The following is a 71,116-nucleotide window of genomic DNA, read 5'->3' on the forward strand; positions in this document are numbered from 1 at the left end:
AGCACCATGGTCATCAGGAAAGCACAGGGTCTGGCCATTTTGGATGTTGCAGATGCTGTTGGTCCTCTGGGCTGTTGGTCCTGAACCTTCCCGTCTAGGTTCTCTGAAGACCCTGCTGTGTGCATGTGTCTTAAATAAGAGAAAGCTCTACTTTCCATTTTATGAATGCCCTCCCCTTTCTTTCCAATTCTCTTTTCCCTTCTTACATTCATTCTGTGATCAGGTCTGGGCATTTTTCTCAACCATTTTGGTTTTCATTATTGCTTTCACTTTCACTGCTCATTTTAACAAAGTTAATTAACAAGTTTCTACTAAATGAAGACATTAACTTTACAGTATAGATATCCATATATAAATGAAATTTAGTTATATAACATAAAGATGAAAAGAATTCATAATTGTACTTAAAATCTATTGAATGCTCTGTTTCAACGTTTCTTCAGCACATGCTTGAGTACCTCGTGGGTTTCTCAGCCCCCATGTGAAATCCAGGCACAGAAGCACAAAACTGTAATCCGAAACACGGGAGAAGAAGCAGAAAGGACTCTAGTGCTTCAGCAAATCCAACTACAGCTTAAATGAGAGAACCCGTCAGAGGAAAGCAAGCAGGGCATGATTGAAGTAAGAACTGGCCATTGACTTCTGGCTTATCATACATGAACACTCACATCAAATGCAAACAGACAAAAGCAATAAAGAAATCAAAAGTGATTGAGAAGGAAGGCCCAGACAGGAGCAAAGAATGAATGCAAGAAAAACAAGAGAATTGGGAAGCAAGTTATTGGCATTAAAAATGGAAATTAGTGTTTCTCCTTTTTAAGACACATGCACACAGGATGGCCTTGACAGAAACTGAGAAGGGGTAAGTCACGACAACAGCCCAGAGGACCAGCAGAAGCTGCAACATCCACAATGGCTAGACCCTGTGTTTCCTGATTGACCCTGGTGCTTATAAACTACTGGTCAACCTGCTCTCTGGGATGTGACCTGCCTCAGACTCATAACCTCAGCAACAAGGGAGCCTTGACACTCCTGGCACAAATGAGGAGACTCTCCCCTCTCTCCTGTCTAAAGGACAGAAAGGACTTTGCATTCCCTCTGGAGAAGGTGGATGCCCAGCAGATCCAGAAGGCCCCAAGCCATCCCTGTCCTGCAGGAGCTGACCCAGCAGGTCCTGTTCCTCTTCAGCTCAGAGGACTCATATTTTGCTTGGAAGACAACCCTCCTAGACACATTCTGTACTGGCCTCACCCAGCAGCTCAATGACCTCCAAGCCTGATGTAGCAGGTGGTGGTACAGGAACCTCCCTGAATAAAGGTATTTATATTTTTATTCACATCAGAAGCAAAATTACAGTTTTGAAGTAGCAAAAAAATTATGGTTGAGGTTTACCACAAGTTAAGGAACTGTGTTAAAATATCGTTACATAAGGAAGCTTGGAAACCACAGAGCTATATAGTGTGGTCCAGGACACCCAGTGCTATATGGATTTTCTTAGCTTCAAAAATAAAAAAAAGAACTAATTAATTTGAGGCTTTAAAGATTGATCCATTTATTCAAGTGTAAATATAAATACATTTTTATCTTAGCATTTTAAATATCTCAGATGAGGCACACTAAAAATTAATGAAAATATATAAATAAAGTCTGAGTCTAAAGACATCTGGGGTGACAATTAGCCTTAAATCGAACACCAAATTTGTTGTGAAAGCATTCTACTATATGGAGACTTTGAAATTAAGCAGAAAAGTAGATCATTTTCTTTACACTACTGTAACCTTACAGTGAAAACACATACTTGTAGTCTACATACTCACTAAGATAAAAGTGTGATGAGGGATGACGGTGAGTATGGGTACGATTAAATCAAACCATGTACACAAGTCAGGACTAAAAGAATGTCAGGAGTGGAGAAGTCGATCTCCTCCTTGCATCTTTAAGGTCATTTGTGAACGATTTTAAAATGGGTTGCACAGTCCAAAAATAGTGCGTTCAGTAACCACAAAGATAAGCTTTTACGAAGAAGATAACACAGGAAACTGCGAGGAATCATGGGGTTCCAAAGGTTCGTTTTTATACACATTTCTAATTGTATTGGCTCCAAGGGATTTTTTTTCTTGAGGCTAGTATGAATGAGTTGATTGCCAGATTCCTCTTCTGGAAGGTTTTACTGTGTGCTCTACCTTTTATGCTGTGCTTTCATGCCTTCACTAATATTAACTTCCCTAAATGTTTAAATTCCTTGATGTTGAGAGTAGAATTCTAGATCCCAGAGTCAGGCTGGCCAGAGGCTGGTAATGTCAGGGGTATAATAGATTAAAGGGGAGTAGGTCACAATCTGACAGGAGCGAGACATTCTGACTTACTGCTGCACTGTGAGATACTGTCCATACAGAAGCATGAGATTAGTAGGAGAAATGCAAAGACAGGATTTCTCAAGCAATGATTGAGAAGTATTCGATGGGTTTATCTATTTGTCTGAGAATATACATCATTCCATGCACCCACAGTAGTTTGTATCCTGATCATGTATGTAATATTTACACCAGAATGTTAAAATAAATATTAAAAATTTTGAAAAGAGGTAAAGAATGAAGAGACCAAATCAGGTCAAATTAGTAAAATTTATAGAAAATGCAAATACATACCAAATTATAACCAAAAAAATGCTACATTACACAAACAGTTAATGAATAAATGAGTGAATAGAAATTAAACAATTAAATAAATAATTACATAAATAGATGTGGTGGGTGAAGAGCAAAGTGTCTTTAAAGAGAGATAGAAGCACTGTTCATTGCTGATGGAAACATGTAGACATGTTGAGTTCATGGCAAATGAGTGAGATCTGTGTGACTCCAGAGTCTGATCAGAGAGGTGCAGGGTCCAAGTCCAGGAGAGTCCCCTCCACTTTGGCTCAGGACCTTACTCTTTCTTCTCACTCAATCTGCCAGCAAATTGGCTGAGGAAGACAGGGCTCTCCAGACTTCTGCTCTGACCACCTCCCAGGCACAGGGGCTGTGTTTCTTCCCTCTCAGGTAGGCAGTGATCCTGTGGAAGTATTTCCTCACAGCCACCATGGAGTCTTCCTGGCTCAGGGGAGGTTCCTGCACCCCCACCTGCTGCATCACACAGGCCTGCAGGTCCCTGAGCTTCTGGTGGAGGCCAGTGCAGAATGTGTCTAGGAGGGTTGTCTCCCAAGCAGCAGATGAGTCCTTTGAGCTGAAGAGGATCAGTACCTGCTGGGTCAGCTCCTGCAGGACAGGGATGGCTTGAGCCTTCTGGATCTGCTGGGCATCCACCTTCTCCAGAGGGAATGCAAAGTCCTTTCTGTCCTTGAGCAGGGACAGAGGGGAGAGTCTCCTCATTTGTGCCAGGAGTGTCAAGGCTCCCTTGTTGCTGAGGTTATGAGTCTGAGGCAGGTCACACCCCAGAGAGCAGGTAGTCCAGTAGCTCATCAGCACCAGGGCCATCAGGAAAGCCCAGGGTCTGGCCATTGTGGATGTTGCAGATGCTGTTGGTCCTCTGGGCTGTTGGTCCTGAACCTTCCCATCTAGGTTCTCTGAAGACCCTGCTGTGTGCATGTGTCTTAAATAAGAGAAAGCTCTACTTTCCATTTTATGAATGTCCTCCCTTTTCTTCCCACATCCTTTTCACTTTCTTTAAGTCATCCTCTGCTTGTGCCTGTCCTCTTTTTAGACCTTTTTGTTTCCCTTCTGTTTGCATTTTCACTTATCCCCCCGACATAGTTTCTTTAGAGTTTATTCCTGAAATTGTCCTGGACAATTTTATAGCACAGATATTCCTTACAGGTATGACATTACTCACATGTAAAAAAATTAAATCTTTTCTCTAATAATTGTATTGAAAAGTTACTGAATTTAATGCTTGCAAATGAACTTTGTGAGTCATGTTTACTTCTTTATATAGTTACTTAGATTGTATGTAAATTTTACTGCAAATTATTTTTTCTAAGTGCTACATTAATGTTTTAATATTTTCAATATTTGATGCAATGGCACGTTACAGTTAACATCTATATATGCTTAATTAAGTGCTAGAAATGGAGTCATATGCCCATGATTCGCATATATCCATGGGAGGCCTGTTCATTTCTGAGTAGAAAGGAGGAGGAGGAGTGGATACCGGGTGGTTTTGAAGGGCACTGGCAATGAGAAACTTGGAGGAGAGGAGTGAGGTGTGAAAGTGTAGTCTGGAGGGACAATAAATAAATAACTTGAAAAGTGGGATCATTTTTATTCTAGCTTTCTTAATTTAGTTTGATATTAATTTATATGAAAGATTAAATGTGGTTTCTAGTATATATTAGGTATTTTTTTAATGATTATCCACGGGTTCTTATTGCCCAATGGTAAAGAGCTTCCTGATGAAGGCTGGAAATTGATGTTGATCCTTTGAGCCAGTGGTGGGCGTGGAAACTGATTTCTGGATGTTGTCGCTCACTCCACGTACTTGTGCTGCAGGAAAATTTTTGGTTAACACACATACATGCATTCTCTCTCTCTTCTCGTGTGTGTGTGTGTGTCTCTCTCATCACACACACCCACACACACGCAAAAACCTAAACAACCTGTATGTATATATAAAGATGATAATGTATCAGCATATACGTGTTTGTCTTAAAAGTCTCAGCCTTATCTTTTGCACTGTTACATCTCTGTCCCTTATGATTTACGGGATGCTGTCTCGGGCATGTGGGTTCTTTAGCTGGTTCGTGCTCCAGAAGAGCTTTATTCAGAATGAGGAACAGGTGGGGGGTTTCTGTGCTGCTGCCATCGTGATTTATACAGTGAACGGAGCTTCTCTGATATTTCTCTCCCTCTCCACCCTTCTTATGAAGCAGTTTTGGAGGTCATGGGGTTGTTCTTTGCAGTTCCTTCAAAGTCAGGATCAGTGCAGACATCACCCACTCTCCATCATTACTGCCCTGTATGTTCTTCGACCAATAACAGTTACGCCTAATTGAGTGTAGTTTTTTTTTTTTTTTTTCTGGTGTGTATGCGTTTTAGAGAATCTGACGCCAGCTGCTGGTATTTCCCCAGGTGCCTGTGACGTATTCAGTGGTGTTCGAGTCTATTCACACTCCCTGCTGCACAGTGGCACAGTGTCCTCAGCCTTCTTCCTGTACCCACTCCCTGAGTGTGCCCACCATACCTTGATGACTTCAGTGCTCACACACAATGTGGCGTTTGCTTGGTTTTCAGGCATCATAAATCCTAAAAGGTCGTTGCTCTGATTTTAGTGGATTCAATAGCCAGGCTTTTGTTTACAGCAGTGACCACATTGCCATGGATCAGAGTAATTTTGAAAGTGGACCTAGATAGTCAATCCATTCCCAGACAAAACTTCAATGATTTCCTTCTCGACAACATCAGTCTTAACACCCCTACAGAAACAGGAAGCTGTAGGTAGCAGGACTGTAGAGGAGAAGAGCAATGGCCTTGGCGTCTCCGTGCCTGGTTTCTACATCACTCTACTCCTCACCGAGGACAAGCGCATCCCTCCGTCCTCCAGAGAACCTTCCTCTTGTAATAGATGCTGCTGTGCACAGACACGTACAAGTGGTCAATGGACAGAGAACAGGGACTGAGACATGGCCGTCTGGCTTTCCTGGATCCCGAGGTCAGCGGTCATTACACAAGAGGTCAGAGGAAGATGGCAATGCCCCAGAGGCAGTTGATGACTGCCGCAACTCAGTGGTATTGGCACAACTGGAGCAGTCGCCTGTACCTGCTGATAGCAACTGTGACTGCACGCACAAAGTTGAATATGATCAAGACAGACCAGACCCTTGTTTAAAGCAGGGAGGAGTAGGAAATCCCACCCCTAGCAGAGGGAACTCTTTACTAAAACTGATGGCTGTGGGGGAAGGAGATTCAGTTATCCTCAGTAATGGAGCCATGAGAGGTTGCACATCGTCCACACAAGGTGGCAGTGTCCCCGTGCACATTTGGCAGCAATAAGTGAACTCAAGGTTAAAACACAAATAATAAGGAATAAAATTGAGAGAACTAGCCTAGTAACTTTATAGTCATTTAACTTCCCTTGTTAGATTTGCTCCATGGGGTTGTTTTTTGAGGCTACTATGAATGGAGTTTTTCCTGAAAAGTTCATGTCATCTTGATTGCCAGCTAGGGTCGTGTGGGAAGAAGGAATCTTATTAGGGAAGATGTTCCTATAGAATCACCCTTGCAGACGAATCTCTAAGCTATTTTATTAACTGATGACTGTCTATAGAACCATCCATCCCACTGCCAGGTGATCTCACCCCTGGACATGTGATTCTGTATGCATAGAAAGCACGTTGAGCAGCTGTGAGTCATCAAAGCAGTAGCCAGTGCTCCTCTGTGACTTCCATACCAGCACCTGCCTTCAACTTCCTGCCATGTTCTCAGTAGTGGAACTGCTGTGGATTTTTAAATGAAAACAAACCCTTTCCACCCACATGTTGCTTTAGGTCATAATACTTTATCACAGCAATAGAAGCCTACTCCAAGACAGGGCTGATGCCCATAATTTCAGTATTTCTCAGCGGTTACAGGAAGAGTCCTCATTAGTTGTGTGCTATATTTTATTTTGACTTTATGATTGATGGAGGAGAGTTATCTGTCTATGTTTCTTTCATTGGTTAATTAATAAAGAAAAACTGCCTTGGCCCTTTAAGAGAACAGAAAATTAGGTAGGTGGAGTAGACAGAACAGAATTGTGGGAACAAGGAAGTAGAGTGAGAGAGATGCTTCAGGCAGTCTCCATGGGAGTCTCATGCCATGCTGCTGCTCTCCGAGATGGACGCAGGTTAAGATCTCTCCTGGTAAGCCACAACTCGTGGTGCTACCCAGATTACTAAATATGGGTTAAAGCAAGATATGAGAATTAGTCAATAAGAGGCTGAAACTATGGGCCAGGCAGTGTTTTAAAAGAATACAGTTTCCGTGTAATTATTTTGGGTAAAGCTAGCCGGAGCCGGGTGGCAGGACGCAGCCCCCGCCGATTCACACTACAGATTGGCGCCCAACGTGGGGCTCGAACCCACGACCCTGAGATTAAGAGTCTCATGCTCTACCGACTGAGCATATGGGTTAAAGCAAGATATGAGAATTAGTCATAAGAGGCTGAAACTATGGGCCAGGCAGTTTTTAAAAGAATACAGTTTCCGTGTAATTATTTTGGGTAAAGCTAGCCGGAGCCGGGTGGCAGGAAGCAGCCCCACCGCTTCACACTACAGATTGGTGCTCCAACGTGGTGACTAAATCCACTTAAAAACCTTGCCCGCTTGGGATCGGAAAGAAATTACTCTGAGACCATGCCAATGGCTCACTGCTCCCTGCCTGCACCTGGGCAGATGGCGGAATCAGGCTTAGGCGAGCGGGACAGCATTTGCGGATTCCTGCCGCCATAGAGAGAGAGGTGTTTTCAGTCTGCGCAGTGCTCTGCGCATCTGATTTGGCTGTAACTTGGATTAAAAGAGTTTCTGTGCTGCACGCTCAGTATCAAATTAAACTGCTGAGTGCGGCTCCAATGTCGACTGCTGTGTGCCTGGAACTGTGTGCGGCTCAGGGGCACCAAATGACTGAGGCAGGAGAGGCTTTGGCTCTGCTCCGCCATGCTGAACTGTGCTGATCTCAGGCAGGAACTATCTATTGTAATTACCATGATAACAGCGCAGTTAAGGTTTAGACTTGGCTGGAAACAGGCGGTACCATATTACCTCTACATGGCGCAACTTAAGTTTTAAGAAGTGGTTAACATTTTAAGAAGTGCTCCTGGATATTAAAAATTGCAGATTCACAACAGGACAGATTCAGACATAAAAGACTTTTAAATGAGTCACAGTGTTGGATGAATGTATGTAGGCTTGAGAGAGAGAGAGAAGAAAATATAAAAAATAAAGTTAATGCTTGAAAAAAGGGGTAAAGTCTTTAAAGAGACAGAATAAAGTAAAGTGATAGAATGAAAATAAGCCGCATAAAAATGGAAAATTCACAGAGAGTCTGGATTATGTATTTTGTTGTGTTTTCTTTGATTTTTTTGACTGTAAAGGAGCTAAGTACAGAGAGACATTTCATTATATGGGCTGCCAGTCTAGACCAAAATGGACATCTTAACGGTATGACTTCAGGATTTGGATCTAAGAACATGATGCTTTGGAAAAGAGTTTCTTCTTTTGTTTTCACAGAGGACGAGACTCTGTGGATTGCTTCTATTCCAATATGGTATGATAGACCACGCCCTCCTGAAAGGTTGCTGTGAACATCTTCAAAAATTACTTCACTCAACTGCCAACTGAGAGGAACCTACACAGGTTACACCATGAAAGACCTAAATAACAGCGCCCCCATTCAGCAGGAAGCAGTTTGGAGAAAAAAACTGCGCCCATTTTCCCAAATATTGTTTATAAATGTTCTTTTACATTTAAAGGGGGAGATGATATAGATATGAATTTGCATTGGTATAGATTTTAAGGTCAATTTTGTTATATGTATATGTATTTCTGATCTTGATTAAGCTATTGTGATTGTAGTTCATTTTAAAAATTGTAATGTATAATTAGGAAATATAGGTTGTTAATGGATAATCATCGATTAATAGTCAAGCTTGTAGTCATGTTAGTCATTTTCTAGATGTGCATAGATATATTTCAGATAGGCATTCTTCATATCTTTCAAAGACTGCAGAATATGGCATTTAATGTTTTAATAACTTAGGGTTTTTCATGACAATGAGACACGTCTGCTCCTGGCAGCACCAATCTACTTCAAGAGGAAGATGGGCATCGAAGAGGCTACTTATGGAGTTTGTTAGCCATTTGGGCAAGAAACTCCTCTTGCCTGGACTGTTGCATAGACTGGACCAAAGAACCCGCAGAGAGAGGACTGCTGAACTTGCCTAAAGGTGAGATGGTCTTTCGGGGTTCCTGATTCATGAAAGAGTCTGCGAGACATTCTGCAGGACACAGCAGAAAGTGACTGAACTGTCTTTGGAATTTCCTGCTTCATGAAAAAGTCTGCTGGACACTATGGGCCTGAAGGCTGAAGATGGATGCCCCAACGGTACAGAGGAACTTTGGGTGACTGTCTAGGCAGCGAGTTGTCTCTGTCATTTCTAGAGTTTTATAAGTTACTTATTTCTTGTTTACTTAGGTAATATTATATCCTTCTGGAGTCTTTGATGGAGTTGAAGAATAAATAGATAGTTATAGCTTTCCTTAGTTATGATAAAAGATAAAATAGATTTAAATATTGTAACTGTAATACTTGCTTGATAACTGTTTGTTATATGTAATTTGCTATGTTAAAGTTGAAGCCTTTCTTTGTTTAAACAGAAAAAGGGGAAATGATGGAGGAGAGTTATCTGTCTATGTTTCTTTCATTGGTTAATTAATAAAGAAAACTGCCTTGGCCCTTTAAGAGCAGAAAATTAGGTAGGTGGAGTAGACAGAACAGAATTGTGGGAACAAGGAAGTAGAGTGAGAGAGATGCTTCAGGCAGTCTCCATGGGAGTCTCCATGCTGCTCTCCGAGATGGACGCAGGTTAAGATCTCTCCTGGTAAGCCACAACTCGTGGTGCTACCCAGATTACTAAATATGGGTTAAAGCAAGATATGAGAATTAGTCAATAAGAGGCTGAAACTATGGGCCAGGCAGTGTTTTAAAAGAATACAGTTTTGTGTAATTATTTTGGGTAAAGCTAGCCGGAGCCGGGTGGCAGGACGCAGCCCCCGCCGATTCACACTACATATGATCTTACTCATATTTGTATAGAAATGAGTTTATCTGGTAGAAGTGAGAGTCAAATGTTAGTTATCAGAGGACAGAGAAATCAGAGGGAAGTACAGTCTAGGAAGAGTTGGTCAAGAGGACAAAGGCACAGCGTAACACAAGCAACATGTTCTGACATCCTTCTGCAATGCTGCTGGCTACACATATGAGGAGTGATGAATAATAGAGAGAAGGAAGATTTTTCCCATTGATAAACTAAGACTATATGATGATTGTATGCACTCACCTCTTACGTTTATGCAGTGCACATTGCTTTCAGTATTATTTCTTACTGAGTCCAGATAGGTAATATTGATGGTGACCCAATGAGTTTAAAACCATCAAAAGCTCTTTCAAAGATCTAATGGCTGACAAATAAGAACAAACATGTATAGTAAAAATTTATTGACTAGAGGAAATAAATTAACAATATTGGTTTGATACATTAAAGAAAATAGAAAATTCATAATATTATAAGGTAAATAAAATTATGTAAATAGTAAAACAGGAAAAACAATATAAATAAATAAAACATTTGAATAAAAAACAAATGCCCTTACAAATAAATATAATAGAACCTAACATTATGCAAAATATGCAGGCAAACATAATCATTGATGTCAAAGTAAAAGATCTTGGGAAAGGCAAAATCTGCCAAGTGAGGTTCAGGGTCCTAGTCCAGGAGAGTCTCCAACACTTTGGCTCAGGACTTACTCCTTGTCCTAATCTTGCCAGCAACTTGGCTGAGGAAGACAGGGCTCTCCAGACTTCTGCTCTGACCACCTCCCAGGCACAGGGGCTGTGTTTCTTCTCTCTCAGGTAGGCAGTGATCCTGTGGAAGTATTTCCTCACAGCCACCATGGAGTCTTCCTGGCTCAGGGGAGGTTCCTGCACCCCCACTGCTGCATCACACAGGCCTGCAGGTCCCTGAGCTGCTGGTGGAGGCCAGTGCAGAATGTGTCTAGGAGGGTTGTCTCCCAAGCAGCAGATGAGTCCTTTGAGCTGAAGAGGATCAGGACCTCCTGGGTCAGCTCCTGCAGGAAAGGGCATCCACCTTCTCCAAAGGGAATGCAAAGTCCTTTCTGTCCTTGAGGCAGGAGAGAGGGGAGAGTCTCCTCATTTGTGCCAGGAGTGTCAAGGCTCCCTTGTTGCTGAGGTTATGAGTCTGAGGCAGGTCACATCCCAGAGAGCAGGTTGACCAGTACAGGAGCTCATCACTCCCAGGGCCATCAGGAAAGCACTGGGTCTGGCCATTGTGGATGTTGCAGATGTTGCTGGTCCTGAACCTTCCCCTGTAGGTTCTCCGAAGATCATCCTTGTGCATCTGTCTTAAGTAGGGCAAACACTAGTTTCCACTTTCTGAATGCCCTCCCCTTCTCCACAATTCTTTTCACTTTTCTTCATTAATTCTCAGCGGTGTCTTGGCATTTTTCTCAACCATTTTTATTTTCATTACTGTTTTCTCTTTCATTGCTCTCCTAAACAAATCTGTATCAGAGGTTTTCTTGCCCTGAGTAAAATTGTCATTAACTGTTAACCACACATATGCATTCAACTTTTGATATTTACACACGTAATTCAATGATAAATTTCTTCTAAAACTTGTAAAAAAAAGATATTGAAATTCAGTTTGTAATTAAATTTTCTGTTGTTATTTATATCAAATACATACTTTTAAATTATAATTTAAGGTATGATGCAAATTTGCTGTTTCTAAATTTATCATATTAATGTAATGAGACACTGTTTTTCTAATGTTTAAAAGAAAAAAATACTTTTTCAAATTGCCCTTATTAACTTTAATACTGATTTATATGTATGCTTGATTTAATAATCACTGTATATTGGCTATTTATTCAATGATTGCCATGCCATCATGAGGTTTTAATATGTGAGGGTTTGCTGTCAAGTTTCATGAGCTGAGTTTGATTCCTGGAACCCATGGTTGAAGCAGAGATCTGAGTCCTGTATTTTGTCCTCTGAACACCATATTCATAGTGGACAATCTTGAGGCTGCTCACACACACACACACCACATACACTCAAACACACATATACATACACACTCCCACACTACATACACACAAACATGCACACTCCACACTAACACACACACAGACACACACACACACTCCAGCATATCTGCATATAGACACACTGCATTACACACAAAAATGCCCATTCACATAAGCACACACACACATATATGCACACCCTCCCCCCACATAAGTATACATCCCTCCCACGAAAATGCACTAACATGCACATTTACACATTCTCACATGTACAAGCCCCCCACACTCAAACACACACATACATTTCCACACATATGTACACACTTGTGCACACACTCACATGGTGAACAAACATCTACACTTACATACATGCTCTCTCTCCCCCCCTCACACACACACACCTAAAACAGTGCTCGTGCATACACACACTATAAACAATGCTGTGCAGACACACCACACCTATAAACAATGCTTGTGCACACACACACACACACACACACACACACAGTCATAATAAGAGTAATAAGAAGTAAATACCTCAAAACTAAGATTCCTGTGAGGGATTTTTCTTGAGTTGAAGTGGGAAGCGCCACTTCTTAACAAGACTTTGGAGGGGAAGGCACACCTTTTATCTGGATCTTTGAGGTGGGACCACTCACCTTTAACCCAGATCCTTTGAGATAGGAAGACCCACCTCTATGCTGAGGCACACCTTCTGCTGGAATCCCATAGAGGACATGAAAGAAGAAAGCTTTTGAACTTTGCCTGCTTGCTCTCACCTTGATCGCAAGCCCATTCCTTCACTGACATTAGAACCCACTTCTTCTGGACCCCAGCATGTTAGGAAGACCATGTAAGATGTCCAGCCTCACGGGGTGAATAAATCCATAAAGGTAAGGATCTGAAGTGTGACAAATGAAAGTTTTTGTTTTGAGATGGTATTACTCTTATTACTCCTCTGTATTATCGGGAGGTGTGTGAGCATTGTGAATAGATGTGTGTGTATGTGTGTGGCAGAGAGCATGTCTGTGTGCGTGTGTCCACAGGTGTGTGTGCACCACTGTGTGTGTGTGTGAATTGATGTTTGTGTTTGAGTGTGTGGGTATGTGTTTACATGTGTGAAGGTATAAAGTGTAGGTGAGTGCATTGTCTGGAGGAAATGTGTGCTTATGTGAGTGTGTTTATGTAACAGTGTGAGGGTCTTTGTGTGTGTGCATGCATTGTGTGCGTGTGTAGACACAAGCTCTTGCCATGTGTAAATGTGCTCATTGGAGTCTGACTTACGAGAGTTTGTTTCTCCGTTTCAACCCTGGACTCAGCGCATCAAGACTTGAACAGCAAGTCTTTTCACCTAGATACCTCATGATGGCATGGCAATTATTGGAAGAAAAGTCAAGATACACTAATGATGTAATGAACATCTTATGTAAATCAATATTAGAGTTAATGGAGGCAATTTGAAGTGTACCATTACATTGATACTTTTAATTTAGAAATAATTTGCATCACACCTTACATATGATTTAAGTATTTATTTAAATAATAGAAATAAAACACAATGTAAGATCAATTTAAATAACTTAAATAAAATTTTGGGAGAAACTTTATCTTTAAAATAGATAAAATAGTGTAAGTTTCAAAAGGAATGGTCATCTGTGGTGTAATGGCTAATGACAACTCCACTGACAAACAGAAAAGTGCTGAAAACAGCAGCTTTCTGAGGGCAGCGTGTGAAAGAGGAAGCAAAGATGACAAAAAATGGTTTAGAAAAAAAATGTCTAGACAAAAGCAGAGGATGAGCTCAAGAAAGTGAAAAGACAATTGGAAAGTAAGGGGCGGGCATTCAGAAAACGAAACCAAGGCTACACGATTTTAAGACGAAGGCAGGAATGATGGTCTTCAGAGAACCTAGAGGAGAAGGTCAGAACCACACAGCCCACAGGACCAGCAGCATCTACAACATCCACAATGGCCAGACCCTGTGACTTCCTGATGGTCCTGGTGCTGATGAGCTGCTGGTCAACCTGCTCTCTGGGATGTGACCTGAGTCAGACTGACAAAATCATGAACGAGACTCTCTCGATACTCCTGGCACAAAAGAAGCAATTCTCTCTTCCCTGTTGGAAGGAGACAAAGAACTTTCTCTGTCCCCTGGAGGAGATGGATGCCCAGCAGATCCAGAAGCCTCAAGTGATCCAGGTACTGGATGACATGACCCAGCAGAGCCTGACGCTCTTCTGCCTAAATAAGGCATCTGCTGCATGGGAGACAACACTCCTAGAGACATTCTGTAATGGCCTTTACGATCAGCTCAGGGAGCTGCAGTCCTGTCGGATGCAGCACGTGGGGATGCAGGAAATCCCTGTGAAGAAATATTTCGAGAGGATCACTGCCTACCTGAGGAAGAAGAAACACAGCCCCTGTGCTTGGATGGTGGTCAGAGCAGAAGTCTGGAGAGCCTGGTCTTTCTCAGCCAACTTGCGAAAAAGTTTGAACAAGGAGAATGAGTAAGTCCTGAGGAGTCTCCTGGGACCGGACACTGTATCTCACTGTTTAAGTTCTCCACTAAAGACTCTTGTTCATTTTGGCATGAATTCAATCAACCTGCCTAGTTTCAGCAGAACAGAGACAATTTGGGTCTACATATGAAAGCATGTGTTCCTTCATCCTATTGGTGTATCCGTGTATGCATGTATTTACTCATTTTATTATTTATATAATTTAAGTTATTTAAATTCAATCTTAAAGTTTTATATTTTCTTTAATGTAGCAAACCATCCTGTGCGATTAAATTATTTTGTTTTCTATTAAATTTTGCTGCATAGAACATTTTTTAATTTGTTAATTCTGTTATTTTCCAATTTTCTCAGTACTTTTAAGTGGATACTCTACACCATACAAATTATACAAATGAACACAAGGTCAAAAAATTGAGCAGGATCCATGTGTGCACAGCATAGTGTTTAGACAAACCCTGCATCTGTCCCTCTAATTTCTCCAGGATGTAGTATTCTCTGTGTGTACAGTCAGCATGCTGTCCAGAATCTTGTTCCTGTCACATTGTGACTTGGTCCTCTTTGATGTAATGTTCACCAGAGTAATCCTCCCTCTGACCTCCCTGACCTCTGGTACCTTTCATCCACTCTCAACTTCTGTGAGTTTTGGGTTCTAAATATGAGTGAGATCATGTGCAGTGATATAAAATAGATCACAAAAAATGATCAACTTGCCTGAATACCACAGCAAACATACCAAGAAGTCAGTAAATCAACTCCATTCATAATGGTCTCAAAAATATACCTGCAATAAATCCCACCACGGAAGTGAAATGCCTCTGAAATTAATCCTCCCTCTCCATTTCATGGTTTTTTTCTCCTCTTTCTTCTCCTCCTCCTTTTCATCCTTCTTCTCTGTCTTAGTGCTTCTAGTTGTGCACAGGGGTATCTCCTGGAACCTTAGATAACCCTCTTAGAGTCCCCACCCCTAAGGACAATGAATCTCCTCTCAGAAGCCACCAGTTGCCTTAGTTCCTCGGCTACAAGCGGAATTTCCTGTGTTTTCCAAGCTGGGATGTTGTCTGGCTTGGTCTTGTTCATTCAGTCACAGCCACTGTCAGTTCATTTGTGCAGATACCGTGCTGGTCCAAGAACACTGCTTTGCTGTGGTTATGCACGGCCTCTGGATCTTGCAATCCTTCTGCTCCCTCTTCTGCAATGATCAGGACCAGGAAGTCAGCCCTTTATTTCTGCTCCGTAACCACTTGTGGGTTTCTGTGTTCATTGCCATAGGAGGCTCCTGTGGTAGGGGTAGTAATCCCGCAGTAACAGTCTCTTAGACATGTAGCTGTAATTTGAAATCAGGTATGGTGACACTACCAATACAGTACTACTTTACTCTTTGGTATCTTCATGGGAGAAATAAAATTTGGTAACTTCTGGGAGAAATAAAATTATTTTCATTGGATTGTGTGATGGTTTAGATAGGAATGGCCCCATGATCATGGGTTTGAATGAGGATTGGCCAATTAGGAGGTGCAGCCTTGTTGGAGTAGGCATGGCCTTCTTGTTGGAAGTGTGTCACTGTGAGTTGGGCTTTGAGGTCTTCTATGCTAAGACTAGGTCTAGTGTGAGAGACTCCTTCTGCTGCCTCTGGAACAACATGTAGAACTTTTGCTCATTCCCTAGTAGTGTGTCTGCCTCCATGCTGCCATGTTTCCCACCAGGAGGATAATGGACTACACCTCTGAAACGTTAAGCCACCCCCAATTAAATGTTTTCCTTTATAAGCGTTGGTGTGGTCATGGTGTCTCTTCACAGCAATAGAAACCCCAACTAAGACAGACTGCATTGAACATGAAGATCCCTTGGACATATAGAAACTTTCATAACAACATTATTGTATTTAATCAACATAGATCTTTCCCACTGAAATTAGTAGCTAATGTTGCTGCTACTGCTGCCACACTTGGATGATTCGCCAGCTCCATTCTTCAGCTTTCATTTCCAGAGACATCACGTTTTTTGGTTCACTGCCACAAAACAGCATCAGCGTTTCTTTCTAGGAGAAGTAGAAAAGAGAAAGAAAGCAGATACGGAGGACTTCTACAATCCAAATGAACATCTTAAGGACAGAAGACTTAATGGAAAAGTATAGACAGTTGAACACTTTAAAGCCACTGCTGTCTCTTAAAATAGCCTAAACATCTCTATAATGAGACACATTGGAACTGAAGATCACATCACGGAAATCAATACTCAATAAGGAATTGATGGCTTACAATTACTTTATATAGGGATCAGTGTCCTAGATCAACATTGAAAGTGGCAGTACATCTAAACACTATGCATTACACACGATGCACTGCTTAACAGCCAGCACATACTATATATAATATTACACATACGTGTAGACACAAGCTTTCTTTCTGACACACTGCCAGTACCCTCCTGCTTTCCAGACCCCATTTTTCAGCCTCATAGCCCCGGTTTCCTTCCTCCCTGATGTGGAAAGCCCCAGTGTGTGCTCCTCATTCTCTCCTCATTAACCAACTCGTTCAGTATACAACCGATATCTCTTACATCTGGATTTCCGGTGATTCCTTTCTTACTGAAAAAGCCATAACTCAGGTGAAACAAAAAGCAAAACAACTCGAGGTTTGTAAAAAGTTCTCGAGTGAGGGATTGTCTCACATATGTGGAACTGAGAGTGTTCTTCTCATGACCTAATGATGTCTATGGGCTGAGGCGAGGACAGGAGAGAGAGAGAGAGATGAGAGAGAAGAAGATGAGAGAGATGAGAGAGAGATGCAGAACTAGAGAGAGAGGTGGGGGGTGGGGAAAGGAACTGAGCAACTCTGGGCCCTACAGAGATAACGATCGCCCCCCTTTTGGCAATTGCATCTAAGAAGTAACAAGCTTCACTATGGCAGTTTTCCGGAGATTTCTGTTCCTAGTAGAGTTTTCTCCTCGGGGTCAAATTGGGCTTTTCCTCAGAAGAATGGACATCTGTTTGGAAGATTTGATTCCTTCCACTTCTTATCTGAGGGGAGGGAGCATGCTCCCAGGTTCACACTGTCATGTCTTCTGGACAATGGACAGCTCACGTGCACACATAGTTAGAAGAGATTTTTTTTCCTTCTAACCTACTGGTAAAGGAAGTTCTCTGGAGGAGGAAGTTCTCGGAGAAGTAGCTGTTTACAAACCAGCTCCATGTCTGACCTCACATTGTTTTGAGCAGTATGTAAAGCATTTGGAATGCAGCTGAGCAAACCATGCCCCAAGCCAGGAAGGCTGTAGCTTAGTGTCAACCCATAGAAGAGCTCCTTCACCTGCTCTGTCTGCCTACTGAGACCGGCAACAATGGGCTTGGTAAATGCACTGACCTATGACTGTCTTGATGTGTGACTTCAAAAGTTCGGGTTTGCCTCTTCCACAATAGAACACATCACCTGGGTAACACAAATCTGTATTCTACACCCACGGTCACTCACAACTAGGTGTTAATCGGCGTGGAATAAGCTAGTTCTTATTTTTACTGGAGCAAGGTCTGTGTTTTGCAGGGGCACAGCTCAACAGCTCAGAGCATCTCAACCCATCAGCCCCTTTGCAGGACACATGGAGAGAGAAAGACAATTCCCATCTGTAGGTACAGATGCCAAGGAAATCTTAGAGGTTCATCAATTCCTTCTTAAGAGTAACTTGTCAGTTAAAAATTCCTCTCTGCTGACAGGGTCCTCCTCTTGATGCCGTGGCCAGGAGGAAGTTGTCACCTTCACTTTGGAATGCGGCCCATGCTCACATGAGCACTGCCCTGCTGGAGTCCTCACGGGAGCACAGGAATAGCTAAGGGACTTTTCGATATTACAGGGACAGGCAGGTGGAATGTGTATTGGGGATAACTGAGCAATACCAAGGCGAGCTGCAGAGTTTGAAATTAGAGAAGGCTCTGGCAGGGATTATGGTTATTGGAAGGAACTGGGCCGTGTGATTGTGCCGCATCTTTTAGATACAACTCTTTGTCTTCATTCCTTGGTGCTTATTTTAAGGTAATTTAAAGTAATTTTCATCATCTTTATGCCTATGTAATGGAATAAAATGCTATTAAGCAGCTCCATTCTATTACCTTGTCATGAACGTATGTATAGCCCTTTAGTTTTTCACATCTTAGACAGCTATATTTTTTTTTTTTAAGAGAATTGGGGAACCTAGAGGCAGGGCAGAAGGACTGAGATGTAACATGTTGTGAGCTACAAGACTGCTAAGCTATCTCTCCAGCATACCTGCCTGGACTCTATTCAACCTTCTCTGAGTTTGTGTAGCAACATCTGGTCCATGTGAGAACGGCCTTGGGAGGCAGGGAACATCACACAGCCCTCCACGAAGAGGACAGCCAGGGATGGCAATACCATGCATACTGGAGACAGCCAAGTCCGTCAAGCTTCCGGAGGGAGAGCGGTGAACTCCATAGCAATCCTCTGTGTCTGCCGATTCCTGAGTTGCAGTGGACCAACACCCAGTGTTGTAGAGCAAGACGTGGAAACACAGGAACAAGGGAGATGGTCCACTCCAACGATCTGGTCAGTAGCCTTGCCAAATCAGTGAGTGCGGGGAGGCAGGAACAATGCAGGCAAATTTCCACTTGTGCGCTGGTCAGAGAGTTTGGAGACTGACAGGCATAATTGCACCTCCTAACTCAGGAGGTGGTTGCCTGGCTCTTTTGAAATTAAGATAGTTCAGTGCTATCCTGATGGGTGGTCAGTATATGCAAATGAACTTCTGCTTCCCTTTTTTTTCTTTGGTTTTTCGAGACAGGGTTTCTCTGTGGCTTTGGAGCCTGTCCTGGAACTAGCTCTTGTAGACTAGGCTGGTCTCGAACTCACAGAGATCCGCCTGCCTCTGCCTCCCGAGTGAGTGCTGGGATTAAAGGCGTGCGCCACCACCGCCCGGCTTCTGCTCCTTCTATTGTAAACTATGAGGTCACTTACAGAAGGCTGGTCTTCAATATAAGTGACTTAGAGCACCTTAGCTACCTAGATGACAGAATGTTAACGATTTGAGTCTCAGAGCGATAAGGTCATTGATTGGGTGAGTTATCCTTTGCATCATGTTAATAACATTTTTTGTTATCTTCTCCCCCAGTGGGTTTTGTTTTTTACCATGGGTATAAAAGCTGTGGAAAAATAAATGTGTGTGATTTCAGGGTTGCATAATCTCTGGAATATCTTCCCAGTACTGTCTTATGGTTTCTGTCTTGTTATTCTATGCATCTTCATATTCAATATCGCAGTCATGGTACCTGCTTAGTGCCATATTCCCTAAGTAATGGGTCTTTGACACACATAGAAGGTGAGAATACAGTGTAGGGACCGAGCAAACTCTGTATATGTGTGTGGATGCAGATGGACAAGCTCGCATCTTATCAATGGCCATGTATTAATTTCATATCACTGTGTTTGTAGAAACCAAAATTGCGCAGGGCGATGGTGGTACACACCTTTAATCCCAGCACGTGGGAGGCAGAGGCACGCAAGATCTCCGTGGGTTTGAGGCCAACCTGGTTTACAGAGTGAGTTTCAGGACAGGTACCAAGGCTGCATAGAAACCCTGTCTCAAAAAAACCACAATAAATAATTAAATAAATAAATTAAAAAAAATAAAAATGGCATCCTTTTTCCCACAGAAGCTTTTAGCTTCATGAGGCCTCATTTAGTAACTGTTGGTCTTTGGACTTCTGCTTTCAGTGTCCTGTGCAGAACACTAAAAGTTCATGTGCCTATGAGTTCCAGCTTATCTCCCACTGTCTCCTTTATCACTTTCCGTGTACCCAGTCATATATCGAGGCCCTTGATCCTATGGAGTTGAGTTTACAGAATGATGAATATGGATCGATTTTCATTCTTCTCCATGTAACTATCCAGTTAGACTACCATCATTTGTGGAAGATGATTTCTTATTTCCAGTGTGTATTTTTGTATTCTTCATCAAAAGCAAGTTCCCAGAGCTGTATGACCTTCTGTCTGGATCTTCAGTTTTATTCCATTGATCCATCAGTCTGCTCCTGTTCCAGTCTGGAGAGGTTGCTATTGCTGCAGTTCTGCAGCAAACTGTGAGGCTGAGGACAGTGGTGCTTCCATGGGTTCTTTCATTATTGGTGTAGTTATTGTGTTTGTTTTGTGAATACTAAATAAATTTAATTTAAATTAACTGTGACATACTTGTGATATTGTTTTAGATTATATAAGCCCTACTGCCTTCAAATCTTTGCGTATTTGTACCTTGTATATATAGACAGTGGAGGCAAATGTCAGCCAATGTCTAGTTTTTACCTTCGTCTCTCTTCACCTCATTTTCTACGACAGGTTCTCTCACTTAAGTTAGGGTTCACCCTTGTAGTTAGATTGACTGTCCTTGGAATTTGTGATGGCTATTCTTGATTATCAACTTGACTACATCTGGAATTAACTGACCCCCTCCCCCCAAAAAACCCTGAAAGCACAGGCACAGGAGCACACTTGTGATGGATTTTTGCTTAATTTGGAGGTGTGAATATCCACTTATAATCAGGATCTTTAAGATGAATATTTGAAGTGGGAAGATACATCTTTAATTGAGATCTTTTGAGATGTGAAGACACAACTATAATCCGGACCATGCTTTCTGTTGGAAGCCTATGTAAGGACATGAGAGAAGGAAGCTTCTGTTTCTGTCTGCATTCTCTCATCTTATAGCAAGTGCGTTCCTTCACTGGCTTTAGAGCCTACTTCTTTAGATTCCTGCATATACTGAAGAACACTTAGGACATCCAGCATGTGGAGTGAACACCTGCTTAATTCTTGGACCTTCTATACATTGGTAACCACTTTTGGATTAGCTGGACCACAGTCTGTAAGTTGCTCTGATACTGCACACACACACACACACACACACACACACACACACACAGAGAGAGAGAGAGAGAGAGAGAGAGAGAGAGAGAGAGAGACAGAGAGAGACAGAGAGAGACAGAGAGAGAGAGAGAGAGATTTTTTCTATAAATTCTGTTACTCCAGAGAATCCTAAGTATTAAGGTCCATGTCTCCTCCCTAAGCACAAATGTTTGAAAAAGATTTGAAAGAAATAGTTAGAGACAGAAGTAGCTACAAGATTATGAACAAATATCATAAATAAAATGAGAAAATAGCCCATGCCATGAAAGAAGAACTCAGTGAAGAGATGCTATAAAGACAGAAATAGAAGTTTAAAATTGATGAGCTTTTACTGTGTAAGGAGAGAGCTTCAAAGCACACATGAGGTGCCTTCATCACAACTGAGACTTTTTAAAAAAAGACACTAGAATTATTATATTATTATTATTTGAGAAAATGAACAAACATCATAAAGCATGTGTTAAATGAATGAATGTAAAAATTCCTCTCATTTTAAGAATATTAACATACACATTCAGAGTATACCAAAGACACACAAAAAGGCATCTTCTCCTCCCATATAACAGGTGAGCTACCTGAAGCTCAGGACAAAAATCTTGTTAAACAGTTGAGAGAAGCACAACCCTGACATGGGCGATCCTACAAGCTCAACTCTACGTAACTACAAGGTTCCTCAGGATGAGCTTTCCAGGCCATCTGGGAAGAGGCAGACATGGAACGTGCTGAGGGGGGAACATTGAAATCCATCATGACTTCAGTCTACAAAGCTGTGTTTCTGGTAACGGAGGAGAAATGAACTTCCAGACAGAGACACAAATTAAGGCTCCGCTGTCACTAGACCAGCCCTGCGATACACGCTTAGCAGATCCGCACATTTCTTTCACCTTCCTAATACTTGAAATTCCAACTTCAGTCAAGTCACTTACATGGATTTCAACAAATACAGACACACAGACTTCTTGGATAAGGATTCCAAGACAGAGGCATCAAAAGACCATGGATATTGAGGGGATAAACAGGCACTAAAGGTCTATACAGCTAAGGAAACAATCACCAGGGTTGCTAGACACAGAGAGATGAGAGAACATGTTGCCAAAGAATCTGATAACAGTGTACCCTAAAAAGTAGAAGAAACTAATATTATCAACAGCATAAAAGCAAATACTCCATTAGATACAGTTTGGAGGTGAGAAAATAGTGACTCTAATGTTCGCTTACACAGAAGACCTTTTATATAATCTAAACAATATAACAATTATGTGCTGCATTTAATTAGACTAAACTTATACATAACTTACAAAATGAGGACTAAGTCTTTGAAGTTTGCAACCACACACAGTAGGAGATGTTGAGATGCTAGATAGATGCCTCTATCTGATTTGATACAAACATTGTTTGTAGGTACCGAACCATATTACAATGTCCTGTGCATAAGGATAAATATTAAATGCTGATAAAATGGTTTTAAAAATTGGTATAATTTTAATAGTACTCATGGCATAGCATTTGAGATCCTAAGCGTTTGGAAAACAAAGTTTAGATTTTACCTGTATAATGTGCTTTGGATATAAGATGTTACTCGAGATTTTCTGTGCTGGGGGTTAATAGTCATGAGAGCAGTGTTCACAGAGAATCTGAACCTCCATTACATCCTCAGAGAACAAACTGTATCAATGAAAATTTATTGCTTATTTCAGTGAGTGGAATATTAGTGTGGCTACACACACACACACACTCACACACATACACACATGCACAGGCATGCACATGTACACACACACTAATACACACACACTACCAGCACCACCACCAGCAGCAGGAATTGCAATCATTGGTATCTCTCAAAATCAATGGACTCAATTCCCCTAATTAAAGAAACACAGATGAAAGAATGGTTGGGAAAAGAGGATCCATCCTCCTGGTGTATGCAAGAAACACACCTCAATACCAAAGATAGATATTACCACAGAGTAAAGGGTTGAGAAAAGATTTTCCAAGCAAATGGACTTAAGAAGCAAGCTGGTGTATTCTTTTTTTCTTTTTAATTCTTTTACAACTGAGATTTTATTGGTTGAGGAGCAAAATATACAGACATTTCAATTCCCAAATCATGAGTCCAAACTCTGAAGAGTTAGACATTGTGTTCACATACCCCAGAGCCACGTGTTGCTTCTCTTTGAACTTATTGCAGTGATGTTTAATTCATAAACTTGGCAAGTTTTTCCTACAAACTCACATAATAATAAAATGCTCACAATCTTCAATTCCACTGAATCACAATTTTATGCCACATACAGTACATACTCAAAACAAGATAAGTATAATAAAAATTCAAAAAACACAGAAAAATAATTTTTAAAAATATACTGAAAATGTTTTGTTCTATTAAAGAATATGTACAATTTTCACATGTACTAAAATTTAACTTTCACAGGTAAATAAATAAATATTTATACACATAAATACAAATAACAAAGACTCTAGAAGCTAACGAATGTCTCTACGATATACACAGTCTTGCTCATAACTGATGAAACACCCAGGAAGGCTGACTGAAGGATGTTAAAATAAGTGATATCAATGAGACAGCAGGTTTGGTGAGGTGAGGTGCAGGGTCCTAGTCCAGGAAAGTTCTCTCCTCTTCAGCTCAGGACTTACTCCTTCTCCTCACTCAATCTTGCCAGCAACTTGGCTGAGGAAGACAGGGCTCTCCAGACTTCTGCTCTGACCACCTCCCAGGCCCAGGGAATGTGATTCTTCTCTCTCAGGTAGACAGTGATCCTGTGGAAGTATTTCCTCACAGCCACCATGGAGTCTTCCTGGCTCAGGGGAGGTTCCTGCACTCCCACCTGCTGCATCACACAGGCCTGCAGGTCCTTAAGCTGCTGGTGGAGGCCAGTGCAGAATGTGTCTAGGAGGGTTGTCTCCCAAGCAGCAGATGAGTCCTTTGAGCTGAAGAGGATGAGGACCTGCTGGGTCAGCTCCTGCAGGACAGGGATGGCTTGGGCCTTCTGGATCTGCTGGGCATCCACCTTCTCCAGAGGGAATGCAAAGTCCTTTCTGTCCTTGAGGCAGGACAGAGGGGAGAGTCTCCTCATTTGTGCCAGGTTTGTCATGGCTCCCTTGTTGCTGAGGTTATGAGTCTGAGGCAGGTCACATCCCAGAGAGCAGGTTGACCAGTAGCTCATCAGCACCATGGTCATCAGGAAAGCACAGGGTCTGGCCATTTTGGATGTTGCAGATGCTGTTGGTCCTCTGGGCTGTTGGTCCTGACCCTTCCCGTCTAGGTTCTCTGAAGACCCTGCTGTGTGCATGTGTCTTAAATAAGAGAAAGCTCTACTTTCCATTTTATGAATGCCCTCCCCTTTCTTTCCAATTCTCTTTTCCCTTCTTACATTCATTCTGTGATCAGGTCTGGGCATTTTTCTCAACCATTTTGGTTTTCATTATTGCTTTCACTTTCACTGCTCATTTTAACAAAGTTAATTAACAAGTTTCTACTAAATGAAGACATTAACTTTACAGTATAGATATCCATATATAAATGAAATTTAGTTATATAACATAAAGATGAAAAGAATTCATAATTGTACTTAAAATCTATTGAATGCTCTGTTTCAACGTTTCTTCAGCACATGCTTGAGTACCTCGTGGGTTTCTCAGCCCCCATGTGAAATCCAGGCACAGAAGCACAAAACTGTAATCCCGAAACACGGGAGAAGAAGCAGAAAGGACTCTAGTGCTTCAGCAAATCCAACTACAGCTTAAATGAGAGAACCCGTCAGAGAAAGCAAGCAGGGCATGATTGAAGTAAGAACTGGCCATTGACTTCTGGCTTATCATACATGAACACTCACATCAAATGCAAACAGACAAAAGCAATAAAGAAATCAAAAGTGATTGAGAAGGAAGTGCCCAGACAGGAGCAAAGAATGAATGCAAGAAAAACAAGAGAATTGGGAAGCAAGTTATTGGCATTAAAATGGAAATTAGTGTTTCTCCTTTTAAGACACATGCACACAGGATGGCCTTGACAGAACTGAGAAGGGGTAAGTCACGACCAACAGCCCAGAGGACCAGCAGAAGCTGCAACATCCACAATGGCTAGACCCTGTGTTTCCTGATGACCCTGGTGCTTATAAACTACTGGTCAACCTGCTCTCTGGGATGTGACCTGCCTCAGACTCATAACCTCAGCAACAAGGGAGCCTTGACACTCCTGGCACAAATGAGGAGACTCTCCCCTCTCTCCTGTCTAAAGGACAGAAAGGACTTTGCATTCCCTCTGGAGAAGGTGGATGCCCAGCAGATCCAGAAGGCCCAAGCCATCCCTGTCCTGCAGGAGCTGACCCAGCAGGTCCTGTTCCTCTTCAGCTCAGAGGACTCATATTTTGCTTGGAAGACAACCCTCCTAGACACATTCTGTACTGGCCTCCACCAGCAGCTCAATGACCTCCAAGCCTGATGTAGCAGGTGGTGGTACAGGAACCTCCCTGAATAAAGGTATTTATATTTTTATTCACATCAGAAGCAAAATTACAGTTTTGAAGTAGCAAAAAAAATTATGGTTGAGGTTTACCACAAGTTAAGGAACTGTGTTAAAATATCGTTACATAAGGAAGCTTGGAAACCACAGAGCTATATAGTGTGGTCCAGGACACCCAGTGCTATATGGATTTTCTTAGCTTCAAAAATAAAAAAAAGAACTAAATTAATTTGAGGCTTTAAAGATTGATCCATTTATTCAAGTGTAAATATAAATACATTTTATCTTAGCATTTAAATATCTCAGATGAGGCACACTAAAAATTAATGAAAATATATAAATAAAGTCTGAGTCTAAAGACATCTGGGGTGACAATTTAGCCTTAAATCCGAACACCAAATTTGTTGTGAAAGCATTCTACTATATGGAGACTTTGAAATTAAGCAGAAAAGTAGATCATTTTCTTTACACTACTGTAACCTTACAGTGAAAACACATACTTGTAGTCTACATACTCACTAAGATAAAAGTGTTGATGAGGGATGACGGTGAGTATGGGTACGATTAAATCAAACCATGTACACAAGTCAGGACTAAAAGAATGTTCAGGAGTGGAGAAGTCGATCTCCTCCTTGCATCTTTAAGGTCATTTGTGAACGATTTTAAAATGGGTTGCACAGTCCAAAAATAGTGCGTTCAGTAACCACAAAGATAAGCTTTACGAAGAAGATAACACAGGAAACTGCGAGGAATCATGGGGTTCCAAAAGGTTCGTTTTATACACATTTCTAATTGTATTGGCTCCAAGGGATTTTTTTTCTGAGGCTAGTATGAATGAGTTGATTGCCAGATTCCTCTTCTGGAAGGTTTTACTGTGTGCTCTACTTTTATGCTGTGCTTCATGCCTTCACTAATATTAACTTCCCTAAATGTTTAAATTCCTTGATGTTGAGAGTAGAATTCTAGATCCCAGAGTCAGGCTGGCCAGAGGCTGGTAATGTCAGGGGTATAATAGATTAAAGGGGAGTAGGTCACAATCTGACAGGAGCGAGACATTCTGACTTACTGCTGCACTGTGAGATACTGTCCATACAGAAGCATGAGATTAGTAGGAGAAATGCAAAGACAGGATTTCTCAAGCAATGATTGAGAAGTATTCGATGGGTTTATATATTTGTCTGAAGAATATACATCATTCCATGCACCCACAGTAGTTTGTATCCTGATCATGTATGTAATATTTACACCAGAATGTTAAAATAAATATTAAAAATTTTGAAAAGAGGTAAAGAATGAAGAGACAAAATCAGGTCAAATTAGTAAAATTTATAGAAAATGCAAATACATACCAAATTATAACAAAAAACATGCTACATTACACAAACAGTTAATGAATAAATGAGTGAATAGAAAATTAAACAATTAAATAAATAATTACATAAATAGATGTGGTGGGTGAAGAGCAAGTGTCTTTAAAGAGAGATAGAAGCACTGTTCATTGCTGATGGAACATGTAGACATGTTGAGTTCATGGCAAAATGAGTGAGATCTGTGTGACTCCAGAGTCTGATCAGAGAGGTGCAGGGTCCAAGTCCAGGAGAGTCCCCTCCACTTTGGCTCAGGACTTACTCTTTCTTCTCACTCAATCTTGCCAGCAACTTGGCTGAGGAAGACAGGGCTCTCCAGACTTCTGCTCTGACCACCTCCCAGGCACAGGGGCTGTGTTTCTTCCCTCTCAGGTAGGCAGTGATCCTGTGGAAGTATTTCCTCACAGCCACCATGGAGTCTTCCTGGCTCAGGGGAGGTTCCTGCACCCCCACCTGCTGCATCACACAGGCCTGCAGGTCCCTGAGCTTCTGGTGGAGGCCAGTGCAGAATGTGTCTAGGAGGGTTGTCTCCCAAGCAGCAGATGAGTCCTTTGAGCTGAAGAGGATCAGTACCTGCTGGGTCAGCTCCTGCAGGACAGGGATGGCTTGAGCCTTCTGGATCTGCTGGGCATCCACCTTCTCCAGAGGGAATGCAAAGTCCTTTCTGTCCTTGAGGCAGGACAGAGGGGAGAGTCTCCTCATTTGTGCCAGGAGTGTCAAGGCTCCCTTGTTGCTGAGGTTATGAGTCTGAGGCAGGTCACACCCCAGAGAGCAGGTAGTCCAGTAGCTCATCAGCACCAGGGCCATCAGGAAAGCCCAGGGTCTGGCCATTGTGGATGTTGCAGATGCTGTTGGTCCTCTGGGCTGTTGGTCCTGAACCTTCCCATCTAGGTTCTCTGAAGACCCTGCTGTGTGCATGTGTCTTAAATAAGAGAAAGCTCTACTTTCCATTTTATGAATGTCCTCCCTTTTCTTCCCACATCCTTTTCACTTTCTTTAAGTCATCCTCTGCTTGTGCCTGTCCTCTTTTTAGACCTTTTTGTTTCCCTTCTGTTTGCATTTTCACTTATCCCCCCGACATAGTTTCTTTAGAGTTTATTCCTGAAATTGTCCTGGACAATTTATAGCACAGATATTCCTTACAGGTATGACATTACTCACATGTAAAAAAATTAAATCTTTTCTCTAATAATTGTATTGAAAAGTTACTGAATTTAATGCTGCAAATGAACTTTGTGAGTCATGTTTACTTCTTTATATAGTTACTTAGATTGTATTGTAAATTTTACTGCAAATTATTTTTTCTAAGTGTACATTAATGTTTTAATATTTTCAAATATTTGATGCAATGGCACGTTACAGTTAACATCTATATATGTTAATTAAGTGCTAAGAAATGGAGTCATATGCCATGATTCGCATATATCCATGGGAGGCCTGTTCATTTCTGAGTAGAAAGGGAGGAGGAGTGGATACCGGGTGGTTTTGAAGGGCACTGGCAATGAGAAACTTGGAGGAGAGGAGTGAGGTGAAAGTGTAGTCTGGAGGGACAATAAATAAATAACTTGAAAAGTGGGATCATTTTTATTCTAGCTTTCTTAATTTAGTTTGATATTAATTTATATGAAAGATTAAATGTGGTTTCTAGTATATATTAGGTATTTTTTAATGATTATCCACGGGTTCTTATTGCCCAATGGTAAAGAGCTTCCTGATGAAGGCTGGAAAATTGATGTTGATCCTTTGAGCCAGTGGTGGGCGTGGAAAACTGATTTCTGGATGTTGTCCTCACTCCACGTACTTGTTGCTGCAGGAAATTTTTGGTTAACACACATACATGCATTCTCTCTCTCTCTCTGTGTGTGTGTGTGTGTCTCTCTCTATCACACACACACACACACGCAAAACATACACACCTGTATGTATATACTAAAGATGATAATGTATAGCATATACGTGTTTGTTCTAAAAGTCTCAGCCTTATTCTTTGCACTGTTACATCTCTGTCCTTATGATTTACGGGATGCTGTCTCGGGCTGTGGGTTCTTTAGCTGGTTAGTGCTCCAGAAGAGCTTTCTTCAGAATGAGGAACAGGTGGGGGGTTTCTGTGCTGCTGCCATCGTGATTTATACAGTGAACGGAGCTTCTCTGATATTTCTCTCCCTCTCCACCCTTCTTATGAAGCAGTTTTGGAGGTCATGGGGTTGTTCTTTGCAGTTCCTTCAAAGTCAGGATCAGTGCAGACATCACCCACTCTCCATCATTACTGCCCTGATGTTCTTCGACCAATAACAGTTACGCCTATATTGAGTGTAGTTTTTTTTTTTTTTCTGGTGTGTATGAGTTTAGAGAATCTGACGCCAGCTGCTGGTATTTCCCCAGGTGCCTGTGACGTATTCAGTGGTGTTCGAGTCTATTCACACTCCCTGCTGCACAGTGGCACAGTGTCCTCAGCCTTCTTCCTGTACCCCACTCCCTGAGTGTGCCCACCATACCTTGATGACTTCAGTGCTCACACACAATGTGGCGTTTGCTTGGTTTTCAGCATCATAAATCCTAAAAGGTCGTTGCTCTGATTTTAGTGGATTCACTAGCCAGGCTTTTGTTTACAGCAGTGACCACATTGCCATGGATCAGAGTAATTTTGAAAGTGACCTAGATAGTCAATCCATTCCCAGACAAAACTTCAATGATTTCCTTCTCGACAACATCAGTCTTAACACCCCTACAGAAACAGGAAGCTGTAGGTAGCAGGACTGTAGAGGAGAAGAGCAATGGCCTTGGCGTCTCCGTGCCTGGTTTCTTACATCACTCTACTCCTCACAGAGGACAAGCGCATCCCTCCGTCCTCCAGAGAACCTTCCTCTTGTAATAGATGCTGTGCACAGACACGTACAAGTGGTCAATGGACAGAGAACAGGTGACTGAGACATGGCCAGTCTGGCTTTCCTGGATCCCGAGGTCAGCGGTCATTACACAAGAGGTCAGAGGAAGATGGCAATGCCCAGAGGCAGTTGATGACTGCAGCAAATCAGTGGTATTGGCACAATGGAGCAGTCGCCTGTACCTGCTGATAGCAACTGTGACTGCACGCACAAAGTCTGAATATGATCAAGACAGACCAGACCCTTGTTTAAAGCAGGGAGGATGTCAGGAAATCCCACCCCTAGCAGAGGAACTCTTTACTAAAACTGATGGCTGCTGGGGGAAGGAGATTCAGTTATCCTCAGTAATGGGAGCCATGAGAGGTTGCACATCGTCCACAAGGTGGCAGTGTACCCGTGCACATTTGGCAGCAATAAGTGAACTCAAGGTTAAAAACAAAATAATAAGGAATAAAATTGAGAGGAACTAGCCTAGTAACTTTATAGTCATTTAACTTCCCTTGTTAGATTTGCTCCATGGGGTGTTTTTTGAGGCTACTATGAATGGAGTTTTTCCTGGAAAAGTTCATGTCATCTTGATGCCAGCTAGGGTCGTGTGGGAAGAAGGAATCTTATTAGGGAAGATGTTCCTATAGAATCACCCTGCAGACGAATCTCTAAGCTATTTTATTAACTGATGACTGCTATAGAACCATCCATCCCACTGCAGGTGATCTCACCCCTGGACATGTGATTCTGTATGCATAGAAAGCACGTTGAGCAGCCGTGAGTCATCAAAGCAGTAGCCAGTGCTCCTCTGTGACTTCCATACCAGCCCCTGCCTTCAACTTCCTGCCCTGTTCTCAGTAGTGGAATATGCTGTGGATTTTAAATGAAAACAAACCCTTTCCACCCACATGTTGCTTTAGGTCATAATACTTTATCACAGCAATAGAAGCCTACTCCAAGACAGGGCTGATGCCCATAATTTCAGTATTTCTCAGCGGTTACAGGAAGAGTCCTCATTAGTTGTGTGCTATATTTTATTTTGACTTTATGATTGATGGAGGAGAGTTATCTGTCTATGTTTCTTTCATTGGTTAATTAATAAAGAAAACTGCCTTGGCCCTTTAAGAGAACAGAAAATTAGGTAGGTGGAGTAGACAGAACAGAATTGTGGGAACAAGGAAGTAGAGTGAGAGAGATGCTTCAGGCAGTCTCCATGGGAGTCTCCATGCTGCTGCTCTCCGAGATGGACGCAGGTTAAGATCTCTCCTGGTAAGCCACAACTCGTGGTGCTACCCAGATTACTAAATATGGGTTAAAGCAAGATATGAGAATTAGTCAATAAGAGGCTGAAACTATGGGCCAGGCAGTGTTTTAAAAGAATACAGTTTCCGTGTAATTATTTTGGGTAAAGCTAGCCGGAGCCGGGTGGCAGGACGCAGCCCCCGCCGATTCACACTACAGATTGGCGCCCAACGTGGGGCTCGAACCCACGACCCTGAGATTAAGAGTCTCATGCTCTACCGACTGAGCATATGGGTTAAAGCAAGATATGAGAATTAGTCAATAAGAGGCTGAAACTATGGGCCAGGCAGTGTTTTAAAAGAATACAGTTTCCGTGTAATTATTTTGGGTAAAGCTAGCCGGAGCCGGGTGGCAGGACGCAGCCCCACCGCTTCACACTACAGATTGGTGCTCCAACGTGGTGACTAAATCCACTTAAAAACCTTGCCCGCTTGGGATCGGAAAGAAATTACTCTGAGACCATGCCAATGGCTCACTGCTCCCTGCCTGCACCTGGGCAGATGGCGGAATCAGGCTTAGGCGAGCGGGACAGCATTTGCGGATTCCTGCCGCCATAGAGAGAGAGGTGTTTTCAGTCTGCGCAGTGCTCTGCGCATCTGATTTGGCTGTAACTTGGATTAAAAGAGTTTCTGTGCTGCACGCTCAGTATCAAAATTAAACTGCTGAGTGCGGCTCCAATGTCGACTGCTGTGTGCCTGGAACTGTGTGCGGCTCAGGGGCACCAAATGACTGAGGCAGGAGAGGCTTTGGCTCTGCTCCGCCATGCTGAACTGTGCTGATCTCAGGCAGGAACTATCTATTGTAATTACCATGATAACAGCGCAGTTAAGGTTTAGACTTGGCTGGAAACAGGCGGTACCATATTACCTCTACATGGCGCAACTTAAGTTTTTAAGAAGTGGTTAACATTTTAAGAAGTGCTCCTGGATATTAAAAAATTGCAGATTCACAACAGGACAGATTCAGACATAAAAGACTTTTAAATGAGTCACAGTGTTGGATGAATGTATGTAGGCTTGAGAGAGAGAGAAGAAAATATAAAAAATAAAGTTAATGCTTGAAAAAAGGGGTAAAGTCTTTAAAGAGACAGAATAAAGTAAAGTGATAGAATGAAAATAAGCCGCATAAAAATGGAAAATTCACAGAGAGTCTGGATTATGTATTTTGTTGTGTTTTCTTTGATTTTTTTGACTGTAAAGGAGCTAAGTACAGAGAGACATTTCATTATATGGGCTGCCAGTCTAGACCAAAATGGACATCTTAACGGTATGACTTCAGGATTTGGATCTAAGAACATGATGCTTTGGAAAAGAGTTTCTTCTTTTGTTTTCACAGAGGACGAGACTCTGTGGATTGCTTCTATTCCAATATGGTATGATAGACCACGCCCTCCTGAAAGGTTGCTGTGAACATCTTCAAAAAATTACTTCACTCAACTGCCAACTGAGAGGAACCTAGCACACAGGTTACACCATGAAAGACCTAAATAACAGCGCCCCCATTCAGCAGGAAGCAGTTTGGAGAGAAAAAACTGCGCCCATTTTCCCAAATATTGTTTATAAATGTTCTTTTACATTTAAAGGGGGAGATGATATAGATATGAATTTGCATTGGTATAGATTTTAAGGTCAATTTTGTTATATGTATATGTATTTCTGATCTTGATTAAGCTATTGTGATTGTAGTTCATTTTAAAAATTGTAATGTATAATTAGGAAATATAGGTTGTTAATGGATAATCATCGATTAATAGTCAAGCTTGTAGTCATGTTAGTCATTTTCTAGATGTGCATAGATATATTTCAGATAGGCATTCTTCATATCTTTCAAAGACTGCAGAATATGGCATTTAATGTTTTAATAACTTAGGGTTTTTCATGACAATGAGACACGTCTGCTCCTGGCAGCACCAATCTACTTCAAGAGGAAGATGGGCATCGAAGAGGCTACTTATGGAGTTTGTTAGCCATTTGGGCAAGAAACTCCTCTTGCCTGGACTGTTGCATAGACTGGACACAAAGAACCCGCAGAGAGAGGACTGCTGAACTTGCCTAAAGGTGAGATGGTCTTTCGGGGTTCCTGATTCATGAAAGAGTCTGCGAGACATTCTGCAGGACACAGCAGAAAGTGACTGAACTGTCTTTGGAATTTCCTGCTTCATGAAAAAGTCTGCTGGACACTATGGGCCTGAAGGCTGAAGATGGATGCCCCAACGGTACAGAGGAACTTTGGGTGACTGTCTAGGCAGCGAGTTGTCTCTGTCATTTCTAGAGTTTTATAAGTTACTTATTTCTTGTTTACTTAGGTAATATTATATCCTTCTGGAGTCTTTGATGGAGTTGAAGAATAAATAGATAGTTATAGCTTTCCTTAGTTATGATAAAAGATAAAATAGATTTAAATATTGTAACTGTAATACTTGCTTGATAACTGTTTTGTTATATGTAATTTTGCTATGTTAAAGTTGAAGCCTTTCTTTGTTTAAACAGAAAAAGGGGAAATGATGGAGGAGAGTTATCTGTCTATGTTTCTTTCATTGGTTAATTAATAAAGAAAACTGCCTTGGCCCTTTAAGAGAACAGAAAATTAGGTAGGTGGAGTAGACAGAACAGAATTGTGGGAACAAGGAAGTAGAGTGAGAGAGATGCTTCAGGCAGTCTCCATGGGAGTCTCCATGCTGCTGCTCTCCGAGATGGACGCAGGTTAAGATCTCTCCTGGTAAGCCACAACTCGTGGTGCTACCCAGATTACTAAATATGGGTTAAAGCAAGATATGAGAATTAGTCAATAAGAGGCTGAAACTATGGGCCAGGCAGTGTTTTAAAAGAATACAGTTTCCGTGTAATTATTTTGGGTAAAGCTAGCCGGAGCCGGGTGGCAGGACGCAGCCCCCGCCGATTCACACTACATATGATCTTACTCATATTTGTATAGAAATGAGTTTATCTGGTAGAAGTTGAGAGTCAAATGTTAGTTATCAGAGGACAGAGAAATCAGAGGGAAGTACAGTCTAGGAAGAGTTGGTCAAGAGGACAAAGGCACAGCGTAACACAAGCAACATGTTCTGACATCCTTCTGCAATGCTGCTGGCTACACATAATGAGGAGTGATGAATAATAGAGAGAAGGAAGATTTTTCCCATTGATAAACTAAGACTATATGATGATTGTATGCACTCACCTCTTACGTTTATGCAGTGCACATTGCTTTCAGTATTATTTCTTACTGAGTCCAGATAGGTAATATTGATGGTGACCCAATGAGTTTAAAACCATCAAAAGCTCTTTCAAAGATCTAATGGCTGACAAATAAGAACAAACATGTATAGTAAAAAATTTATTGACTAGAGGAAATAAATTAACAATATTGGTTTGATACATTAAAGAAAATAGAAAATTCATAATATTATAAGGTAAATAAAATTATGTAAATAGTAAAACAGGAAAAAACAATATAAATAAATAAAACATTTGAATAAATAAACAAATGCCCTTACAAATAAATATAATAGAACCTAACATTATGCAAAATATGCAGGCAAACATAATCATTGATGTCAAAGTAAAAGATCTTGGGAAAGGCAAAATCTGCCAAGTGAGGTTCAGGGTCCTAGTCCAGGAGAGTCTCCAACACTTTGGCTCAGGACTTACTCCTTGTCCTCACTCAATCTTGCCAGCAACTTGGCTGAGGAAGACAGGGCTCTCCAGACTTCTGCTCTGACCACCTCCCAGGCACAGGGGCTGTGTTTCTTCTCTCTCAGGTAGGCAGTGATCCTGTGGAAGTATTTCCTCACAGCCACCATGGAGTCTTCCTGGCTCAGGGGAGGTTCCTGCACCCCCACCTGCTGCATCACACAGGCCTGCAGGTCCCTGAGCTGCTGGTGGAGGCCAGTGCAGAATGTGTCTAGGAGGGTTGTCTCCCAAGCAGCAGATGAGTCCTTTGAGCTGAAGAGGATCAGGACCTCCTGGGTCAGCTCCTGCAGGAAAGGGCATCCACCTTCTCCAAAGGGAATGCAAAGTCCTTTCTGTCCTTGAGGCAGGAGAGAGGGGAGAGTCTCCTCATTTGTGCCAGGAGTGTCAAGGCTCCCTTGTTGCTGAGGTTATGAGTCTGAGGCAGGTCACATCCCAGAGAGCAGGTTGACCAGTACAGGAGCTCATCACTCCCAGGGCCATCAGGAAAGCACTGGGTCTGGCCATTGTGGATGTTGCAGATGTTGCTGGTCCTGAACCTTCCCCTGTAGGTTCTCCGAAGATCATCCTTTGTGCATCTGTCTTAAGTAGGGCAAACACTAGTTTCCACTTTCTGAATGCCCTCCCCTTCTCCACAATTCTTTTCACTTTTCTTCATTAATTCTCAGCGGTGTCTTGGCATTTTTCTCAACCATTTTTATTTTCATTACTGTTTCTCTTTCATTGCTCTCCTAAACAAATCTGTATCAGAGGTTTTCTTGCCCTGAGTAAAATTGTCATTAACTGTTAACCACACATATGCATTCAACTTTTGATATTTACACACGTAATTCAATGATAAATTTCTTCTAAAACTTGTAAAAAAAAGATATTGAAATTCAGTTTGTAATTAAATTTTCTGTTGTTATTTATATCAAATACATACTTTTAAATTATAATTTAAGGTATGATGCAAATTTGCTGTTTCTAAATTTATCATATTAATGTAATGAGACACTGTTTTTCTAATGTTTAAAAGAAAAAAATACTTTTTCAAATTGCCCTTATTAACTTTAATACTGATTTATATGTATGCTTGATTTAATAATCACTGTATATTGGCTATTTATTCAATGATTGCCATGCCATCATGAGGTTTTAATATGTGAGGGTTTGCTGTCCAAGTTTCATGAGCTGAGTTTGATTCCTGGAACCCATGGTTGAAGCAGAGATCTGAGTCCTGTATTTTGTCCTCTGAACACCATATTCATGATGTGACAATCTTGAGGCTGCTCACACACACACACACTCACATACACTCAAACACACAGATATACATACACACTCCCACACATACATACACACAAACATGCACACTCCACACCTAACACACACACAGACACACACACACACTCCAGCATATCTGCATATAGACACACTGCATTACACACAAAAATGCCCATTCACATAAGCACACACACACACATATATGCACACCCTCCCCCCACATAAGTATACATCCCTCCCACGAAAATGCACTCACATGCACATTTACACATTCTCACATGTACAAGCCCCCCACACTCAAACACACACATACATTTCCACACATATGTACACACTTGTGCACACACTCACACACTGGTGAACAAACATCTACACTTACATACATGCTCTCTCTCTCCCCCCCTCACACACACACACCTATAAACAGTGCTCGTGCATACACACACACTATAAACAATGCTCGTGCAGACACACACACACCTATAAACAATGCTTGTGAGCGCGCACACACACACACACACACACACACACACACCCAGTCATAATAAGAGTAATAAGAAGTAAATACCTCAAAACTAAGATTCCTGTGAGGGATTTTTCTTGAGTTGAAGTGGGAAGCGCCACTTCTTAACAAGACTTTGGAGGGGAAGGCACACCTTTTATCTGGATCTTTGAGGTGGGACCACTCACCTTTAACCCAGATCCTTTGAGATAGGAAGACCCACCTCTATGCTGAGGCACACCTTCTGCTGGAATCCCATAGAGGACATGAAAGAAGAAAGCTTTTGAACTTTGCCTGCTTGCTCTCACCTTGATCGCAAGCCCATTCCTTCACTGACATTAGAACCCACTTCTTCTGGACCCCAGCATGTTAGGAAGACCATGTAAGATGTCCAGCCTCACGGGGTGAATAAATCCATAAAGGTAAGGATCTGAAGTGTGACAAATGAAAGTTTTTGTTTTGAGATGGTATTACTCTTATTACTCCTCTGTATTATCGGGAGGGTGTGTGAGCATTGTGAATAGATGTGTGTGTATGTGTGTGGCAGAGAGCATGTCTGTGTGCGTGTGTCCACAGGTGTGTGTGCACCACTGTGTGTGTGTGTGAATTGATGTTTGTGTTTGAGTGTGTGGGTATGTGTTTACATGTGTGAAGGTATAAATGTGTAGGTGAGTGCATATGTCTGGAGGAAATGTGTGCTTATGTGAGTGTGTTTTATGTAACAGTGTGAGGGTCTTTGTGTGTGTGCATGCATTGTGTGCGTGTGTAGACACAAGCTCTTGCCATGTGTAAATGTGCTCATTGGAGTCTGACTTACGAGAGTTTGTTTCTCCGTTTCAACCCTGGACTCAGCGCATCAAGACTTGAACAGCAAGTCTTTTCACCTAGATACCTCATGATGGCATGGCAATTATTGGAAGAAAAGTCAAGATACACTAATGATGTAATGAACATCTTATGTAAATCAATATTAGAGTTAATGGAGGCAATTTGAAGTGTACCATTACATTGATACTTTTAATTTAGAAATAATTTGCATCACACCTTACATATGATTTAAGTATTTATTTAAATAATAGAAATAAAACACAATGTAAGATCAATTTAAATAACTTTTAAATAAAATTTTGGGAGGAACTTTATCTTTAAAATAGATAAAATAGTGTAAGTTTCAAACAAGGAATGGTCATCTGTGGTGTAATGGCTAATGACAACTCCACTGACAAACAGAAAAGTGCTGAAAACAGCAGCTTTCTGAGGGCAGCGGTGAAAGAGGAAGCAAAGATGACAACCAAAATGGTTTAGAAAAAAAATGTCTAGACAAAAGCAGAGGATGAGCTCAAGAAAGTGAAAAGACAATTGGAAAGTAAGGGGCGGGCATTCAGAAAACGGAAACCAAGGCTACACGATTTAAGACGAAGGCAGGAATGATGGTCTTCAGAGAACCTAGAGGAGAAGGTTCAGAACCACACAGCCCACAGGACCAGCAGCATCTACAACATCCACAATGGCCAGACCCTGTGACTTCCTGATGGTCCTGGTGCTGATGAGCTGCTGGTCAACCTGCTCTCTGGGATGTGACCTGAATCAGACTGACAAAATCATGAACGAGACTCTCTCGATACTCCTGGCACAAAAGAAGCAATTCTCTCTTCCCTGTTGGAAGGAGACAAAGAACTTTCTCTGTCCCCTGGAGGAGATGGATGCCCAGCAGATCCAGAAGCCTCAAGTGATCCAGGTACTGGATGACATGACCCAGCAGAGCCTGACGCTCTTCTGCCTAAATAAGGCATCTGCTGCATGGGAGACAACACTCCTAGAGACATTCTGTAATGGCCTTTACGATCAGCTCAGGGAGCTGCAGTCCTGTCGGATGCAGCACGTGGGGATGCAGGAAATCCCTGTGAAGAAATATTTCGAGAGGATCACTGCCTACCTGAGGAAGAAGAAACACAGCCCCTGTGCTTGGATGGTGGTCAGAGCAGAAGTCTGGAGAGCCTGGTCTTTCTCAGCCAACTTGCGAAAAAGTTTGAACAAGGAGAATGAGTAAGTCCTGAGGAGTCTCCTGGGACCGGACACTGTACCTCACTGTTTAAGTTCTCCACTAAAGACTCTTGTTCATTTTGGCATGAATTCAATCAACCTGCCTAGCTGTTTCAGCAGAACAGAGACAATTTGGGTCTACATATGAAAGCATGTGTTCCTTCATCCTATTGGTGTATCCGTGTATGCATGTATTTACTCATTTTATTATTTATATAATTTAAGTTATTTAAATTCAATCTTAAAGTTTTATATTTTCTTTAATGTAGCAAACCATCCTGTGCGATTAAATTATTTTGTTTTCTATTAAATTTTGCTGCATAGAACATTTTTAATTTGTTAATTCTGTTATTTTCCAATTTTCTCAGTACTTTTAAGTGGATACTCTACACCATACAAATTATACAAATGAACACAAGGTCAAAAAATTGAGCAGGATCCATGTGTGCACAGCATAGTGTTTAGACAAACCCTGCATCTGTCCCTCTAATTTTCTCCAGGATGTAGTATTCTCTGTGTGTACACTCAGCATGCTGTCCAGAATCTTGTTCCTGTCACATTGTGACTTGGTCCTCTTTGATGTAATGTTCACCAGAGTAATCCTCCCTCTGACCTCCCTGACCTCTGGTACCTTTCATCCACTCTCAACTTCTGTGAGTTTTGGGTTCTAAATATGAGTGAGATCATGTGCAGTGATATAAAATAGATCACAGAAAAATGATCAACTTGCCTGAATACCACAGCAAACATACCAAGAAGTCAGTAAATCAACTCCATTCATAATGGTCTCAAAAATATACCTGCAATAAATCCCACCACGGAAGTGAAATGCCTCTGAAATTAATCCTCCCTCTCCATTTCATGGTTTTTTTCTCCTCTTTCTTCTCCTCCTCCTTTTCATCCTTCTTCTCTGTCTTAGTGCTTCTAGTTGTGCACAGGGGTATCTCCTGGAACCTTAGATAACCTCTCTTAGAGTCCCCACCCCTAAGGACAATGATTCTCTCTCTCAGAAGCCACCAGTTGCCTTAGTTCCTCGGCTACAAGCGGAATTTCCTGTGTTTTCCAAGCTGGGATGTTGTCTGGCTTGGTCTTGTTCATTCAGTCACAGCCACTGTCAGTTCATTTGTGCAGATACCGTGCTGGTCCAAGAACACTGCTTTGCTGTGGTTATGCACGGCCTCTGGATCTTGCAATCCTTCTGCTCCCTCTTCTGCAATGATCAGGACCAGGAAGTCAGCCCTTTATTTTCTGCTCCGTAACCACTTGTGGGTTTCTGTGTTCATTGCCATAGGAGGCTCCTGTGGTAGGGGTAGTAATCCCGCAGTAACAGTCTCTTAGACATGTAGCTGTAATTTGAAATCAGGTATGGTGACACTACCAATACAGTACTACTTTACTCTTTGGTATCTTCATGGGAGAAATAAAATTTGGTAACTTCTGGGAGAAATAAAATTTCTATTTTCATTTGGATTGTGTGATGGTTTAGATAGGAATGGCCCCCATAGACTCATGTGTTTGAATGAGGATTGGCCATATTAGGAGGTGCAGCCTTGTTGGAGTAGGCATGGCCTTCTTGTTGGAAGTGTGTCACTGTGAGTTGGGCTTTGAGGTCTTCTATGCTAAGACTAGGTCTAGTGTGAGAGACTCCTTCTGCTGCCTCTGGAACAACATGTAGAACTTTTGCTCATTCCCTAGTAGTGTGTCTGCCTCCATGCTGCCATGTTTCCCACCAGGAGGATAATGGACTACACCTCTGAAACGTTAAGCCACCCCCAATTAAATGTTTTCCTTTATAAGCGTTGGTGTGGTCATGGTGTCTCTTCACAGCAATAGAAACCCCAACTAAGACAGACTGCATTGAACATGAAGATCCCTTGGACATATAGAAACTTTCATAACAACATTATTGTATTTAATCAACATAGATCTTTCCCACTGAAATTAGTAGCTAATGTTGCTGCTACTGCTGCCACACTTGGATGATTCGCCAGCTCCATTCTTCAGCTTTCATTTCCAGAGACATCATGTTTTTTGGTTCACTGCCACAAAAGAACATCAGCGTTTTCTTTCTAGGAGAGTAGAAAAGAGAAAGAAAGCAGATACGGAGACTTCTACAATCAAATGAACATCTTAAGGACAGAAGACTTAATGGAAAAGTATAGACAGTTGAAACACTTAAAGCCACTGCTGTCTCTTAAAATAGCCTAAACATCTCTATAATGAGACACATTGGAACTGAAGATCAATCACGGAAATCAATACTCAATAAGGAATTGATGGCTTACAATTACTTTATATAGGGATCAGTGTCCTAGATCAACACTGAAAGTGGCAGTACATATAAACATATGCATTACACACGATGCACTGCTTAACAGCAGCACATACTATATATAATATTACACATACGTGTACACACAGCTTCCTTTCTGACACACTCCCAGTACCTCCCTGCTTTCCAGACCCCATTTTTCAGCCTCGTAGCCCCGGTTTCCTCCTCCCTGATGTGGGAAGCCCCAGTGTGTGCTCCTCATTCTCTCCTCATTAACCAACTCTGTTCAGTATACAACCGATATCTCTTACATCTGGATTTCTGGTGATTACTTTCTTACTGAAAACGCATAACCTGAAGTGAAACAAAAAGAGAAACAACTCGAGGTTTGTAAAAAGTTCTCGAGGGAGGGAATTGTCTCACATATTTGGAACTGAGAGTGTTCTTCTCATGACCTAATGATGATGTCTATGGCTGAGAGACAGACAGACAGAGAGAGAGAGAGAGAGAGAGAGAGAGAGAGAGAGAGAGAGAGAGAGAGAGAGAGAGAGAGAGAGAGAGAGAGAGAGAGAGAGAGAGAGAGAGAGAGAGGTGGGGAAAGGAAACTGAGCAACTCTGGCCTACAGAGATAACGATCGCCCCCTTTTGGCAATTGCCATCTAAGAAGTAACAGCTTCACTCTGGCATGTTTTCCGCAGATTTCTGCTTCCTAGTAGAGTTTTCTCCTCGGGTCAAATGGGCTTTTCCTCAGAAGAATGGACATCTGTTTGGAAGATTTGATTCCTTCCACTTCTTATCTGAGGGAGGGAGCATGCTCCCAGGTTCACACTGGTCATGTCTTCTGGACAATGGACAGCTCAACGTGCACAAATAGTTAGAAGAGATTTTTTTCCCTCTAACCTACTGTAAAGGAAGTTCTCTGCAGGAGGAAGTTCTCCGGAGAAGTAGCTGTTTACAAACCAGCTCCATGTCTGACCTCACATTGTTTTGAGCAGTAAGTAAAGCATTTGGAATGCAGCTGAGCAAACCATGCCCCAGCCAGGAAGGCTGTAGCTTAGTGTCAACCCATAGAAGAGCTCCTTCACCTGCTCTTCTGCCTACTGAGACCGGCAACAATGGGCTTGGTAAATGCACTGACCTATGACTGTCTTGATGTGTGACTTCAAAAGTTCGGGTTGCCTCTTCCACAATAGAACACATCACTTGGGGTAACACAAATCTGTATTCTACACCACGGTCACTCACAACTAGGTGTTTAATCGGCGTGGAATAAGCTAGTTCTTATTTTTACTGGAGCAAGGTCTGTGTTTTGCAGGGGCACAGCTCAACAGCTCAGAGCATCTCAACCCATCAGCCCCTTTGCAGGACACATGGAGAGAGAAAGACAATTCCCATCTGTAGATACAGGTGCCAAGGAAATCTTAGAGGTTCATCAATTCCTTCTTAAGAGTAACTTGTCAGTTAAAAATTCCTCTCTGCTGACAGGTCCTCCTCTTGATGCCGTGGCCAGGAGGAAGTTGTCACCTTCACTTTGAATGCGGCCCATGCTCACATGAGCACTGCCCTGCTGGAGTCCTCACGGGGAGCACAGGAATAGCTAAGGGACTTTTCGATATTACAGGGACAGGCAGGGTGGAATGTGTATTGGGGATAACTGAGCAATACCAAGGCGAGCTGCAGAGTTTGAAATTAGAGAAGGCTCTGGCAGGGATTATGGTTATTGGAAGAACTGGGCCGTGTGATTGTGCCGCATCTTTTAGGTACAACTCTTTGTCTTCATTCCTTGGTGCTTATTTTAAGGTAATTTAAAGTAATTTTCGTCATCTTTATGCTTATGTAATGGAATAAAATGCTATTAAGCAGCTCCATTCTATTACCTTGTCATGAACATATGTATAGCCCTTTAGTTTTTCACATCTTAGCTATTTATTCTTTTTTGTTTAACAGAATTGGGGAACCTAGAGGCAGGGCAGAAGGACTGAGATGTAACATGTTGTGAGCTACAAGACTGCTAAGCTATCTCTCCAGCATACCTGCCTGGACTCTATTCAACCTTCTCCGAGTTTGTGTAGCAACATCTGGTCCATGTGAGAACAGCCTTGGGAGGCAGGGAACATCACACAGCCCTCCACGAAGAGACAGCCAGGGATGGCAATACCATGCATACTGGAGACAGCCAAGTCCGTCAAGCTTCCGGAGGGAGAGCGTGAACTCCATAGCAGTCCTCTGTGTCTGCCGATTCCTGAGTTGCAGTGACCAACACCCAGTGTTGTAGAGCAAGACGTGGGAACACAGGAACAAAGGGAGATGGTCCACTCCAACGATCTGGTCAGTAGCCTTGCCAAATCAGTGAGTGCGGAGGCAGAAAAATGCAGGCCCATTTCCACCTTGTGCTCTGGTCAGAGAGTTTGGAGACTGACAGGCATAATTGTACCTCCTAACTCAGGAGGTGGTTGCCTGGCTCTTTTGAAATTAAGATAGTTCAGTGCTATCCTGATGGGTGGTCAGTATATGCAAATGAACTTCTGCTCCCGTTTTTTTCTTTGGTTTTTCGAGACAGGGTTTCTCTGTGGCTTTGGAGCCTGTCCTGGAACTAGTTCTTGTAGACTAGGCTGGTCTCGAACTCACAGAGATCCGCCTGCCTCTGCCTCCCGAGTGCTGGGATTAAAGGCGTGCGCCACCACCGCCCGGCTTCTGCTCCTTCTATTGTAACTATGAGGTCACTTACAGAAGGGTGGTCTTCAATATAAGTGACTTAGAGCACCTTAGCTACCTAGATGACGGAATGCTAACGATTTGAGTCTCAGAGCGATAAGGTCATTGATTGGGTGAGTTATCCTTTGCATCATGTTAATAAAATTTTTTGTTATCTTCTCCCCCAGTGGGTTTTGTTTTTTTCCATGGGTATAAAAGATGTGGGAAAATAAATGTGTGTGATTTCAGGGTTGCATAATCTCTGGAATGTCTTCCCAGTACTGTCTTATGGTTTCTGTCTTGTTATTCTAACCATCTTCATATTCAATATCCCAGTCATGGTACCTGCTTAGTGCCATATTCCCTAAGTAATGGGTCTTTGACACACATAGAAGGTGAGCATACAGTGTAGGACCGAGCAACTCTGTATATGTGTGTGGATGCAGATGGACAAGCTCGCATCTTATCAATGGCCATGTATTAATTTCAGATCACTGTGTTTGTAGAAACTAAAATTGCGCCGGGCAATGGTGGTACACACCTTTAATCCCAGCACGTGGGAGGCAGAGGCAGGCAGATCTCCGTGGGTTTGAGGCCAACCTGGTTTACAGAGTGAGTTTCAGGACAGGTACCAAGGCTGCATAGAAACCCTGTCTCAAAAAAAACACAATAAATAATTAAATAAATAAATTAAAAAAAAATAAAAATGGCATCTTTTTTCCCACAGAAGCTTTTAGCTTCATGAGGCCTCATTTAGTAACTGTTGGTCTTCGGACTTCTGCTTTCAGTGTCCTGTGCAGAACACTAAAAGTTCATGTGCCTATGAGTTCCAGCTTATCTCCCACCGTCTCCTTTATCACTTTCTGTGTACCCAGTCATATATCGAGGCCCTCGATCCTATGGAGTTGAGTTTACAGAATGATGAATATGGATCGATTTTCATTCTTCTCCATGTAACTATCCAGTTAGACTACCATCATTTGTGGGAGATGATTTCTTATTTCCAGTGTGTATTTTTGTATTCTTCATCAAAAGCAAGTTCCCAGAGCTGTATGACCTTCTGTCTGGATCTTCAGTTCTATTCCATTGATCCATCAGTCTGCTCCTGTTCCAGTCTGGAGAGGTTGCTGTTGCTGCAGTTCTGTAGCAAACTGTGAGGCTAAGGACAGTGGTGCTTCCATGGGTTCTTTCATTATTGGTGTAGTTATTGTGCTTGTTTTGTGAATACTAAATAAATTTAATTTAAATTAACTGTGACATACTTGTGATATTGTTTTAGATTATATAAGCCCTACTGCCTTCAAATGTTTGTGTATTTTGTACCTTGTATATATAGACAGTGGAGGCAAATGTCAGCCAATGTCTAGTTTTTACCTTCGTCTCTCCCCACCTCATTTTCTACGACAGGTTCTCTCACTTAAGTTAGGGTTCACCCTTGTAGTTAGATTGACTGTCCTTGGAATTTGTGATGGCTATTCTTGATTATCAACTTGACTACATCTGGAATTAACTGACCCCCTCCCCCCCAAAAACCCTGAAAGCACAGGCACAGGAGCACACTTGTGATGGATTTTTGCTTAATTTGGAGTGTGAATATCCACTTATAATCAGGATCTTTAAGATGAATATTTGAAGTGGGAAGATACATCTTTAATTGAGATCTTTTGAGATGTGAAGACACAACCATAATCCGGACCATGCTTTCTGTTGGAAGCCTATGTAAGGACATGAGAGAAGGAAGCTTCTGTTTCTGTCTGCATTCTCTCATCTTATAGCAAGTGCGTTCCTTCACTGGCTTTAGAGCCTACTTCTTTAGATTCCTGCATATACTGAAGAACACTTAGGACATCCAGCATGTGGAGTGAACACCTGCTTAATTCTTGGACCTTCTATACATTGGTAACCACTTTTGGATTAGCTGGACCACAGTCTGTAAGTTGCTCTGATACTGCACACACACACACACACACACAAACACACACACACACACACACACACAGAGAGAGAGAGAGAGAGAGAGAGAGAGAGAGAGAGAGAGAGAGAGAGAGAGAGAGAGAGAGAGAGAGAGAGAGAGAGAGAGATTCTTTCTATAAATTCTGTTACTCCAGAGAATCCTAAGTATTAAGGTCCATGTCTCCTCCCTAAGCACAAATGTTTGAAAAAGATTTGAAAGAAATAGTTAGAGACAGAAGTAGCTACAAGATTATGAACAAATATCATAAATAAAATGAGAAAATAGCCCATGCCATGAAAGAAGAACTCAGTGAAGAGATGCTATAAAGACAGAAATAGAAGTTTAAAATTGATGAGCTTTTACTGTGTAAGGAGAGAGCTTCAAAGCACACATGAGGTGCCTTCATCACAAATGAGACTTTTAAAAAAAAAGACACTAGAATCATTATATTATTATTATTTGAGAAAATGAAGACAAACATCATAAAGCATGTGTTAAATGAATGCATGTAAAAATTCCTCTCATTTTAAGAATATTTACATACACATTCAGAGTATACCAAAGACACACAAAAAGGCATCATCTCCTCCCATATAACAGGTGAGCTACCTGAAGCTCAGGACAAAAATCTTGTTAAACAGTTGAGAGAAGCACAACCCTGACATGGGCGATCCTACAAGCTCAACTCTACGTAACTACAAGGTTCCTCAGGGTGAGCGTTCCAGGCCATCTGGGAAGAGGCAGACATGGAACGTGCTGAGTGGAGAACATTGAAATCCATCATGACTTCAGTCTACAAAGCTGTGTTTCTGGTAACGGAGGAGAAATGAACTTTCAGACAGAGACACAAATTAAGGCTCCGCTGTCACTAGACCAGCCCTGCGACACATGCTTAGCAGATCCGCACATTTCTTTCACCTTCCTAATACTTGAAATTCCAACTTCAGTCAAGTCGCTTACATGGATTTCAACAAATACAGACACACAGACTTCTTGGATAAGGATTCCAAGACAGAGGCATCAAAAGACCATGGATATTGAGGGGATAAACAGGCACTAAAGGTCTATACAGCTAAGGAAACAATCACCAGGGTTGCTAGACACAGAGAGATGAGAGAACATGTTGCCAAAGCATCTGATAACAGGGTACCCTAAAAAGTAGAAGAAACTAATATTATCAACAGCATAAAAGCAAATACTCCATTAGATACAGTTTGGAGGTGAGAAAATAGTGACTCTAATGTTCGCTTACACAGAAGACCTTTTATATAATCTAAACAATACAACAATTATGTGCTGCATTTAATTAGACTAAACTTATACATAACTTACAAAATGAGGACTAAGTCTTTGAAGTTTGCAACCACACACAGTAGGAGATGTTGAGATGCTAGATAGATGCCTCTATCTGATTTGATACAAACATTGTTTGTAGGTACCGAACCATATTACAATGTCCTGTGCATAAGGATAAATATTAAATGCTGATAAAATGGTTTTAAAAATTGGTATAATTTTAATAGTACTCATGGCATAGCATTTGAGATCCTAAGCATTTGGAAAACAAAGTTTAGATTTTACCTGTATAATGTGCTTTGGATATAAGAGGTTACTCGAGATTTTCTGTGCTGGGGGTTAATAGTCATGAGAGCAGTGTTCACAGAGAATCTGAACCTCCATTACATCCTCAGAGAACAAACTGTATCAATGAAAATTTATTGCTTATTTCAGTGAGTGGAATATTAGTGTGGCTACACACACACACACATACACACACACACTCACACACATACACACATGCACAGGCATGCACATGTACACACACACTAATACACACACACTACCAGCACCACCACCAGCAGCAGGAATTGCAATCATTGGTATCTCTCAAAATCAATGGACTCAATTCCCCTAATTAAAGAAACACAGATGAAAGAATGGTTGGGAAAAGAGGATCCATCCTCCTGGTGTACGCAAGAAACACACCTCAATACCAAAGATAGATATTACCACAGAGTAAAGGGTTGAGAAAAGATTTTCCAAGCAAATGGACTTAAGAAGCAAGCTGGTGTATTCTTTTTTTCTTTTTAATTCTTTTACAACTGAGATTTTATTGGTTGAGGAGCAAAATATACAGACATTTCAATTCCCAAATCATGAGTCCAAACTCTGAAGAGTTAGACATTGTGTTCACATACCCCAGAGCCACGTGTTGCTCCTCTTTGAACTTATTGCAGTGATGTTTAATTCATAAACTTGGCAAGTTTTTCCTACAACCTCACATAATAATAAAATTCTCACAATCTTCAATTCCACTGAATCACAATTTTATGCCACATACAGTACATACTCAAAACAAGATAAGTATAATAAAAATTCAAAAAACACAGAAAAATAATTTTTAAAAATATACTGAAAATGTTTTGTTCTATTAAAGAATATGTACAATTTTCACATGTACTAAAATTTAACTTTCACCGTTAAATAAATAAATATTTATACACATAAATACAAATAACAAAGAATCTAGAAGCTAACGAATGTCTCTACGATATACACAGTCTTGCTCATAACTGATGAAACACCCAGGAAGGCTGACTGAAGGATGTCAAAATAAGTGATATCACTGAGACAGCAGGTTTGGTGAGGGGAGGTGCAGGGTCCTAGTCCAGGAAAGTTCTCTCCTCTTCAGCTCAGGACTTACTCCTTGTCCTCACTCAATCTTGCCAGCAACTTGGCTGAGGAAGACAGGGCTCTCCAGACTTCTGCTCCGACCACCTCCCAGGCACAGGGGCTGTGTTTCTTCTCTCTCAGGTAGACAGTGATCCTGTGGAAGTATTTCCTCACAGCCACCATGGAGTCTTCCTGGCTCAGGGGAGGTTCCTGCACCTCCACCTGCTGCATCAGACAGGCCTGCAGGTCCTTAAGCTGCTGGTGGAGGCCAGTGCAGAATGTGTCTAGGAGGGCTGTCTCCCAAGCAGCAGATGAGTCCTTTGAGCTGAAGAGGATCAGGACCTCCTGGGTCAACTCCTGCAGGACAGGGATGGCTTGGGCCTTCTGGATCTGCTGGGCATCCACCTTCTCCAGAGGGAATGCAAAGTCCTTTCTGTCCTTGAGGCAGGACAGAGGGGAGAGTCTCCTCATTTGTGCCAGGAGTGTCATGGCTCCTTGTTGCTGAGGTTATGAGTCTGAGGCAGGTCACATCCCAGAAAGCAGGTTGACCAGTAGCTCATCAGCACCATGGTCATCAGGAAAGCACAGGGTCTGGCCATTTTGGATGTTGCAGATGCTGTTGGTCCTCTGGGCTGTTGGTCCTGAACCTTCCCGTCTAGGTTCTCTGAAGACCCTGCTGTGTGCATGTGTCTTAAATAAGAGAAAGCTCTACTTTCCATTTTATGAATGCCCTCCCCTTTCTTTCCAATTCTCTTTTCCCTTCTTACATTCATTCTGTGATCAGGTCTGGGCATTTTTCTCAACCATTTTGGTTTTCCTTATTGCTTTCACTTTCACTGCTCATTTTAACAAAGTTAATTAACAAGTTTCTACTAAATGAAGACATTAACTTTACAGTATAGATATCCATATATAAATGAAACTTAGTTATATAACATAAAGATGAAAAGAATTCATAATTGTACTTAAAATCTATTGAATGCTCTGTTTCAACGTTTCTTCAGCACATGCTTGAGTACCTCGTGGGTTTCTCAGCCCCCATGTGAAATCCAGGCACAGAAGCACAAAACTGTAATCCCGAAACACGGGAGAAGAAGCAGAAAGGACTCTAGTGCTTCAGCAAATCCAACTACAGCTTAAATGAGAGAACCCGTCAGAGAAAGCAAGCAGGGCATGACTGAAGTAAGAACTGGCCATTGACTTCTGGCTTAACATACATGAAGACTCACATCAAATGCAAACAGACAAAAGCAATAAAGAAATCAAAAGTGATTGAGAAGGAAGTGCCCAGACAGGAGCAAAGAATGAATGCAAGAAAAACAAGAGAATTGGGAAGCAAGTTATTGGCATTAAAAATGGAAATTAGTGTTTCTCCTTTTAAGACACATGCACACAGGATGGCCTTGACAGAACTGAGAAGGGGTAAGTCACGACCAACAGCCCAGAGGACCAGCAGAAGCTGCAACATCCACAATGGCTAGACCCTGTGTTTCCTGATGACCCTGGTGCTTATAAACTACTGGTCAACCTGCTCTCTGGGATGTGACCTGCCTCAGACTCATAACCTCAGCAACAAGGGAGCCTTGACACTCCTGGCACAAATGAGGAGACTCTCCCCTCTCTCCTGTCTAAAGGACAGAAAGGACTTTGCATTCCCTCTGGAGAAGGTGGATGCCCAGCAGATCCAGAAGGCCCAAGCCATCCCTGTCCTGCAGGAGCTGACCCAGCAGGTCCTGTTCCTCTTCAGCTCAGAGGACTCATATTTTGCTTGGAAGACAACCCTCCTAGACACATTCTGTACTGGCCTCCACCAGCAGCTCAATGACCTCCAAGCCTGATGTAGCAGGTGGTGGTACAGGAACCTCCCTGAATAAAGGTATTTATATTTTTATTCACATCAGAAGCAAAATTACTGTTTTGAAGTAGCAAAAAAATTTATGTTTGAGGTTTACCACAAGTTAAGGAACTGTGTTAAAATATCGTTACATAAGGAAGCTTGGAAACCACAGAGCTATATAGTGTGGTCCAGGACACCCAGTGCTATATGGATTTTCTTAGCTTCAAAAATAAAAAAAAGAACTAAATTAATTTGAGGCTTTAAAGATTGATCCATTTATTCAAGTGTAAATATAAATACATTTTATCTTAGCATTTAAATATCTCAGATGAGGCACACTAAAAATTAATGAAAATATATAAATAAAGTCTGAGTCTAAAGACATCTGGGGTGACAATTTAGCCTTAAATCCGAACACCAAATTTGTTGTGAAAGCATTCTACTATATGGAGACTTTGAAATTAAGCAGAAAAGTAGATCATTTTCTTTACACTACTGTAACCTTACAGTGAAAACACATACTTGTAGTCTACATACTCACTAAGATAAAAGTGTTGATGAGGGATGACGGTGAGTATGGGTACGATTAAATCAAACCATGTACGCAAGTCAGGACTAAAAGAATGTTCAGGAGTGGAGAAGTCGATCTCCTCCTTGCATCTTTAAGGTCATTTGTGAACGATTTTAAAATGGGTTGCACAGTCCAAAAATAGTGCATTCAGTAACCACAAAAATAAGCTTTATGAAGAAGATAACACAGGAAACTGCGAGGAATCATGGGGTTCCAAAAGGTTCGTTTTATACATATTTCTAATTGTATTGGCTCCAAGGGATTTTTTTTCTGAGGCTAGTATGAATGAGTTGATTGCCAGATTCCTCTTCTGGAAGGTTTTACTGTGTGCTCTACTTTTATGCTGTGCTTCATGCCTTCACTAATATTAACTTCCCTAAATGTTTAAATTCCTTGATGTTGAGAGTAGAATTCTAGATCCCAGAGTCAGGCTGGCCAGAGGCTGGTAATGTCAGGGGTATAATAGATTAAAGGGGAGTAGGTCACAATCTGACAGGAGCGAGACATTCTGACTTACTGCTGCACTGTGAGATACTGTCCATACAGAAGCATGAGATTAGTAGGAGAAATGCAAAGACAGGATTTCTCAAGCAATGATTGAGAAGTATTCGATGGGTTTATATATTTGTCTGAAGAATATACATCATTCCATGCACCCACAGTAGTTTGTATCCTGATCATGTATGTAATATTTACACCAGAATGTTAAAATAAATATTAAAAATTTTGAAAAGAGGTAAAGAATGAAGAGACAATCAGGTCAAATTAGTAAAATTTATAGAAAATGCAAATACATACCAAATTATAACAAAAAACATGCTACATTACACAAACAGTTAATGAATAAATGAGTGAATAGAAAATTAAACAATTAAATAAATAATTACATAAATAGATGTGGTGGGTGAAGAGCAAGTGTCTTTAAAGAGAGATAGAAGCACTGTTCATTGCTGATGGAACATATAGACATGTTGATTGAGGTCATGGCAAAATGAGTGAGATCTGTGTGACTCCAGAGTCTGATCAGAGAGGTGCAGGGTCCAAGTCCAGGAGAGTCCCCTCCACTTTGGCTCAGGACTTACTCTTTCTTCTCACTCAATCTTGCCAGCAACTTGGCTGAGGAAGACAGGGCTCTCCAGACTTCTGCTCTGACCACCTCCCAGGCACAGGGGCTGTGTTTCAGCCCTCTCAGGTAGGCAGTGATCCTGTGGAAGTATTTCCTCACAGCCACCATGGAGTCTTCCTGGCTCAGGGGAGGTTCCTGCACCCCCACCTGCTGCATCACACAGGCCTGCAGGTCCCTGAGCTGCTGGTGGAGGCCAGTGCAGAATGTGTCTAGGAGGGTTGTCTCCCAAGCAGCAGATGAGTCCTTTGAGCTGAAGAGGATGAGGACCTGCTGGGTCAGCTCCTGCAGGACAGGGATGGCTTGAGCCTTCTGGATCTGCTGGGCATCCACCTTCTCCAGAGGGAATGCAAAGTCCTTTCTGTCCTTGAGGCAGGACAGAGGGGAGAGTCTCCTCATTTGTGCCAGGAGTGTCAAGGCTCCCTTGTTGCTGAGGTTATGAGTCTGAGGCAGGTCACATCCCAGAAAGCAGGTAGTCCAGTAGCTCATCAGCACCAGGGCCATCAGGAAAGCCCAGGGTCTGGCCATTGTGGATGTTGCAGATGCTGTTGGTCCTCTGGGCTGTTGGTCCTGAACCTTCCCGTCTAGGTTCTCTGAAGACCCTGCTGTGTGCATGTGTCTTAAATAAGAGAAAGCTCTACTTTCCATTTTATGAATGTCCTCCCTTTATCTTCCCACATCCTTTTCACTTTCTTTAAGTCATCCTCTGCTTGTGCCTGTCCTCTTTTTAGACCTTTTTGTTTCCCTTCTGTTTGCATTTTCACTTATCCCCCCAACATAGTTTCTTTAGAGTTTATTCCTGAAATTGTCCTGGACAATTTATAGCACAGATATTCCTTACAGGTATGACATTACTCACATGTAAAAAAATTAAATCTTTTCTCTAATAATTGTATTGAAAAGTTACTGAATTTAATGCTGCAAATGAACTTTGTGAGTCATGTTTACTTCTTTATATAGTTACTTAGATTGTATTGTAAATTTTACTGCAAATTATTTTTTCTAAGTGTACATTAATGTTTTAATATTTTCAAATATTTGATGCAATGGCACGTTACAGTTAACATCTATATATGTTAATTAAGTGCTAAGAAATGGAGTCATATGCCATGATTCGCATATATCCATGGGAGGCCTGTTCATTTCTGAGTAGAAAGGGAGGAGGAGTGGATACCGGGTGGTTTTGAAGGGCACTGGCAATGAGAAACTTGGAGGAGAGGAGTGAGGTGAAAGTGTTGTCTGGAGGGACAATAAATAAATAACTTGAAAAGTGGGATCATTTTTATTCTAGCTTTCTTAATTTAGTTTGATATTAATTTATATGAAAGATTAAATGTGGTTTCTAGTATATATTAGGTATTTTTTTTAATGATTATCCACGGGTTCTTATTGCCCAATGGTAAAGAGCTTCCTGATGAAGGCTGGAAAACTGATGTTGATCCTTTGAGCCAGTGGTGGGCGTGGAAAACTGATTTCTGGATGTTGTCCTCACTCCACGTACTTGTTGCTGCAGGAAATTTTTGGTTAACACACATACATGCATTCTCTCTCTGTGTGTGTGTGTGTGTGTGTGTGTGTGTCTCTATCACACACACACACACACGCAAAACATACACACCTGTATGTATATACTAAAGATCATAATGTATAGCATATACGTGTTTGTTCTAAAAGTCTCAGACTTATTCTTTGCACTGTTACATCTCTGTCCTTATGATTTACGGGATGTTGTCTCGGGCTGTGGGTTCTTTAGCTGGTTAGTGCTCCAGAAGAGCTTTCATCAGAATGAGGAACAGGTGGGGGGTTTCTGTGCTGCTGCCATCGTGACTTATACAGTGAACGGAGCTTCTCTGATATTTCTCTCCCTCTCCATCCCTTCTTATGAAGCAGTTTTGGAGGTCATGGAGTTGTTCTTTGCAGTTCCTTCAAAGTCAGGATCAGTGCAGACATCACCCACTGTCCATCATTACTGCCCTGATGTTCTTCGACCAATAACAGTTACGCCTATATTGAATGTAGTTTTTTTTTTTTTTTCTGGTGTGTATGAGTTTAGAGAATCTGACGCCAGCTGCTGGTATTTCCCCAGGTGCCTGTGACTTATTCAGTGGTGTTCGAGTCTATTCACACTCCCTGCTGCACAGTGCCACAGTGTTCTCAATCCCCTTCCTGTACCCCACTCCCTGAGTGTGCTCACCATACCTTGATGACTTCAGTGCTCACACACAATGTGGCGTTTGCTTGGTTTTCAGCATCATAAATCCTAAAAGGTCGTTGCTCTGATTTTAGTGGATTCACTAGCCAGGCTTTTGTTTACAGCAGTGACCACATTGCCATGGATCAGAGTAATTTTGAAAGTGACCTAGATAGTCAATCCATTCCCAGACAAAACTTCAATGATTTCCTTCTCGACAACATCAGTCTTAACACCCCTACAGAAACAGGAAGCTGTAGGTAGCAGGACTGTAGAGGAGAAGAGCAATGGCCTTGGCGTCTCCGTGCCTGGTTTCTTACATCACTCTACTCCTCACAGAGGACAAGCGCATCCCTCCGTCCTCCAGAGAACCTTCCTCTTGTAATAGATGCTGCGTACAGACACGTACAAGTGGTCAATGGACAGAGAACAGGTGACTGAGACATGGTCAGTCTGGCTTTCCTGGATCCCGAGGTCAGCGGTCATTACACAAGAGGTCAGAGGAAGATGGCAATGCCCAGAGGCAGTTGATGACTGCAGCAAATCAGTGGTGTTGGCACAATGGAGCAGTCGCCTGTACCTGCTGATAGCAACTGTGACTGCACGCACAAAGTCTGAATATGATCAAGACAGACCAGACCCTTGTTTAAAGCAGGGAGGATGTCAGGAAATCCCACCCCTAGCAGAGGAGCTCTTCGGGGTGAAGGAGATTCAGTTATCCTCAGTAATGGGAGCCATGAGAGGTTGCACATCGTCCACAAGGTGGCAGTGTACCCGTGCACATTTGGCAGCAATAAGTGAACTCAAGGTTAAAAACAAAATAATAAGGAATAAAATTGAGAGGAACTAGCCTAGTAACTTTATAGTCATTTAACTTCCCTTGTTAGATTTGCTCCATGGGGTGTTTTTTGAGGCTACTATGAATGGAGTTTTTCCTGGAAAAGTTCATGTCATCTTGACGCCAGCTAGGGTCGTGTGGGAAGAAGGAATCTTATTAGGGAAGATGTTCCTATAGAATCACCCTGCAGACGAATCTCTAAGCTATTTTATTAACTGATGACTGCTATAGAACCATCCATCCCACTGCAGGTGATCTCACCCCTGGACATGTGATTCTGTATGCATAGAAAGCACGTTGAGCAGCCGTGAGTCATCAAGGCAGTAGCCAGTGCTCCTCTGTGACTTCCATACCAGCCCCTGCCTTCAACTTCCTGCCCTGTTCTCAGTAGTGGAATATGCTGTGGATTTTAAATGAAAACAAACCCTTTCCACCCACATGTTGCTTTAGGTCATAATACTTTATCACAGCAATAGAAGCCTACTCCAAGACAGGGCTGATGCCCATAATTTCAGTGTTTCTCAGCGGTTACAGGAAGAGTCCTCATTAGTTGTGTGCTATATTTTATTTTGACTTTATTGAAGGGGAAGCCTAGCCCAAAACCTTGTTTTGTAAGGCGTGTCCCCCTTGGTCTGAAGGCGTGTCCCCCTTGGTCTAAAGGCGTGTCCCTCTTAGGCGTGTCCCTCTTAGGCGTGTCCCCCTTAGGCTAATATTGACTTATAAAATCTTGCGGGCCTGTGGCCTGGCTCTCGTTGTTTTCCTGCCCTCCTCGCTGGAACCTTGGATTTGTAAGTTCCCTTTCCTTTCCTTTATTAAAACTGACTTATATATATTAAAGCTTGTCTGGTGAATCATAACTGCCGATCAACCACGCACCTTCATTTGGCGTCCAACTCGGGCATTTGGGAGCCTTCAGCTCCAGTTCCCACACTGCGTGGCAGGGATTCGGCCTTGGGCTCTTGATTGCTTCAGAGCAGTTTCCCAGACTAGCCTGTCCCAGCCCCGCTTGTACGGAGCAAAGGACCTGTGTGTGCGCGCGGGTGACTCAGTCCGAGCTCGCTAACCCCTCAGGCAGCACCAGTCCCGGCTGAGTTCGGCCTGGGCCCTGACCTGCCGGAGACTAGCGGTTACTGCCGGAGTCCCAACATTCGAGCTCCGCTGGTACTGCAGACTCGGTTTGGCCGAGCGGTTATTGCCCTAGCGACCTACTGGCAGGGAACGGTCATTTCAGGTAAAATTTCTTTTGATAAAAAAAAAAAAAAAAAAAATGTCTGACCATATCACCGTTGAAAGCTTCTGCAATCTATTTAATTATACTATGGTAGAAATATTACAGGATACATATGATATTCCCATAACTTGGATGTTTATAGGGCTTGCAATTTTTCTCGTATTTGGTTTCTCCCTTACATGGTTTGAAAATAGAAAAATGATAAAGTCCTTACAGAATGAAACCAGGATTCTTAGGACAGAGGTTGAATGCTTAAGAAAGGGCACAACTGTTTTGAGTGACAACTTTAAGTCGGTCGAGGTATTTGCAAAAACAATTCAGACTGACACCAAGAAAGAGTTTGAAGGTCTCAAGGAAGGGAATAGGGCTTTGTCTGATATGACTCGGTCAAATGAGCAAAATTTAGAAAAACTACAGTCTGATATTAAGGAGAGACTCATTGCTGCGGAGGAGAGAACAGCTGATTTGGATCGTAAACTTCAGTCCCTGTCTGAAACATTATCAGAGAGAATTAAAACTGCTGAATGTGAAAATCGGACTTTGTCTAAAGGATATGACAGATTGGCTGACAGATTGTCAATACAAGAAGGCACAATTCATGCCATGAAAATTCTATCCAAGGATGAGATACTAACTCTACTGGACAAACTTCATGTTTTGGAATCCTCCATGAAGGCCTTGGAGCATAATTCTGGACAGGAGATCCAGGCCTTACAGAAGGGAATAGTAAGCAGATTAGAAAAGATTGAGGAAATTATAGAACAGGAGCAAACGGTACAAAGGCGAAATTTAACTCCGTCAATGAGTAAAACTCTCCGGGATAATTTCCATAAAGTTCTACCTGCCTTTCCAATAGTAACGTCAGAAAAGGTGACTGGTTCCAAAAACCCTAAAGTCATCAAGGAATATACATGGGAACCCGTCCGTATGAATGATCTCAAAGAAATTAAACAAGCCATTATGAACTTTGGGCTACATTCGTCCTTTGTTAGAGAGATGCTCAAAACTTGGTCTATAAGCAATAAGGCAACGCCCCATGATTGGGTACAATTAGTATCAGCTGTTCTAGAGAGTGGGTCACAATTAAATTGGAAATGCATGTTCAGACAAGAGGCTAAACTTTTAGAACAGCAGGAAAGAGCAAAGGGAATTGAGATCTCCCTAGATCAAATTCTAGGTGAAGGACTTTTCTCTGATCCTCTGGAACAAGCGAATTATGATGAACACACCTTATCCATATGTACTACAGCAGCTTTAAAAGCTTGGGACAGGGTTCAAGACCCAGGACAGAGACTGGAATCATATATCAGAGTTAAACAGGGTCAGAGAGAACCCTTTAGTGATTTTTTACAAAGGCTAACTAAAGCTGTACAGATAGGGATATCTGACCCAGAAGCAAGACGTATAATAATTGAATCTTTGGCTTATGAGAATGCCAATGTGGAGTGTAAAAGGATCCTGGGGCCTTTAAAGATGAGATCAGCGCCCTTGGACGAATGGGTCTTACATACAATGAATGTTGAATCATTTGACTATGGCACTGAAGCATGGGTCGAAGAAGCAATTTCTAATGCAAAAAGGAGGCATCAAGTTACCAAATGTTTTAACTGTGGCAAGATGGGACATATTAAAAGGAATTGCAGACAACGGATTTTCAGAAATAATAATAATAATAATAATAACAATAATAATAATAATAACAATAATAATAATAATAATAATGCCTCTTCTAGAAATAACAGACGTAGGAGGACTCAGCCTTCAGGTATATGTAGGAGATGTGGAAAAGGCAGACACTGGACAAATGAGTGCAGGTCAACAAGAGATAGACAAGGCAACCTGTTGCCACTGGGAAACTCAATGGGGGGCCTCTCGCAGGCCCCCATGGCGAATGTGGTCCAGTCATTTCCAGTTACTGCCGAGAACATGCCTCGTCAAGAAAATTAGAAAGCCCCATGCCTGCTGTTAAAAGCAAAAATGGCCTGAAAGATGAGTTACGTGTATTTTGGCAGACTTTTATAAATGAACAAAGACCAAAGTTAAGAGTATGTGTAAATGGCATTTTTATTACTGGCCTACTGGACACAGGTGCGGATGTAAGTATCATTACTCCAGAATCTTGGCATCCGTATTGGCCTCTTCAGGATGTAAATGTTCAGTTCCTGGGAATTGGAACCCTATCTCAAGTAAGGCAGAGCACGAGATGGGTTGAATGTATAGGGCCAGAAGGACAAATAGGAAAATTAAGGCCATATGTAGCCAATATTGCAGTGAATTTATGGGGCCGTGACCTGTTGCAGCAATGGAATACCCAAATTAACATTCCTGCTGCTTCTAGAGCCTCTATCACCGAGGGAAATATTAAAAGATATTACAGAAGGCGGAAACCGGCTGTTCGGGCTGTACAAGAATGCAAAGCAATTGATGGCCCTTCAGAGATACGAACAGCACTGCCTCTAAAATGGTTGACTGAGAAACCAATATGGACAAAGCAATGGCCATTAGCTGAGGAAAAGTTGCAGGCTTTAGAACAGCTGGTACAAGAGCAATTAGATGCTCGACATATAGAAGAATCTACCAGCCCTTGGAATTCTCCTGTATTTGTTGTTAAGAAAAAATCTGGTAAGTGGAGAATGGTGACAGATCTCAGGGCTATCAATAAGGTTATTCAACCTATGGGCTCTCTGCAATCTGGAATTCCTCTGCCATCTTTATTACCAAAAGGATGGCCTCTCATAGTAATTGATTTAAAGGATTGTTTCTTCACTATACCTTTACAAGAAAAAGACAGAGAAAAGTTTGCCTTCACAGTGCCTACTTATAATAACTCTCAACCTACAAGGAGATACCAGTGGACCGTCCTCCCACAGGGCATGTTGAACTCTCCCACCCTGTGCCAATATTTTGTAAATCAACCATTGCAAATAATACGCAAGCAATTTCCCAAGTCGATAATTTATCATTACATGGATGATATTCTGTTATCTGATTCAAACATGGCTACTTTAGAAAGACTGTTTGAAGAAGTAAAAATACTTTTACCTAAATGGGGATTGCAGATTGCTCCTGAAAAAATTCAGAGAGGAGATTCTGTTAATTATCTAGGTTATAAAATAGGTTTACAAAAAATTAAGACACAAAAAGCACAAATTAGGAGAGATCGGTTACGGACTCTCAATGACTTTCAAAGGTTGTTAGGAGACATTTCCAGCTTACGACCAGCTGTTGGCATAACACCTGATATGATAATTCATTTAAATAAAACCTTGGATGGTGAAAAAGACTTAAACAGTCCCAGAGAATTAACAGCTGAAGCAGAAAAGGAGCTGAGAATGATTGAAGAGAAATTACAAGAGACACATGTGGACAGGGTGAATCCAGAGCTCCGTTGTATTCTCGTCATATTGCCTTCCAAAATTTCTCCTACAGGAATTTTAATGCAGAGAGATGATATTATCCTAGAGTGGATCTTTTTACCACATAAACCAAGTAAGAAAATAAAAACTTATGTGGAAAAAGTCTCTGAATTAATTATAAAAGGCAAATTGAGACTTCGTCAACTAGCAGGCATAGACCCAGCAGAAATTATAGTGCCTTTCACTGCTGATGAACTAAAAAAGTTGTGGGAAGATAACGAACCATGGCAAAGAGCTTGCGCTAATTTTTTGGGAGAAATCAATAACAACTATCCGAAAAGCAAGAGGCTTAACTTTATAAAGAGAACTTCTTGGATTCTCCCTCGAATCATCCGTGATGCTCCGATAACTGGAGCACGTACATTTTATACTGATGCTAATAAATCAGGGAAAGCAGGTTACAAATCAGAAGATTTGAGTAAGGTGGAACAAAGCCCTTATGATTCTGTCCAGAAGGCAGAATTATATGCCATTCTTATGGTGGTAAGGGATTTTAAAGAACCGCTTAATATAGTTACTGATTCACAATATGCAGAAAGAGTAATCTTACATATTGAAACTGCTGAATTTATACCTGATGATACAGAATTAACCTCATTGTTTATCCAGGTACAAGACATGATCAGGAACAGGCTTTGCCCTATGTATATAACACACATCCGATCTCATACGGGTCTGCCAGGTCCTCTAGCAAAAGGTAATGCAGAAATTGATCAATTGTTGATTGGTAGTGTGCTGCAGGCCTCTGAATTTCATAAAAAACATCATGTCAATAGCAAAGGCTTGAAGAAAGAATTTTCTATTACATGGCAACAAGCTAAGGAAATTGTAAAGAAATGCCCTACTTGCTCTTTTTATAACCAAACACCACTGCCTGCAGGGGCTAATCCAAAGGGCACTCAAAGGAATGAAATCTGGCAGATGGATGTGTTTCACTTTGCAGAATTTGGCAAATTAAAATATGTACACCACACCATTGACACTTATTCAGGTTTTCAATGGGCAACTGCTTTAAGCTCAGAAAAAGCTGATTCAGTAATCACCCATTTATTAGAAGTTATGGCCATCATGGGTATACCTACACAAATAAAGACTGATAATGGTCCAGCTTATGTCTCTAGGAAAATGAAACAGTTTTTTGCTTATTACAATATTAAGCATGTTACAGGTATACCATACAATCCTACAGGTCAAGCAGTCATAGAAAGATCAAATAGAACTATAAAGGATATGTTAAACAAACAGAAAGGGGTGGAAAATACCCCTAGAAATAGGTTACATAGTGCTTTATTAACCCTGAATTTTCTCAACGCTAATGAGAAGGGGACAACGGCTGCAGAAAGACACTGGATAATGGAAAAGTCTGCTGAATTAAATCAACCAGTTTATTTCAAGGATGTGCTGACCTCGCAGTGGAAGCCAGGAGATGTGCTGCGTTGGGGAAGGGGTTTTGCTCTTGTCTCCACAGGAGAGGAAAAATTGTGGATACCGTCAAAATTAATAAAGGTTCGGTTTGAAGAGAAGAAGCCCCTTGGAAAAGAAAAATAATTCATTCACAAGGATGATAACCATACTGATGGTAAGAAAAGCATATAGGTTGGGGGCAGGGTTCTTTTCTTATCTCCACAGGAAACCATTCATCTTCAAAGAACTTAAGGGACCCTGGATATTTAAATACTGATGCATGGACACTAGTTACAACCTAATATGGATCAACACAGAACCCGAATATGTTTAGTAAGTATAAAACATTTTTTTACATATATACTGTGCCTTTATTTATATGTATATAGAGCTGGTTTTGGAGTTGGACTGTGGCTCAGTCCTTCTTCAATTCCAAGCCTGTTTATAAGAGATATCTCAGAGTTTCTGTCTCAGGTCAGGAGCCATGAAATGGGACAGAATAATAATAGTAATAATAATAATGATGATGATGATGATGATGATGATGATACTTGATAAACTTTCTTTGCCTTTCCTCATATCTGTCTGTCTTTATTATACCTTCCATCGAATATATATGTCTGTATATGTCTTTGTAGATAATGTTTACCTTTCCTGTAACAAACAACAAATTTTCCTTCAGTAATCTTTGAAGTTTCCAGGATGAAGATGGGGCCCCACAACATCAATTTCACCTGGTTACTATGACGTCATGTTTTTAATAGCGCTAAAATTAGACTTTTTTTTTGGTTTTTTTTTTTTGATACCAACTACACAAGACAGTTTCAAATGGTGTACAATTTTGACAACACTCTGGCCAGACCTCCTCAAAACACTCAGAGGCTAGTTACAATTTCCTCGACCAAATGTTATTCTGGGAATTTTACCATCATTTGCTTTCACGGGACCCCCTGAGAAGAACGTCGCCCCCATGTCAGCTAGAAGCAATCTTAGAGGACGACGCCCCCTCTCCCAACAGAGTTTGCCCTCTGGTTTAGGGACATCATTTAGTAGATGGTATAGGGTTGAGGGGATGGGGGAGGTATTATATGGACTCAGGGGTGTTTATGAAAAAAAAAGGGGGGGGGAATTACCTGGTTTGATGGGATGATTAGTATTTGTGAATTATTGTTATTAGAAAATTGCATTGGTGTTGATTCTTGTATATTGAACATTGTATGTGAGTATGCTTCTACCTCTATTGTATGAGAGTATGCTTCTACCTCTGTTTAAAACAATTGTTATATTGAGATATTTATCATATTGCAATGTACATTTCTACCTCTGATATTATTTGTATAATGACATTGTTTACGTTTGGGGATATTGTCCTCATTTATTGCACAGTTGTTTTTCAGGTTTTTTAGATACATAGAAATTATATTTAGTATAGATAGTATAATCTTCGACCTCTTTGAAGAGCTGTAGAACATGGCCTTTAATCTAACCTAGAGTTTGGTACTTATGAGACACAATCACTCCTGGCAACACCATTCTACTCCCGAGAGAATGTTGAGCACCAAAGACACTCCACTGGGAGCTTGTCTTCTTCTTGGCAGAAGTGGCCTTTAGGCAAAGAAAAAGCCCATACCTCGACCACTGACAGAGTTTCAGAGTATCCGTAAATGGATAAAAACAGGATTGTCTTATCTTGCCAAGACAGGGTTGGACAGTTCTACAAAAAGTTCCTTGCCTTTGAAAAATGTTATGTCAGTTGTGTTAGGCCTTAGCCAAAGTTGGTTGCCTCAACATTGCAAAACGAAACTTTGGGTGACTGCCCAGGTAGTTAGTTGTCTCTGTCATTTGTTGCACATTTTGGAAGTTTCTTGTTTGTACTTCCTGGTTGCTTAAGTAATATTACTTCCCTTCTCAGATCTTTGATGGGGTTGAAGATTAGATAATTGTAGTTACCCTCTACATTATTTAGACTCCTTGAAATAGAATGCTTAGTAAAACTTTTGTTATATGTTTCTTCTTAATATTGTTTGTAATTTTATATTTATTATTTGTTCCTATTGAATATAGTTGTATTTGGTTTGGTTCTGTCTTATTTAGACAAAAGGGGGAGATGAAGGGGAAGCCTAGCCCAAAACCTTGTTTTGTAAGGCGTGTCCCCCTTGGTCTGAAGGCGTGTCCCCCTTGGTCTAAAGGCGTGTCCCTCTTAGGCGTGTCCCTCTTAGGCGTGTCCCCCTTAGGCTAATATTGACTTATAAAATCTTGCGGGCCTGTGGCCTGGCTCTCGTTGTTTTCCTGCCCTCCTCGCTGGAACCTTGGATTTGTAAGTTCCCTTTCCTTTCCTTTATTAAAACTGACTTATATATATTAAAGCTTGTCTGGTGAATCATAACTGCCGATCAACCACGCACCTTCACTTTATGATCTTACTCATATTTGTATAGAAAGGAGTTTATCTGGTAGAAGTTGAGAGTCAAATGTTAGTTATCAGAGGACAGAGAAATCAGAGGGAAGTACAGTCTAGGAAGAGTTGGTCAAGAGGACAAAGGCACAGCGTGACACAAGCAACATGTTCTGACATCCTTCTGCAATGCTGCTGGCTACACATACTGAGGAGTGATGAATAATAGAGAGAAGGAAGATTTTTCCCATTGATAAACTAAGACTATATGATGATTGTATGCACTCACCTCTTACGTTTATGCAGTGCACATTGCTTTCAGTATTATTTCTTACTGAGTCCAGATAGGTAATATTGATGGTGACCCAATGAGTTTAAAACCATCAAAAGCTTTTTCAAAGATCTAATGGCTGACAAATAAGAACAAACATGTATAGTCAAAAATTTATTGACTAGAGGAAATAAATTAACAATATTGGTTTGATACATTAAAGAAAATAGAAAATTCATAATATTATAAGGTAAATAAAATTATGTAAATAGTAAAACAGGAAAAAACAATATAAATAAATAAAACATTTGAATAAATAAACAAATGCCCTTACAAATAAATATAATAGAACCTAACATTATGCAAAATATGCAGGCAAACATAATCATTGATGTCAAAGTAAAAGATCTTGGGAAAGGCAAAATCTGCCAAGTGAGGTTCAGGGTCCTAGTCCAGGAGAGTCTCCAACACTTTGGCTCAGGACTTACTCCTTCTCTTCACTCAATCTTGCCAGCAACTTGGCTGAGGAAGACAGGGCTCTCCAGACTTCTGCTCTGACCACCTCACAGGCACAGGGGCTGTGTTTCTTCTCTCTCAGGTAGGCAGTGATCCTGTGGAAGTATTTCCTCACAGCCACCATGGAGTCTTCCTGGCTCAGGGGAGGTTCCTGCACCCCCACCTGCTGCATCACACAGGCCTGCAGGTCCCTGAGCTGCTGGTGGAGGCCAGTGCAGAATGTGTCTAGGAGGGTTGTCTCCTAAGCAGCAGATGAGTCCTTTGAGCTGAAGAGGATCAGGACCTCCTGGGTCAGCTCCTGCAGGAAAGGGCATCCACCTTCTCCAAAGGGAATGCAAAGTCCTTTCTGTCCTTGAGGCAGGAGAGAGGGGAGAGTCTCCTCGTTTGTGCCAGGAGTGTCAAGGCTCCCTTGTTGCTGAGGTTATGAGTCTGTGGCAGGTCACATCCCAGAGAGCAGGTTGACCAGTAGCTCATCACTACCAGGGCCATCAGGACAGCACTGGGTCTGGCCATTGTGGATGTTGCAGATGTTGCTGGTCCTGAACCTTCCCCTGTAGGTTCTCCGAAGATCATCCTTTGTGCATCTGTCTTAAGTAGGGCAAACACTAGTTTCCACTTTCTTAATGCCCTCCCCTTCTCCACAATTCTTTTCACTTTTCTTCATTAATTCTCAGCGGTGTCTTGGCATTTTTCTCAACCATTTTTATTTTCATTACTCTTTTCTCTTTCATTGCTCTCCTAAACAAATCTGTATCAGAGGTTTTCTTGCCCTGAGTAAAATTGTCGTTAACTGTTAACCACACATATGCATTCAACTTTTGATATTTACACACGTAATTCAATGATAAATTTCTTCTAAAACTTGTAATAAAAAGATATTGAAATTCAGTTTGTAATTAAATTTTCTGTTGTTATTTATATCAAATACATACTTTTAAATTATAATTTAAGATATGATGCAAATTTGCTGTTTCTAAATTTATCATATTAATGTAATGAGACACTGTTTTTCTAATGTTTAAAAGAAAAAAATACTTTTTCAAATTGCCCTTATTAACTTTAATACTGATTTATATGTATGCTTGATTTAATAATCACTGTATATTGGCTATTTATTCAATGATTGCCATGCCATCATGAGGTTTTAATATGTGAGGGTTTGCTGTCAAAGTTTCATGAGCTGAGTTTGATTCCTGGAACCCATGGTTGAAGCAGAGATCTGAGTCCTGTATTTTGTCCTCTGAACACCATATTCATGATGTGGCAATCTTGAGGCTGCTCACACACACACACACACACAATCACATACACTCAAACACACAGATATACGTACACACTCCCACACATACATACACACAAACATGCACACTCCACACGTAACACACACACACACACACACACACACACACACACTCCAGCATATCTGCATATAGACACACTGCATTATACACAAAAATGCCCATTCACATAAGCACACACACACATATATGCACACCCTCCTCCCACATAAGTATACATCCCTCCCACGAAAATGCACTCACATGCAAATTTACACATTCTCACATGTACAAGCCCCCCACACTCAAACACACACATACATTTCCACACATATGTACACACTTGTGCACACACTCACACGCTGGTGAACAAACATCTACACTTACATACATGCTCTCTCTCTCCCCCCTCACACACACACACACCTATAAACAGTGCTCATGCATACACACACACACCTATAAACAATGCTTGTGCACACACACACACACACACACACACACACACACACACACCCAGTCATAATAAGAGTAATAAGAAGTAAATACCTCAAAACTAAGATTCCTGTGAGGGATTTTTCTTGAGTTGAAGTGGGAAGCGCCACTTCTTAACAAGACTTTGGAGGGGAAGGCACACCTTTTATCTGGATCTTTGAGGTGGGACCACTCACCTTTAACCCAGATCCTTTGAGATAGGAAGACCCACCTCTATGCTGAGGCACACCTTCTGCTGGAATCCCATAGAGGACATGAAAGAAGAAAGCTTTTGAACTTTGCCTGCTTGCTCTCACCTTGATCGCAAGCCCATTCCTTCACTGACATTAGAACCCACTTCTTCTGGACCCCAGCATGTTAGGAAGACCATGTAAGATGTCCAGCCTCACGGGGTGAATAAATCCATAAAGGTAAGGATCTGAAGTGTGACAAATGAAAGTTTTTGTTTTGAGATGGTATTACTCTTATTACTCCTCTGTATTATCGGGAGTGTGTGTGAGCATTGTGAATAGATGTGTGTGTATGTGTGTGGCAGAGAGCATGTCTGTGTGCATGTGTCCACAGGTGTGTGTGTGCACCACTGTGTGTGTGTGTGAATTGATGTTTGTGTTTGAGTGTGTGGGTATGTGTTTACATGTGTGAAGGTATAAATGTGTAGGTGAGTGCATTTGTCTGGAGGAAATGTGTGCTTATGTGAGTGTGTTCTATGTAACAGTGTGAGGGTCTTTGTGTGTGTGCATGCATTGTGTGTGTGTGTAGACACAAGCTCTTGCCATGTGTAAATGTGCTCATTGGAGTCTGACTTACGAGAGTTTGTTTCTCCGTTTCAACCCTGGACTCAGCGCATCAAGACTTGAACAGCAAGTCTTTTCACCTAGATACCTCATGATGGCATGGCAATGATTGGAAGAAAAGTCAAGATACACTAATGATGTAATGAACATCTTATGTAAATCAATATTAGAGTTAATGGAGGCAATTTGAAGTGTACCATTACATTGATACTTTTAATTTAGAAATAATTTGCATCACAACTTACATATGATTTAAGTATTTATTTAAATAATAGAAATAAAACACAATGTAAGATCAATTTAAATAACTTTTAAATAAAATTTTGGGAGAAACTTTATCTTTAAAATAGATAAAATAGTGTAAGTTTCAAAGAAGGAATGGTCATCTGTGGTGTAATGGCTAATGACAACTCCACTGACAAACAGAAAAGTGCTGAAAACAGCAGCTTTCTGAGGGCAGCGGTGAAAGAGGAAGCAAAGATGACAACCAAAATGGTTTAGAAAAAAAATGTCTAGACAAAAGCAGAGGATGAGCTCAAGAAAGTGAAAAGACAATTGGAAAGTAAGGGGCGGGCATTCAGAAAACGAAAACTAAGGCTACACGATTTAAGACGAAGGCAGGAATGATGGTCTTCAGAGAACCTAGAGGAGAAGGTCCAGAACCACACAGCCCACAGGACCAGCAGCATCTACAACATCCACAATGGCCAGACCCTGTGACTTCCTGATGGTCCTGGTGCTGATGAGCTGCTGGTCAACCTGCTCTCTGGGATGTGACCTGAGTCAGACTGACAAAATCATGAACGAGACTCTCTCGATACTCCTGGCACAAAAGAAGCAATTCTCTCTTCCCTGTTGGAAGGAGACAAAGAACTTTCTCTGTCCCCTGGAGGAGATGGATGCCCAGCAGATCCAGAAGCCTCAAGTGATCCAGGTACTGGATGACATGACCCAGCAGAGCCTGACGCTCTTCTGCCTAAATAAGGCATCTGCTGCATGGGAGACAACACTCCTAGAGACATTCTGTAATGGCCTTTACGATCAGCTCAGGGAGCTGCAGTCCTGTCGGATGCAGCACGTGGGGATGCAGGAAATCCCTGTGAAGAAATATTTCGAGAGGATCACTGCCTACCTGAGGAAGAAGAAACACAGCCCCTGTGCTTGGATGGTGGTCAGAGCAGAAGTCTGGAGAGCCTGGTCTTTCTCAGCCAACTTGCGAAAAAGTTTGAACAAGGAGAATGAGTAAGTCCTGAGGAGTCTCCTGGGACCGGACACTGTATCTCACTGTTTAAGTTCTCCACTAAAGACTCTTGTTCATTTTGGCATGAATTCAATCAACCTGCCTAGCTGTTTCAGCAGAACAGAGACAATTTGGGTCTACATATGAAAGCATGTGTTCCTTCATCCTATTGGTGTATCCGTGTATGCATGTATTTACTCATTTTATTATTTATATAATTTAAGTTATTTAAATTCAATCTTAAAGTTTTATATTTTCTTTAATGTAGCAAACCATCCTGTGCGATTAAATTATTTTGTTTTCTATTAAATTTTGCTGCATAGAACATTTTTTAATTTGTTAATTCTGTTATTTTCCAACTTTCTCAGTACTTTTAAGTGGATACTCTACACCATACAAATTATACAAATGAACACAAGGTCAAAAAATTGAGCAGGATCCATGTGTGCACAGCATAGTGTTTAGACAAACCCTGCATCTGTCCCTCTAATTCTCTCCAGGATGTAGTATTCTCTGTGTGTACAGTCAGCATGCTGTCCAGAATCTTGTCCCTGTCACATTGTGACTTGGTCCTCTTTGATGTAATGTTCACCAGAGTAATCCTCCCTCTGACCTCCCTGACCTCTGGTACCTTTCATCCACTCTCAACTTCTGTGAGTTTTGGGTTCTAAATATGAGTGAGATCATGTGCAGTGATATAAAATAGATCACAGAAAAATGATCAACTTGCCTGAATACCACAGCAAACATACCAAGAAGAAGTCAGTAAATCAACTCCATTCATAATGGTCTCAAAAATATACCTGCAATAAATCCCACCACGGAAGTGAAATGCCTCTGAAATTAATCCTCCCTCTCCATTTCATGGTTTTTTTCTCCTCTTTCTTCTCCTCCTCCTTTTCATCCTTCTTCTCTGTCTTAGTGCTTCTAGTTGTGCACAGGGGTATCTCCTGGAACCTTAGATAACCTCTCTTAGAGTCCCCACCCCTAAGGACAATGAATCTCTCTCTCAGAAGCCACCAGTTGCCTTAGTTCCTCGGCTACAAGTGGAATTTCCTGTGTTTTCCAAGCTGGGATGTTGTCTGGCTTGGTCTTGTTCATTCAGTCACAGCCACTGTCAGTTCATTTGTGCAGATACCGTGCTGGTCCAAGAACACTGCTTTGCTGTGGTTATGCACGGCCTCTGGATCTTGCAATCCTTCTGCTCCCTCTTCTGCAATGATCAGGACCAGGAAGTCAGCCCTTTATTTTCTGCTCCGTAACCACTTGTGGGTTTCTGTGTTCATTGCCATAGGAGGCTCCTATGGTAGGGGTAGTAATCCCGCAGTAACACTCTCTTAGACATGTAGCTGTAATTTGAAATCAGGTATGGTGACACTACCAATACAGTACTACTTTACTCTTTGGTATCTTCATGGGAGAAATAAAATTTGGTAACTTCTGGGAGAAATAAAATTTCTATTTTCATTTGGATTGTGTGATGGTTTAGATAGGAATGGCCCCATAGACTCATGTGTTTGAATGAGAATTGGCCATATTAGGAGGTGCAGCCTTGTTGGAGTAGGCATGGCCTTCTTGTTGGAAGTGTGTCACTGTGAGTTGGGCTTTGAGGTCTTCTATGCTAAGACTAGGTCTAGTGTGAGAGACTCCTTCTGCTGCCTCTGGAACAACATGTAGAACTTTTACTCATTCCCTAGTAGTGTGTCTGCCTCCATGCTGCCATGTTAACCACCAGGAGGATAATGGACTACACCTCTGAAACGTTAAGCCACCCCCAATTAAATGTTTTCCTTTATAAGCGTTGGTGTGGTCATGGTGTCTCTTCACAGCAATAGAAACCCCAACTAAGACAGACTGCATTGAACATGAAGATCCCTTGGACATATAGAAACTTTCATAACAACATTATTGTATTTAATCAATATAGATCTTTCCCACTGAAATTAGTAGCTAATGTTGCTGCTACTGCTGCCACACTTGGATGATTCGCCAGCTCCATTCTTCAGCTTTCATTTCCAGAGACATCACGTTTTTTGGTTCACTGCCACAAAACAGCATCAGCGTTTTCTCTCTAGGCGAGTAGAAAAGAGAAAGAAAGCAGATACGGAGACTTCTACAATCAAATGAACATCTTAAGGACAGAAGACTTAATGGAAAAGTATAGACAGTTGAAACACTTAAAGCCACTGCTGTCTCTTAAAATAGCCTAAACATCTCTATAATGAGACACATTGGAACTGAAGATCAATCACGGAAATCAATACTCAATAAGGAATTGATGGCTTACAATTACTTTATATAGGCATCAGTGTCCTAGATCAACATTGAAAGTGGCAGTACATATAAACATATGCATTACACACGATGCACTGCTTAACAGCAGCACATACTATATATAATATTACACATACGTGTACACACAGCTTTCTTTCTGACACACTGCCAGTACCTCCCTGCTTTCCAGACCCCATTTTTCAGCCTCGTAGCCCCGGTTTCCTCCTCCCTGATGTGGAAAGCCCCAGTGTGTGCTCCTCATTCTCTCCTCATTAACCAACTCTGTTCAGTATACAACCGATATCTCTTACATCTGGATTTCCGGTGATTACTTTCTTACTGAAAACGCATAACCTGAAGTGAAACAAAAGAGAAACAACTCGAGGTTTGTAAAAAGTTCTCGAGGGAGGGAATTGTCTCACATATTTGGAACTGAGAGTGTTCTTCTCATGACCTAATGATGTCTATGGCTGAGAGAGAGAGGAGAGAGAGAGAGAGAGAGAGAGAGAGACGAGCTAGAGAGCGAGAGTAGAGAGAGAGAGAGAGGAGGAGGAGAGAGGAGGAGAGCTAGAGAGAGAGAGCGCGCGGCGCGCGAGAGCGCGCAGAGATGCTTAGCGAGTCGCTCTCTCATCGCTCGAGAGAGAGAGGTGGGGAAAGGAAACTGAGCAACTCTGGCCTACAGAGGATAACGATCGCCCCCCTTTTGGCAATTGCCATCTAAGAAGTAATAGCTTCACTCTGGCATGTTTTCCGCAGATTTCTGCTTCCTAGTAGAGTTTTCTCCTCGGGTCAAATGGGCTTTTCCTCAGAAGAATGGACATCTGTTTGGAAGATTTGATTCCTTCCACTTCTTATCTGAGGGAGGGAGCATGCTCCCAGGTTCACACTGGTCATGTCTTCTGGA

The 71,116-nt window shown here is 41.6% G+C and overlaps 8 protein-coding genes and 5 pseudogenes across 8 annotated transcripts; 5 read left to right on the forward strand and 8 right to left on the reverse strand.

The window, feature by feature from the left end:
• Positions 1-2,925: 2,925 nt before the first annotated feature.
• LOC119805873 lies at positions 2,926-3,497 on the reverse strand (annotated as a pseudogene).
• Positions 3,498-10,132: 6,635 nt separating this feature from the next.
• Positions 10,133-11,033, reverse strand: LOC119805891 (annotated as a pseudogene).
• Positions 11,034-13,762: 2,729 nt separating this feature from the next.
• LOC119805874 (interferon alpha-12-like) lies at positions 13,763-14,305 on the forward strand. The gene has a single exon (XM_038317645.1). It carries the CDS (start codon positions 13,763-13,765, stop codon positions 14,303-14,305), a length of 543 nt encoding a protein of 180 aa, XP_038173573.1.
• Positions 14,306-23,872: 9,567 nt separating this feature from the next.
• On the reverse strand, positions 23,873-24,445 carry LOC119805887 (interferon alpha-12-like). Its single transcript, XM_038317652.1, has one exon. The coding sequence runs from the start codon at positions 24,443-24,445 to the stop codon at positions 23,873-23,875; it is 573 nt and encodes a 190-aa protein (XP_038173580.1).
• A 541-nt stretch (positions 24,446-24,986) lies between these two features.
• LOC119805892 (interferon alpha-9-like) lies at positions 24,987-25,683 on the forward strand. The gene is made up of 2 exons (XM_038317655.2): positions 24,987-25,028; positions 25,327-25,683. Exons 1-2 carry the CDS (start codon positions 24,987-24,989, stop codon positions 25,681-25,683), a joined length of 399 nt encoding a protein of 132 aa, XP_038173583.2.
• Positions 25,684-27,329: 1,646 nt separating this feature from the next.
• Positions 27,330-27,902, reverse strand: LOC119805882 (interferon alpha-12-like). Its single transcript, XM_038317651.1, has one exon. The coding sequence runs from the start codon at positions 27,900-27,902 to the stop codon at positions 27,330-27,332; it is 573 nt and encodes a 190-aa protein (XP_038173579.1).
• Positions 27,903-34,892: 6,990 nt separating this feature from the next.
• Positions 34,893-35,442, reverse strand: LOC119805883 (annotated as a pseudogene).
• Positions 35,443-38,210: 2,768 nt separating this feature from the next.
• LOC121677052 (interferon alpha-12-like) lies at positions 38,211-42,553 on the forward strand. The gene is made up of 2 exons (XM_042054409.1): positions 38,211-38,749; positions 42,334-42,553. The coding sequence occupies exons 1-2, from the start codon at positions 38,211-38,213 to the stop codon at positions 42,551-42,553; spliced, it is 759 nt and encodes a 252-aa protein (XP_041910343.1).
• Positions 42,554-48,366: 5,813 nt separating this feature from the next.
• LOC119805884 lies at positions 48,367-48,938 on the reverse strand (annotated as a pseudogene).
• A 541-nt stretch (positions 48,939-49,479) lies between these two features.
• Positions 49,480-54,911, forward strand: LOC121677053 (interferon alpha-12-like). The gene is made up of 3 exons (XM_042054410.1): positions 49,480-49,521; positions 49,821-50,176; positions 54,704-54,911. Exons 1-3 carry the CDS (start codon positions 49,480-49,482, stop codon positions 54,909-54,911), a joined length of 606 nt encoding a protein of 201 aa, XP_041910344.1.
• Positions 51,826-52,398, reverse strand: LOC119805875 (interferon alpha-12-like). The gene has a single exon (XM_038317646.1). It carries the CDS (start codon positions 52,396-52,398, stop codon positions 51,826-51,828), a length of 573 nt encoding a protein of 190 aa, XP_038173574.1.
• Positions 54,912-64,100: 9,189 nt separating the features above from the next.
• On the reverse strand, positions 64,101-64,645 carry LOC119805876 (annotated as a pseudogene).
• Positions 64,646-67,401: 2,756 nt separating this feature from the next.
• On the forward strand, positions 67,402-67,944 carry LOC119805877 (interferon alpha-12-like). Its single transcript, XM_038317647.1, has one exon. It carries the CDS (start codon positions 67,402-67,404, stop codon positions 67,942-67,944), a length of 543 nt encoding a protein of 180 aa, XP_038173575.1.
• The last annotated feature ends 3,172 nt before the right edge of the window (positions 67,945-71,116 follow it).

Source organism: Arvicola amphibius, unplaced genomic scaffold (assembly GCF_903992535.2).
Source record: "Arvicola amphibius unplaced genomic scaffold, mArvAmp1.2, whole genome shotgun sequence".
In the NCBI taxonomy this organism is placed as follows: domain Eukaryota; kingdom Metazoa; phylum Chordata; class Mammalia; order Rodentia; family Cricetidae; genus Arvicola; species Arvicola amphibius.

Coding starts and splice junctions, on each gene's coding strand:
- LOC119805877 (XM_038317647.1), top strand. CDS start 67,402: ATGGCCAGACCCTGTGACTTCCTGATGGTCCTGGTGCTGATGAGCTGC.
- LOC119805887 (XM_038317652.1), bottom strand. CDS start 24,445: ATGGCCAGACCCTGTGCTTTCCTGATGACCATGGTGCTGATGAGCTAC.
- LOC119805874 (XM_038317645.1), top strand. CDS start 13,763: ATGGCCAGACCCTGTGACTTCCTGATGGTCCTGGTGCTGATGAGCTGC.
- LOC119805882 (XM_038317651.1), bottom strand. CDS start 27,902: ATGGCCAGACCCTGGGCTTTCCTGATGGCCCTGGTGCTGATGAGCTAC.
- LOC121677052 (XM_042054409.1), top strand. CDS start 38,211: ATGGCCAGACCCTGTGACTTCCTGATGGTCCTGGTGCTGATGAGCTGC. Junction 38,750..42,333: donor AGTTTGAACAAGGAGAATGA/GTAAGTCCTGAG, acceptor TGTGTTTTGCAG/GGGCACAGCTCAACAGCTCA.
- LOC119805875 (XM_038317646.1), bottom strand. CDS start 52,398: ATGGCCAGACCCTGGGCTTTCCTGATGGCCCTGGTGCTGATGAGCTAC.
- LOC121677053 (XM_042054410.1), top strand. CDS start 49,480: ATGAGAGAACCCGTCAGAGAAAGCAAGCAGGGCATGACTGAA. Junction 49,522..49,820: donor GCAAGCAGGGCATGACTGAA/GTAAGAACTGGC, acceptor CACAATGGCTAG/ACCCTGTGTTTCCTGATGAC. Junction 50,177..54,703: donor CTCAATGACCTCCAAGCCTG/ATGTAGCAGGTG, acceptor CAGACCAGACCC/TTGTTTAAAGCAGGGAGGAT.
- LOC119805892 (XM_038317655.2), top strand. CDS start 24,987: ATGAGAGAACCCGTCAGAGAAAGCAAGCAGGGCATGATTGAA. Junction 25,029..25,326: donor GCAAGCAGGGCATGATTGAA/GTAAGAACTGGC, acceptor CACAATGGCTAG/ACCCTGTGTTTCCTGATGAC.